Source organism: Crinia signifera, chromosome 5 (assembly GCF_055691185.1).
Source record: "Crinia signifera chromosome 5, ASM5569118v1, whole genome shotgun sequence".
NCBI lineage: Eukaryota > Metazoa > Chordata > Amphibia > Anura > Myobatrachidae > Crinia > Crinia signifera.
The window spans coordinates 32,823,349-32,895,437 of NC_139221.1; the positions used below are offsets into that span (position 1 = coordinate 32,823,349).

General features: G+C 45.8%; 1 protein-coding gene across 1 annotated transcript; it reads left to right on the forward strand.

The window, feature by feature from the left end:
• Positions 1-25,328: 25,328 nt before the first annotated feature.
• Positions 25,329-48,365, forward strand: ANKRD46 (ankyrin repeat domain 46). Its single transcript, XM_083186972.1, has 5 exons — positions 25,329-25,644; positions 28,262-28,343; positions 31,415-31,742; positions 33,416-33,649; positions 45,560-48,365. Exons 1-5 carry the CDS (start codon positions 25,627-25,629, stop codon positions 45,774-45,776), a joined length of 879 nt encoding a protein of 292 aa, XP_083043098.1. The 5' UTR covers positions 25,329-25,626; the 3' UTR covers positions 45,777-48,365.
• Positions 48,366-72,089: the final 23,724 nt, after the last annotated feature.

Here is a 72,089-nt window from a genome sequence, read left to right on the forward strand (position 1 = left end):
TTGTACTCCATGTCAATTAAATACAAAATGAGTTGTGAAAACGTGTAAATCTAGCTAAATCCCCATTTTGCCCAGTCCCTGTACCAAACTTCCAACTCCACCCCCCACCCCGCATGAAATGTATGCTGCTGCTACGGTAGCAGCCCTGGTACCGCTGAAGCCCCTGCTGGCATCAGATTTCCCACCCGACACTGCGCATCTCAAGGACTGTATATATTAAAAAAATAAGACTGCGTCTTATTATCGGGGAAACAAGGTAGTATCTAAATATATTTTTACCTAATTAAATGCATAAACGGCATATTTGCAGATATAAATGTATATATTTATATACAGGAGTGTCCTCCATCATTCCCAGGTGCGTTAAACTGCTCTTCTAGTCGCGCCTAGTTTTGAGCGAGTTTACAAATGCCTAAGGTCTTATTCCTGGGACGGCGCCATTCTCACTGTACACAGGTGCAATCTGTCTGTTCTGCCGGCTCTTGGATATGATTTCATCTCCAAGTGCAGATGACCTGCCTCTCCCTATGGGCCAGATGCACTAAGCTTCAAAAGTGATAAAATGGAGAGTGATAAACAGCCAACCAGTGAGCTCCAACCTGTCATGTCAAAGAGTGTTTGAAAATTGTAAGGCAGGAGCTGATTGGTTGGTTTGTTAACACTCCATTTTATCACTTTTGAAGCTTAGTGCATCTGGCCCTCTGTCTTTAATAAGACCTGGGTTGGAAGACTTGAATCCATCTCTACTTGCTACCTGGGTTGGATTCGTGGTGGGTCACTGGACCTGAGTTATTTTTTTCCACTGAGCCACGTCCCAGGGAAACCCAGCAATAACCTCACAATGCTCAGAGATGTGAAAGCACTGAGCAGCTGGATTCCCAACAACCTACAACAGGCAGAGAGCTCACAACAGGTACTGCCTGCCCGTTTGTTGCATGGCGATTATGACTACTTGAAGTCTTGAAAAGCAGATTCACCAGTGTAGCTGCAATACAACAGCTTCTGTGAAAACGTCTTAATAGAGTACTTGGAAATGATGCTTTGACAAAAGGCTATTGAGAGCAGAGAACCTAATAACTTATTATTAACAGGCGGAAGAACATTTCCAGCTTCCGTACATTTTATCCACCTGCATGTTTGCTAATCCCTTCATTATATAACTTGTGTTTACACTGTTATTTTTATGTTGTCTTTAATTGTATACAAATTGTGGTGAGGATTTAGGGCCACATTTATCAATCAATATTTGCAGCTAAATCCCCGAAAACGCCCGATGTCGGGGGTTAGCCACAAATATTAAGTATCACCGTAATGTACCATAGGGGGATCGCAGGAGGAATCTCCGATCCCTCCTGCGATCCCTCCTGTACCGCTGCCGGATATCACCCCCCCCCCCCATCTGTCTCCTGCCATTTAGAATGTAAGCTCTCACAAGCAGGGATAGAATATCTCATATGTACAGTATCTCCCCAGGAATCAGACTACAGTGTACTGTAACTTTCCAATGGTTCTCCCCCTCCTAGGAAATTTCCTGCAAAGGGATAGTACATGAGGAGGTAAGGAGATGTGATTAGCATCCCAGTAGCCAAAATACAGATGGTAGAACACAAGTGCCAGAATACCAACATCGCTGGAGATGGCGACATCGGAGTGCTAACTGCCGGCAGTATATCGGGGAGGGTTAGGCCTGAGGAGGATAGGTTTAGGCACTAGGAGGTGGGTTAGGTGCAGGGCAGGAGATTAGGTTTAGGTTGCAGGGAGGAAGGGTTCGGATTAGGCAATAAGAAGGAGGAGTTATGGTTAGGCTACAGGGGGAGGGTTAGTGTATGGGGAAGGAAGGTTAGGCACTAACGAGGAGGGTTAGGGATAGGCTGCAGGGGGACAGTTAGGGTGTGGGGTAGGAAGTAGGGATGGCCATCGACCATCGATGATTCAAAATCACTGATGGTTTATGGCCGATGTCAAATAGTTTTGCCATCAATGGAGGAGAACCAGATGGAGGAGAACCAGATTCCCCAAGGAGCCGGGACACTGAGCATAGCTCCGCCCTCGGCACCGCGAAGCCCCGTCCCCACATTTTGATTGGCCCACAGACCAATCAATAAAAGAAAATGGATGTATAAACATCGATGGTCATCCATTGAAAATGTATACACTATCAATGGCTAGTTGCACTTATGCCATCGATGACAACAATCGATGGCAAAGGCAACGATGACCATCCCTAGTAGGAAGGTTAGGCACTAACACGGTATCCCATCTGATGCTCATCCATATGTATTCTGAGCTAAGTGTCACAATTGCAGGTAATACTATTGAGCATGGTACATATTAGGAACTGGAAGATTTTATTCCATTTCACAAATCCACTGGCTATATTTAGCAGAAGCAGCCTAAGGAACACTCAGCCTGTCCTTGGGTAATGACGGGCTGTCCTGTAAGATAGCATATGGCAAACTGCGTCTCTTTCTTAAGGTGCATACTCACGGTGAGATTTTGTCTATGGTCGATTTTGACTATGTACTATTTCCCTTGAAGTCCCCGCAGGCCAGAACCAGCAATATGGACTATACACATGGTGCAAGTTTGGCTGTGTACAAGCTTGACTATATAGTAGTATATCAAGGGAAAGGGAAATGTCTGTACTCAATGTATTCAAGAAAGATCCCCAATTGATATTGTTCTTATTGATCTACACCAGTGGTTCCCAAACTTTTTCGAATCACGGCACCCTAGAGCATCAAAATATTTTCAAGGCACCTCTAGTTTATATGTCACAGTTATCTGGTGAGGGACAGGATTTGCTCCTGTTTGTCCACATATATTATGATTGGCAGCCACCAGCACTGGTTTTGCCTGATACATTGACCATAAATAATATGAATTTATCCTGGTCCACCAACCCAAGGCACCCCTGCAAGTGTCCTGAGGCACCCCAGGGAGCCTAGGCACACAGTTTGGGAACCACTGATCTACACAATTATAGGTTTGAAGGTGCTACCAAGGACTATAGATATAAACCAAGGAAAAAGTAAAATATCGTCTTTTTGTTGGAGAACTACATAGAAAGAAAGATTATGGTTTAAAATATACCTTTTCATTTTATCAATAAAATTACCAACGTCAAAAACCTTAATTAAAATAAATTACGTTTCCTAATTGCTAATTCCTTCACAGGTATCCGCGTCCCCTCGCGGGCTTCACAGGGATCCGCGTCCCCTCGTGGGGCTCGCTGCGCTCGCCACACTTCGGGCTCGGTGGCTCGCTGTGCTCGCCACACTTTCTATACTCAACTCCACGCCGACGTGGATAGTGGGGGTATGAAAAGGTCGTAGGATGCGTACCGCTGCGCTCACCACGCTTCGGGTTGACGTGGATAGTGGAATTAACAAGGTCGACAGCTGTTACGTCGACTAGTGTAATTGTGAACAGGTTTAGGAGTGTTTTGCACAGTGCACCCCTATGTACCCCTACACCCTACCAAATTCAGACGCATTAGCGTCTGAATCCAGATAACCCCCTTCTTAGCGGCTTGCAAGGACTCGGGATTCAGACGCTAAAGCGTCTCAATTGTAGCGTGTACATTACGCTACGCTGGTAACGTAGCGCTGCGCTGAGAACAGCTAGAACAACAGAGTCTGGCAAGCTGCCAAGTTTCTAACAGACTGTGCGCGCGGTGGCGCCGTGAAACTACACAAGTACCCTTTTCCCTGTCACTTCCTTAGCTGTAAGCAGAAATATGTTGATGCAAAGTAATATGTGTGTAGTGTTGGGTCTAATTATTCATAGTAAATGTCACTTACATATGCAGGGAGTATCACTTAGCAGTCGCAAGGATTACTTACCTGAGACACCTCGTCCAATCCCCACAGGAATACTGGCAGGATTGGCAACTCCGCCCTCGCCTCACACCTGTACTGCCCAAGTCCAGAGTCCACCCCTCTCAGCGACCACTTTGCAGCCTTATGGATCCCAGATCGCCAACCAGCTCCAGCTCCACCCTCCAGAAACAGCGGCTTCTCCCTCACTGCTGAGTGAGTCTCTGATCACTGCGGCTGAACTACAGCTCCACCACAGAGTCCAAAACCAATGTACAGTGTCCCCAATATCCCAAATGTACAGTGACGCAGGGGAATAATTTAATGCTGTGCTCTAGTGAAAATGTCTCTCTCTATCTCTCTCTCTCTCTCCGTCTCTCTCCTCAGAAAAACTGTTTAACCGCTTCCCAACTGCATTCACAGTTGATAGGTCACACTGGCTCCTTCCTGCTGCCAGCACATGGCAGCTATCCTGGACAGTCTACTACAGCGGTTCCCAAACTCAGTCCTCAGGACCCCACACTGGTCATGTTTTCCAGGTCACCTGTGGATTTCTAAAATGTGACATTTATTGATACCCAATGCACCTGCCGGGTGACCTGGATGACGTAAAATGTATGAGGTTTTTTTTAGCACTGAGGGGCAGATGTATGAAGCAGTGATAAGGGAGGAGAAGTGAGCCAGTGGTGAAGTGTCCCATGGCAACCAATCAGCACTGAAGTAGCATCCATAATTTGCATAACATTAAATGATACAGAGCATCTGATTGGTTGCTTTCCCGCTGGCTCACTTCTACACAATTGCAAAATCGGCAATACTAGTCTTTGTTTGCAACCCGACACATTCAACACTCATGTATTATTATTTTTTTCTTATTAGGAACGGTGCACATATTGGGCCTGATTTACACACAAAAGAGGGAAGATGCTATACACCATACTACACACTGCCCATAATACACTAGCTCAGGGAAGCATGTCTGTGGTTGCTGCAGGTCTGTGCAAAGATGATGATGACATTTGGCATGATCTGTTAGACTTTTCTGATTGGATGATTAGAGATTCACCTATGCAGATAATAATTTATTGGGCCAAAATTACACGATTTAGCATCCACTTTTTAGTGTGACAGTTTTGCTTTTTCCACTCATTCCAGCAATTTGGCAGCGCTGGAATTCTATAGGGTACTTGTTTCCTAGCACGGCGCCCATCGCATCGCATACCACAAGGCATACGATGCGATGATGTTATGCAATGGCAGCCGATGTTATACAATTTTAAATTGTATACCATAGCATTGTATGCCATTGTATGCCATATACAATGGTATACGATTTAAAATTGTATAAGCACCCTAATGGGTGTTTTCAATGTTAAATGGGCCCCCTAAGATAAATAACTGTATAAGCACCGTAATAGGTGCTTACAATGTTAAAAGCAACCCCACGCCACCCCCACTATCAACGCCAACCCGAAGCGTGGCGAGCACAGCGAGCCCGCGAGGGGCAGCGGTACGCGTCCTCCGACCTTTTCATACCCCCACTATCCACGTCGGCGTGGAGTTGACCTTAGATAGTGTGGCGAGCGCAGCGAGCCCCCGTGCCCGAAGCGTGGCGAGCGCAGCGCGGCGAGCGCAGCAAGCCCGGCGCGGGGACGCGGAATACATGTAAAGTAATACCCTCGCGGGGCTCGCTGCGCACGCCACGCTTCGGGCTCGGTGGCTCACTGCGCTCTCCACACTATATGCATTTAACATTGTAAGCACCCATTAGGGTGCTTATACAATTAAAAATCGTATAGGGGGGGCCACTTACCATTGAAAAAACCATTAGGGTGCTTATACAATTTAAAATCGCATCGCATGCGGGCATATGGTATGCGATGCGATACAATGCCATACGACTGAATATCGTGGGCGCCGTGCTAGGAAACAAGTACCTTCTATAGCGTTTTATGTTATTATAGTATTTTGAATGAAACCAAGAGTGAAAACAAATCTGCTCCATACATTTATATTGCAATTATATATGTCTATACTAATACGAAGGTGTGGGCTGCATCTATACATGTAGCAGCGATAATCCCTCTATCATTGATAGCAGGGCGCGTCACTGCTGCATCCTGTTCAGAGAAGGGGTTACCGTAGAGAAAGCTCAGGTTTCCCAGTGGTGCCACTGGTATGGGGAGAGCTATTCATACAAGCTCAGGTTTCCCAGTGGTACCACAAGTATATAAATTGTGTAAAGGTGCTGCTGGAGGAGAAGAGCACAGAAGACTCCTGTCTCCCTGCCTTTGGCCTGTCAATCAGAGGTGCCAGGGGCCCGGTTAGCTGCAAATTTTAGATATCCCACATGTATAATGGGATATAATGGGTACCGCAGCAGGAATCTCCAGTCCCTGCTGCACTCCCTCATGCACCGCCACCGGAATCATCCCCCATTGGTTTCTATAGGGGATGCGATGCTTCCCGATGTATCAATATTGGGCAGCATCGCAGTGGGTCTCTTGTAGGGATGGCCATCGGTGCAGACGCCATCGATGGTTGCCAACGATGGCAATTCTGCACCCAGCCATCGATAGTGGCAAACTATTTGATGGATACCCATCGATAGTTTTAGCTATCGATGGTCATCCATTATATTTCACTGAATGGCCCGTGAGCCAATCAGAACATGGGGGCGGGACTTCTGGGTGTCGGGGGGCGGAGCTATGCCCCGTGTCCCGGCACCCTGAAAAAATAAATAAAAAAGGAAACATCGCTTCTCCTTTGCCATCGATGTAGGGAAACCATCTGGTACTCCCACATTGATGGCAAAAGTATTCGACATCAGCCACATACCATCGATTATTTTAAATCATCGATGGTCAATGGCCATCCCTAGTCTCTTGGCTACCAGGCGCCTATGGGCTTTGGACCGCACTTCCGGCCGGGGAAGTGACTGCAGACTGCAGCGTTGACTCCCCAATATTACCCTCTGTCAACCCCCCGCTGCTCTATCAAACCCCCAACCCCTGCAGCTGCAAATCTGTCCCTCATCTGCCGCCACCACAATGACCTTTTAAATTTTACTTTGATGGAGTCACCTCCATGTACAATGACTGCACAGGCAGCGTGTGTACAGGCCACATGTAAGCATTGGAGTGTCACAATTGATCTGACCTGTCCGGCCACTTTTCTCTATGGCCACGGCATGTACTCACTTTCCTATGCTAATGCGACAATCAGCCAAAATAAGCTGCAACTCGGGTGCCAGGCGGGGTCCCGACAGTCGGGATCCCGACAGTCATTAACCCGACGTCGGGATCCCGACTGTTAAAACACCGACGGCCGGGTTCCCGACGGCCGTCAGCTATTCTCCCTCGTGGGGGTCGACGACCCCCATAGAGGGAGAATAGAATAGGTGGTGCGCATAGCGAGCCACCGTGCCCGCAGCGAGCCCGCAAGGGGCTTTGTTGCACTGGCCACGCTGTCTGAGTCCGGCCAGTCGGAATCCCGACGTCGGGCTAATGACTGTCGGGATCCCGGCTGTCGGACCAGTATACCACACCCCTGCAACTCTGCCTGTCTGAAAGTATAAGCCCATCTGCTCACTGTTCTAACATCCACAGACTCCGCCATAATCACGTACCTCACAGAATCACACAGAGCTGTACCCACACACCCACAACACTCCCATCAATAATAGCCAATGATACTCGCTGCCAGTGCTGCAAGTACGGGTATACTTCGTAGTGCAGCGTACCTATACAAAATATGTTGCAGTAGGGATGGCCATGGACCATCGATGATTTCTAATGTAGAATAGTTTTGCCCTCAATGGGCAAGAACAAGATGGTCTTCCTCCATTGATGGCAAGCATAATTGAATAGTGTATATTGTTTTTTTCTCCCCAAGGGGCAGGTACATGGAGTATAGCCCCGCCCCTGACTCCCATAAAGTCCCACCCCCACAGGCCAATCAGTAAAAGAAAATGGATGACCATCAATAGGGAAAACTATCGATGGTCATCCGACACCTGGAAGTCCCGCCCCCGTGTTCTGAATGGCCCACGGGCCATTCAGTCAAACATAATGGATGACCATCGATAGTTAAAACTATCGATGGTTATCCATCAAATAGTTTGCCACTATCGAAGGCTGGGTGCAGAATTGCCATCGATGGCAACCATCGATGACGTCTGCATTGATGTACATCGCTAACCCAGGGATCGATCATCGGGGCTCCCTGCTGCTATGACCTCTGGTGCAGTAAAGTGAGTTGCCGCGTTACAGCATCACTTTACTGCACCGGGGTCACAGGAGCAGCATGGAACCCCAATGACCGGCAGCCCTCACTGGAGTACCGAACACCGGTCCCCCGGTAGCTAAGTATGATTTTTCTTTTTTACATTGTGATCAGCTTGTGTGTCAATCGGACAAACATTACTGATTACACTGGCCCGGGGTAGGGGATTTGCAGTGAGTCCTGTGATTTCATCAGCTGATACTGGTGTAATTATCACAGGGCTCACTGCGGTATTTCATTTTTTTAAATAAATTTGTTAAGATCGCATGAGAAATGCAATCTGGGTACTTATTTATTGATTTAATTACAGTTTCTTATATAGCGCAGCAGATTCTGTTACAGTTTCTTATATAGCGCAGCAGATTCCGTTACAGTGTCTTATATAGCGCAGTATATTCAGTTAGTGTCTTATATAGCGCAGCAGATTCCATTACAGTGTCTTATATAGCGCAGCAGATTCCGTTACAGTGTCTTATATAGCGCAGTATATTCAGTTAGTGTCTTATATAGCGCATCAGATTCCGTTACAGTGTCTTATATAGCGCAGCAGATTCCGTTACAGTGTCTTATATAGCGCAGCAGATTCCGTTACAGTGTCTTATATAGCGCAGCAGATTCCGTTACAGCGTCTTATATAGCGCAGCAGATTCCGTTACAGCGTCTTATATAGCGCAGCAGATTCCATTACAGTGTCTTATATAGCGCAGCAGATTCCGTTACAGTGTCTTATATAGCGCAGCAGATTCCGTTACAGTTTCTTATATAGCGCAGCAGATTCCGTTACAGTGTCTTATATAGCGCAGCAGATTCCGTTACAGTGTCTTATATAGCGCAGTATATTCAGTTAGTGTCTTATATAGCGCAGCAGATTCCGTTACAGTGTCTTATATAGCGCAGCAGATTCCGTTACAGTGTCTTATATAGCGCAGAATATTCAGTTAGTGTCTTATATAGCGCAGCAGATTCCGTTACAGTGTCTTATATAGCGCAGCAGATTCCGTTACAGTGTCTTATATAGCGCAGCAGATTCCGTTACAGTGTCTTATATAGCGCAGCAGATTCCGTTACAGCGTCTTATATAGCGCAGCAGATTCCGTTACATCGTCTTATATAGCGCAGCAGATTCCATTACAGTGTCTTATATAGCGCAGCAGATTCAGTTACAGTGTCTTATATAGCGCAGCAGATTCCGTTACAGTTTCTTATATAGCGCAGCAGATTCCGTTACAGTGTCTTATACAGCGCAGCAGATTCCGTTACAGTGTCTTATATAGCGCAGCAGATTCCGCTACAGTGTCTTGTATAGCGCAGCAGATTCCGTTACAGTGACTTATATAGCGCAGCAGATTCCGTTACAGTGTCTTATATAGCGCAGCAGATTCCGTTACAGTGTCTTATATAGCGCAGCAGATTCCGTTACAGCGTCTTATATAGCGCAGCAGATTCCGTTACAGTGTCTTATATAGCGCAGCAGATTCCGTTACAGCATCTTATATAGCGCACCAGATTCCGTTACAGTGTCTTATATAGTGCAGCAGATTCCGTTACAGTGTCTTATATAGCGCAGCAGATTCCGTTACACCGTCTTATATAGCGCAGCAGATTCCGTTACAGTGTCTTATATAGCGCAGCAGATTCCGTTACAGCGTCTTATATAGCGCAGCAGATTCCGTCACAGTGTCTTATATAACGCAGCAGATTCCATTACACCGTCTTATATAGCGCAGCAGATTCCGTTACAGTGTCTTATATAGCGCAGCAGATTCCGTTACAGTGTCTTATATAGCGCAGCACATTCCGTTACAGTTTCTTATATAGCGCAGCAGATTCCGTTACAGTTTCTTATATAGCGTAGCAGATTCCGTTGCGCTTTACAATAGTAGACAGTTATAGGACAAACTGGGTAACAACAGACAGACTTGGAGGTAGGAGGGCCCTGCTGCAAGCTTACAATCTATAGGGACATAGGAGAGAAACACAAGGACAGGCATCAGTAATAGCATAGCAGTCCCACCAAGTTACAGGTCCAGAAGGGAAGCTATATAATACATAAGAGCCTCAGAGGGTTATGCGTGTAGAACTTAAATATGATAGGCTTGCCTGAAGTGGTGAGTTTTCAGGGAACGCATGAAAGTTTGGAGGCTAGTGGAGAGTCTTAAGGCCCCCATACATTAGGCCGACTTGTCCTTAGGACAAGTCGGACCCAATTCTCCTGTGAGCCGCCCGGCAGCTCCCCGGGAGGCTCACATACAATTTGTCACTTGATGTGCCAAATTTACATGTGATAAATCGCTTGCGATTTACCACATGTAACGGGGAGCTGCGGGCGGTGAGGAGCAGGGGGCAGGCGGTGAGGGGCAGGGGGGGCGCCGGTGATCCTGGGGCGCAGGGAGCCGTGTAAGAAGCCACTGCCATCAGCGGGAGCAGTGGGGGCAGCGCAGAGTACCAGCGGCGGGACTCGGGAGCAGCAGAACACTTAAAAAAAAAAAGCCCATACAAACGCATAGGAAGCCATTGATTGGCTGAGACCTCTCTCAGCCAATTAGCGAACAGGGCCCTGGGCGGGGGATACCAGTACCAGAGCCTGCCTAGGGCACAGCAGGTCCAAAAGGGCCCCATAAAGATATCCTGGCCATCCAAATTGTTCACAGAGGAACATTGAGCTACTACTGTGTGACATCATGACATCACATGGACCTGCCCACACTGCTGAAGTTCCTTTGATGTTCTTTGATAGGATAAAAACGGTACTTGTTTCCTAGCACGGCCACACCGATTTTGATCGGGTTGGTCGTGTCGGAAAAAATCGCGTCGGTCGCATCGCATGCGACCAAATCGCATGTGATGCGACCGACGCAATGGACCCGATTTTCACATTGATTATTTACAATTTACACTCCTCCGGCAATTTAGAAGTCTAGATTTAGACGTCTAAATCCAGACTCCCTGCAGTCCTGCGCACCGCAGACAACCCGGCAATTTACACTCCTCCGGCAATTTAGAAGTCTAGATTTAGACGTCTAAATCCAGACTCCCTGCAGTCTCCTCCTGCAATTTAGAAGTCTAGATTTAGACGTCTAAATCCAGACTCCCTGCAAACCGCTAAGATGGGGGCATCTAAATTTAGTAGGGTCTAGGGGTACACTAATAAACCTGTTCACAATGACACTAGTCGACGTAACAGCTGTCGACCTTGTTAATTCCACTATCCACGCCAACCCGAAGCGTGGCGAGCGCAGCGAGCCCGCGAGGGGCGGCGGTACGCATCCTACGACCTTTTCATACCCCCACTATCCACGTCGGCGTGGAGTTGATTTTATAAAGTGTGGCGAGCGCAGCGAGCCACCGAGCCCGAAGCGTGGCGAGCGCAGCGAGCACCGCGAGGGGACGCGGATACCTATGAAGCCCGCGAGGGGACGCGGATACCTGTGAAGGCCGACGTGGATAGTGGGGGTATGAAAAGGTGGTAGGACGCGTACCGCCGCCCCTCGCGGGCTCGCTGCGCTCGCCACACTTCGGGTTGGCGTGGATAGTGGAATTATCAAGGTCGACAGCTGTTTCGTCGACTAGTGTCATTGTGAACAGGTTTAATAGTGTACCCCTAGACCCTACTAAATTTAGATGCCCCCATCTTAGCGGTTTGCAGGGAGTCTGGATTTAGACGTCTAAATCTAGACTTCTAAATTGCCGGAGGAGTGTAAATTGCCGGGTTGTCAGCGGTGCGCAGGACTGCAGGGAGTTTGAATTTAGACGTCTAAATCTAGACTTCAAAATTGCCGTATTTTAACATTGAAGCCTATGGCAAAATCGGGTCCATCGCGTTGGTCGCGTCGCGTGCCATGTTAATGCACACGACTGACGCGATGGACCCGATTTTGCCTTTGCCGGCAAAATGGACCTGATTTCAAAGGAAATCGGGTCCATCGCGTCCATCGTGTACCTTAACTTAAAGATACACGATGGACAAGATTGTGGCCGTGCTAGGAAACAAGTACCATAAAAGCTATTTGACACACATAATGGTTTCATCCACTGTGGGCAGTCAGTATACTGTAAATGTGACACTGGTAAGAGGCCTACTTCCAAAAGACCCAGCAGGCCTGGCCAACCTGGGGCTCTCCAGATGTTGGGAAACTACACATCCCAGCATGCTTTGCCAGAGTTCTAGCATTCTATAGTGACAAAAATGTGACAATGCATGCTGGGACTTGTAGTTTCACAACAGCTGGAGAGCCACAGTTTGGCCAGGCCTGACCTAGAGCCTGATGTAGATTTGTTCGCAATGCCGATGTTCACGCAGCTGGACATGTATTGGTAGATTGTGCACGCGCCAAAGTACTCTATCGCGGACACTTGCAATCAGCAGCAAAAAGATAGTGCTATGGATTGTTTGACGAGGGCCACAAACCTCTTGCCTAGGGCCCCATGAGGTCTAAAACTGCCTCTGACCAGTGCTGTGCAGGGTTGTATAGAGAGAAATAGGCCTGGGTGATGGGGAGGCGTGTCCATGTCCTCACAGGAAAAAAACTATAATAACTACTTAGCATGCCTGGGAATGAGGATTCACATTGCTCGGAGAGGTAACATAGTGGCCGATTCAGTCTTATCACACACACACAGGTCCAAATTCATCCCTGTCCCGATGGTGGGTGTCTGCGCATCCGCATAGAGAGTTTTTCTCTCGCCGGGACATTCACAAATTGATTGACAGACAGGAGGCAGTCACTGAGGTCTGCCCAGTGTTTCCTGGGCATGCCCACAAAAACGGTGGGACCGCCCATAGAAATGCTGGACGGATCCCAGCAAATGCAGGCCCATACCTGCCTACCTGCATGACGTCAGCGCCCGCCCCCAATCCGGTCATCTCCAAGCAGCATAAAAGTAAGTCCGGGCTTACTTTTATCTGCATGGAGAGGAAAAATCATCCAATGATTTGACCACTCTACGGGCCCATGCGAGTGGATGTGTAAGTGTAGACATCGACACGCATGGTAGCATGGGGATTCGGGTTGAGGGGATAGGCGTGCGTTCAGTGTGGCAGCAAATATACCCAGAGGGTATGGTATGGCGGTCCAACAATCAGGATCCCGATGGTCAGTATCTCAACATTGGAAACCCGATTGCCGGTGCTCCGACAGGGGTTAGAACGCAAAGAAGCCCCTTGCGGGCTTGCTGCGCTTGACGCGTTGTGGGTTTGTTTGCTTGTTTCGCCACAAGCTCTATTCTTCGTCTATGGGGGCCATGGACCCCCACAAGGAATAATAGCCCCTGTTAGTCGGGATCCTGACTGTCGGGCATTTAACAGTTGGGATTCCGACGTCAGAGTACTGACCGTCAGAATCCTGACTGTCGGGCAGTCATCCGGCACCCATACCCAGCATAGCGAGTAGGTGTAATATTACCGCCTTAATCATTATACTTTCAAATAATATATATAACATAACTGTTTAAACTGGCGTGATTTACCTTAAAAGTAAAATGTTCCAACCGCTCTAACTTCTGACATCTGTTCACTGATTATACTAATCTTGATTCACGTGTAGTTGAATCAAGTCTTTGTTAATACAGGTCGAGTCTCCCTCATCCATATATTCCAAAAACCGAAATATTCCGAAAACCATTCTCTTTTTTCATGCTTACCTCATCCCCGGTGTCCATGGCGGCTTTCGGAATCCTCTACAGCGGCATCTCCGGTCCCAGGGGTGCATTGCGCGAGTGCATGGACGCGCCGGTGGCATCACTGGCACGACCATGCACTCACTATATGCACCCCTGGGACCGGAGATGCCCCTGAAGAGGATTCCGAAGGCTGCCATGGGCACACCGTGGATGTCGGGGGACCATCCGGGCACCGCCAGGGGACCATGTAAGTATGAACAAAAAAAAATATTCCAAAATCCGTAAAAATTCCTTATCCAAAATGCTCGTGGTCCCGAGGATTTCGTATAAGGGATAGGCAACCTGTACTAGTGAACAAACAAGCAGTGAGTTTAAACAACCGATGGCACCAAAAAAGTCTGAGGTAGGACACATACGTTGCAGTGCTAATATTAACCCCCCAGGTTTATGCAGCATACCGGAGTTATCAGAACTGCAACATTTTGGACTGACGAGTCCTTTCTGAAGTTGTTTTTGGCTCCACCTGGTGTTTAAAAAACTCACTGCTTTGCCGCTAATCCATGTTCAGTTTAAGAAATGACTGTTATGGACCAACATTTGCAATTCTAATGAACGGGTTTATGCAGCATACAGGGTTCTACAGTGCCAATAATTATGAACTTTTGTCACCTGACCCAACTGTTTACCAATCAGGGCTCTGCTTAAATAGACTAGCGTGTGCCCCCTGGCTTCGCTCACTGGACGTCTGTTATTGCTCAGCGGAACAAATTTTACAAAGACAGTGGTACCATCTAAATATTGCGATGTATATTTTACATGTACACTATGGGGGGATTTCATTGTGGCGTATGCCACCTGCTGGCCACCTGCTGGGCATCTATCGAATCTATTCAATAGTTTCTCGAATAGGTGCAGCACACACATTTTTTCTCACAGCCTCCGGAGTTGCAGGCAAAAAATGTGTTTAAAGTCCGTAGGTTGGGTGCCCAAACCCAGACTTTTAGACGCCAGTCGACCTAAGGACCCTATTAACCTTTCTTGGGCCGACCTAACGACCGCAACCCGAACTATATGGCTGATTTAGCAGCACCCCAGAAATTACATAACACACTTGTCTCACTCCGCACACTAAAGGGCCCTACATACGCAGAGATGTGTGCCAGAGATACATAACGGGAGATTCAGCACAAGAGATTTCACTAATTGGCTCATTTCAGACAATGAGCCACATACAGAGAGATTTGTGTCAGAGATTCAAATTGTGAGATTCAGCACGGGAGATCTCAAATCTGTCACGACTGGACATTGTGCAGCTGGCTACTCTGGATGTGCCTGCCCAGACTGCGCTATATATATATATATATATATATATATATATATATATATATATATATATATACATATACACACAGTATATCAGTATATATATATATATATATATATATACATACACATACATAGTGTGTATATATATATATATTTATATATACACATATATATACATATACATATATATACATATACATATATATATATATATATATATATATATATATATATATACACACAGTATATATATATATATGCATACACAGTTTAATAGTTTTAGTCCCCCATATAAAAAGTTTAATCGTTGGTGGTATAGTGTGGCATCCCCCTCTCCCCTCAACCGTTGGTGGCACAGTGTAAAAAAAAAAAAAAAGAATATACTTACCAACTCCGTTGTCTTCCAGCGTCGCGTCCTCTCACTGCAGCTTCCATCTGACTGCAGAGGGCGGGCGCGGCACCCGGCAGGTCCAGGAAGCGTCTCTGCTGGGCTCCGGCGGCGAGGCTTCCAGGCGGCGGGGCTTCCAGGCGGCGGCAGCGGGGCTTCCAGGCGGCGGCGGCGGCGGGGCTTCCAGGCGGCGGCGGCGGCGGGGCTTCCAGGCGGCGGCGGGGCTTCCAGGCGGCGGCGGCGGGGCTTCCAGGTCGGTGGCAGCGGGGCTTGACAGTCACAGTCACCGGCATGACAGTCGCTCAGATGGCCCTGCTCATCCCCGCGCCACACATGCGGGAGATGAGCAGGAGCTTCTGAGCGACTGTTATGAATTGACTGACCGGGCCATTCTGAATCTTGTGCAGATTCAGAACGGCGGGGGCGCGCATGTAAATCGCTGTGTGGGCTATATACACAGCGATTTACATGCATTTTCAGGCATTTTCTGAGCGATTTAGTAAAATCGCTCAGAAAGTGCCTGAAAATTGTGCTGTGTGTGGGGGCCATCAGTCTTCTTCCCTAACAGGCAGGCTACGCTGTGTATCACCGGTTTCCGTAAGAGGCACACTGCTAAGAACCTCTTAGAGAAACTGCAGGACATCATTACACAATGGCTTAAACCACTTACACTCTCCTGGGGATTTTAGATATCTGACAATGCCGTCAATATTGTACAACCATTACATCTGGGTAAATTCCAGCACGTCCCATTGTTTTGCTCACACAATAAATTTGGTGGTACAAATTATTATTTTTAAAAAATTATAGGGGCGAGCAGGAGATGCTTTCGGTGACCTGAAAAATTTTGGGCCACTTCCGACATTCAGCCACTACGTGTGAGAATCATCATTTTCAAAAATCGTCTTTTTTTAATAGCATAATTTTTAAGAACCATCTTTTTTCAAAAGTCATCTTCCTCTTGCCGCTTCTCAGAATGTGAAATTTCATCAAAAATGGAGGTTGTATGGAGAACTTGGCCAGCTTTTTCCACGGGGACCACCTGTCGCTGAAATTATGGGTTTATTAAATGTTTTTCTTTGCATTATGTGCTCTTTGGGCCTAGTATTTAAAACTGCCATCCTGTCTGCCACTGCAGTGCCACTCCTAAATAGGCCAAGTGTTTGTGCCGCCCACTTGTGTCGCTTAGCCTAGTCATCCAGCTACCTCGGTGCAACCTTTTGGTGGAGGGCGGGGATGGTTGCATGCACGTGGAGCTCCGTGCTCCCATCCAGGGAGCTCCACCACCCCCAGCCTCCGGAGTATCGTGACGGCGGCAGGGAAGGAAGGAAGTAGGCAGAGGAGGCTAGCGGAGGAAGACGCAGGAAGGAGGTAGGCAAAGTGAGCGCCGAAGCGCTGAGCAGCAGAAGGATGCTGAGAGGACAGTGCCGAGTGCCTAGTGCAGGACGCAGCATCACCTAGCCGGAGGCGGCCAGCGCTGCAGCCCCCGGCAGCAGATTGATCACCTCAGCACCATCCAGCCCCCCGGCAGCACCATCCAGCACCCCCGGCAGCACCATCCAGCACCACCATCGATCACCTCCAGTGGAGGACCAGCTCACTTGGCGACCCCCCTCCCCTCCCCCTGGCCAGGACAGGAGGCACACTGACCATGGGGCCCCGGCATGACACCCAGAGGCCGGCAGGATCAAACCCCCCCCCCCCCATGCATGGGATTTCCGGCCTGGAGACCCCCCAGCAGGCCGCACCGGCTCCGAGTGTACTCAGTGGCAGCGGCACCCCCCTGACCTCATTGACTCTCCCCCAGCCTCACTCCATGTGTGATAAACTGTGCTGTCTCTGCTTATATTGTTACCTACCTGGCTGCTGCAACGACCAGTGGCTCTGCTGATGGCTGCCTAGGTGCTGTGCAGCACGGTGGGTATGTGTCCCTGTGTGATAAACTGTACTGTCCTTGCTTATATTGTTACCTACCTGGATGCTGCAATGACCAGTGGCACCGCTGATGGCTGCCTAGGCGCTCTGCAGCTCGGCGGCATGTGTTCCCCGCATGTAATGTCTTAATGTAATGTATGCAATGCCCCCCCCCCCCCCACTACATAGCCAATAAAGTTGATTCTATTCTATTCTAAAAACAATATTGTGAAGTGAGAGGTGTTCAGAATAGATGGGAAATTACATGAGTGGAAATTAATGTTATTGACTGTAATTATACTGTAGGAACAAAATACAAATTCTGTGAATTTAGCTGTTTTTTATTTTTTATTAGTTAAAAAAAAAAAAAAAATCCAGATCCAAAACACGAAATGGAGATCCAGATCCAAAACACGAAAGGGAGATCCAGATCCAAAATCAAAGCACGAAAAGTGTCCGGTGAACATCTCTACACTGCACTGTACATTCCAATGCACTGGTTGGTTCTGGGGTGATTCAGTATACATGTATGACGGACAACTGCATTCCTCCCAACAGTCCCATTTTTCGCAAGCTTGAAGGGAATAGACGCTGTGCTATTCAGCGGCACAGAGGACGAAAACCTGGGGCGTGGCCCGATGTCGGGCTAATTTGCATAGGCCACACTCTCATTCAAATATGCCACACCCTCATTTGTATGATTCTTTTTAAGCATGATTTTTGCTGGCTATTCCTAATCTTAGCACCAGGCCCACTGTTGGCATTACTCATATTACCTTAGGAAACTATTTTCTTTGAATAATGGTGTTTAACAATAGGACTATTCTTAGTTCATCCTGTCCTTATCAGAGTCAATAAAGATAGGAACACAGAATGTGCCTTGTACACAACGTCTCCTATTACAGCCCAGGATCACCCAGCTAAAGGCTGCAACCTCATGCTGTTCTGATCAACCAGAAGTCTAGTTTATGCCAGGCAGCCATGCCAGTCATTCCAGAGTATATTTATTCCTATATATATATGTTCAAGGTCAAAGATCACTTAGTCCTTATATCTTCCTTGCTGACAGTGGGGTTGATTTGCTTGAGTCTATATACACATTATACTATTGCAACCTCTAAATTAAGGTCTTTTGGTGCTTAACTGGCCAACCAGTGTATGCAAATCTTTTTATTATTAGCGATAAAAAGCACTATTATGTTTTGCCCTTCAGCCGCTGAGACCCTTGTTTTGCATATAAACATTAGGCTGTGACATTCCTGTACTTAAAAAGCTTTTAGTTTTCAAATCCTGATTGACAATATGAATTATACAGCTGTCAGTATTTCCCTGAATCCTTTCCCTGCACATGCCCAGTGTTACACTGCAGCTGCTGCCTCTGATCTCCTCTGTCTGTGCGTACCACTCTGGAGCTGCCTCTGATCATTCCTGATTATTACCGATGTAACAGGGGCTCTCCTGCTGCAGAGGTCGCATAGTAATTGTTACTAGCAACGGTATGGGTTCGCGGGTCATAACGGCATGGGTCATAGGGTCGACAGAACTTAGGTCGATATGGTCATAGGACGACAGGGTCATTTGGTCTACAGCATGGGTGTCGACAAGCATTAGGTAGACACCATTAGGTCGACATGGGTCTAGGTCGACATGGCTTTAGGTAGACAGGTCATTAGGTGGACACAAGAATTAGGTCGACAGTCAAAATGTTGACATGGGGGTTTTCACTGTTTTTTGAGCCGACATGTGCCGACAGGCGGTATTTCATGCCCTCCCATCCACTAGGGCGTGTTGGGAGAATAAAATAGTGTGCCAAGCACAGCGAGGCATCGTGCCCGAAGCAGTGCGAGTGATGCGAGGGGATGGGGATGCGCTTGAAACTGTGTCCATGTCGACTGTGTCGACATTCGGGTAAAAAAAATAGTGAAAAACCCCATGTCAACCTTTTGACCTAGACACTGTCAACCTAATGCTTGTGTCCACCTAATGACCTGTCGACCTAAAGCCATGTTGACCTACACCCATGTCGACCTAATGGCGTCTACCTAGTTTTACAAACATGAATTAGGCTGAATGTCACATAGATTGTTGTTTCAACAATGTCCACTAGGTGGCGGTGAAGGCATATGAATTGGTTCTTTTTCATATAATTTGTAGCTATTTAGCAAACAACTTAGAATATCCATTTTTTTTTTGTCTTCATCTGGAAGATGATCATCAATATCTGCATTTCAGTCAGAGATATTATCATTTAAAGCACAACTTTTTTTTTTTTTTTTATTCCAATGACAGAAACACTGGCATCAATAGAAGGCTGTGGAGCACAATGGAGGGTCAGCGGCATAGGCATACTTGCCAAAATAAAGAGCAGAGTAAAGGCGCATACATACACACTAGGCATTTCTGGTAATACCAGCAGATGGATGGCCGGACAAGCGATGATGTGGGAGTGCTCACCGCTCCTCGCTGACCGGTACACACTGGGCGACTTTTTAAATGAAAGCTGCTCAAATGGCAAAACTGAGCTCAGAATCGCCCATAGCTGGTGAGCTGCCTGGCAGCATAGACATGGCAGCTGTGGGAGGGGCTAGAGTGATTGTGGTACTGATAGGACAAACTGGGTAGGAGTGGTAGTAGAGACACACAGTACTATTGTAAAGCGCAACGGAATCTGCTGCGCTATAGAAGAAACTGTAAATAAATAAATAAATAATTGGGGGAGGGTGCTGGGTGGTGTTACTAGTAGGATGGACCGGGTAGGTTTCCACGGGAACGTCCCGTGTTCTGGGATGTTCCCGCATCCTGCTTGTGGCCGGCAGTGTACCAAGGAGGGGGGGGGGGGGCAGTAAGGAGTCCCCCCTGTCACCCTTTAATAGACGCTGTGCGCATGCACATAGCATCTATCCCCGCAGGCAGAGGGACTGGGGGCGTGGCCAGCAGCTAACAGAGCCGCTGGCAATGCCCCCACAGCGGAAATGCAAATCGCATCACTCCACGCCCCCAGTCCCTCTGCCTGCGGGGATAGATGCTATGTGCATGCGCACAGCGTCTATTAAAGGGTGACAGGGGGGACTCCTGTAGACCACATCCCCTTGATTCAGGCCACGCCCCAAAATTGTGGGCGCGCCCTGAAACTGTGTGACCGATTAGAGGACTATCGGCATATAATTATGCCAGTCTTCATGAGAGATTTAGGGGGTCATTCTGGTTGACTCGCTAAGCAGCGTAACATAGTCGCTTAGCGATGCAACTAATGCTGCGAATATCTGCCCCCCCCCCCCCCCCCCCCGCCGCGGTCTGCACATCCCTGCCGCTTTCCCAATGGATGTTTTGCATAAACATCAATTCGCCAGGTAGCATATGGGGCTAAAGTCATTCGATGGTCGCCATCTGGGCAGACTTAGACTTGCGCCGTCCCGTCCCAGGCAGGCAACTGCCTGCCAGTGTTCGCATGAGGATGCCCAGCATTTTCCTGGGCGCGCCCATCGTTTCCATGGTTATGCCCAGGAAACACTGGGCTTCCCCATGCTAATGCCCGCTGCCCGCCTTGATCCGCTCCCACCCTGTACGAAAGACTCGGCGACTATGCAAGTGGTCCCCAGTGCGAACACAATTTAAAAAAAATAAATCAATTTTAAGGGAAGAATGAAAAGTTATGAAATGAACAAACAATTCAAGGAAAAGAGTGCTCCAAAAAGGAACTTTCTGCCTTTTCGACTGGTGCCCTACCAGTCAAAGTTTGTTTTTGAGAATTCCAGAATCCTAGTTCCAGGAGCATCTCTAACGCTATTACAGGGTTGCCGACTTTCAGCAGCAGTTTGGAGGGTGGGGCTTGAGCGTGACATCATTAAGCCCTGCCTCCAGGATGTTAAATAACCTAATTCACGGATCTCTGTGGAGGGGTGGAGCTAAAATGTGGCGATTGTGGCATTTTAGCTCCGCCCCCGCCTCTGAGACCTGTTTCAAAGGTAACATACAGGTGCAGCATAATTAATGCTCTATGCTGATTGGTGAAACCACCTTTTTAAACAAGGTCTCCAGCATGATTTTCCCATCTTCTGAGGAAACTGTCATTGTGTGTAGACGAAGAAATGCGTCAAGACCGGGAACATCAAAATCCTATACCACCCACCTTCCTCCCCAGCATTTAATTGGTCCGGTTTGCCTGGCTACATTACTCCTAGATCACCGCGTCAAAGGGGCCATGCACAGTAAGAGACCTGCAGCTATCTTCACTGTCTGCCCAATCAGGGCACCGCCAGAGATTGACGTCTGATCCCTGTGCCGGTAAGAGGACAAGAGGTGGCTGTCAGTGCAGCAGAGGTTGCTCGAGGCGCCGGCTCTCACTACAACAGAGCCACGCCGGTTGTAGCGGCTAAAAAACACAGTGTGCGCTCTATTCTGTCTAGTTTTTGTTTATACTGCTATTGATTATTTGGGAGCAGCATACTACTTTGTTGATGCTGTGGTCTTTTGATTGATAGTTAATTCATAACTCAAAATCAATAATTAATTTTTTTGCGCCTAATATACTTTTGGTATATATCGCTGTTTTTCTTTTTCACTCTGCTAGGTTACATACCTAATGGCCGTCCTGCTCCAAAAACTGCTGGAGGGGCTTCGGTGAGGTAGGTCACCTCTATCATGTTTTTTGGTCCTGCCCCTTTCTGCATGACTATTGGAGGAAGGTTTTTCAGCTGATCAATAAGGTTGCAGGTCTTTCCCTCAGCTCAGCCCCAACGATAGCATTATTACATCTCTACCCCCCTGAGGTCCAATCCCACTGTAGATATTTGCTAGGACAAATGTGTACCGTTGATAAAAAGTCTTTCATAAAATCCAATTTCACTTTACAATGGAAACTGAATTTATTTCATATTCTTCTACACCTTCTTCCCTGATTGTGAAATGGATGGCCTGGCATAAATACATCACCGACGGCGAAGGAGCGGCTTGGATATCTCAACCCTCCAATTCTTCCCCTTTGCAGTTTAGCCTGAACTAATCCCCTACTATTTGATGCTGCAGTGGTGTATTTCCTATGTCTTGATATTTTATTACATTGGTTTTTCATCCTTTTGATATTTTGTTGTGTTCTTTATTGTTATATTTTACATATTTATGCTATTATTGTGTGCATCCCATGCCTTAGTTCTCCCCCCCCCCCCCCCCCTTTTTTTTTTGCCTCTTTTCTGTATCCCCCTTTCTTTGTTTGATGAAAAAAATTCAATAAAATATATTAATATATCTAAAAAATATATAAAAATAATAATAATAATAATAATACAAGTGAAACAGTGACACTGAAATATCACAATTTATAAAAAAATAAAATAACAGACAAAATAAAAGCAAAAAAACATAAACGTGCAAACTGATCAAATGAGCCTATAATAAACATATAAATATATAAATGACCACCCGGGGCTATAAATTAAAATCTGTAAGTCGCAACTTTTCCCTCAATGATATTTCATATATAGGTGGAATTACACCACCTGTGTACAATGCTCTCAAATCTTATTTAGCTGCAGTGCAATCTGAAAAGGTGATTCAGTTGGGCATTGAGTGGCAACTTGCCCATAGAAAGTTTTTAAACATTCAAGTCCCGTATTTTAGCCTCTTTCACAAGCCTTCAGGTAAGGTAGGCAAAATTGGGTGACGGACAGGGTCCCGACAGTCGGGATCCCGACAGGCATTCATCCGACGTCGGGATCCTAACTGTCAAAACACTGACAGTCGGCCACCCGCTATTTTCCCTCGTGGAGGTCCCCGACCCCATAGAGGGAGAATAGAATAGCAGGGGCAAACGCAGGATTTTCAGAAGGGGGTTTCCAGAGGGGCGGAGCAAAGCATGGAGATGGACACTTAGGTGACCCAGTATACGCAGGATCAGTTAAAGTATTATAGATAGACCAAATGTATATAAATAATAATAATAATAATAATAAAAAAAAAAAATATATATATATATATATATATATATATATATATACTGGATCTGTAATTTCCACTAATTACCCCTTTACTGCACAGATGGTGGGAGATGGGGTGGGAGAAGGGGGCATTGGGCTGAATGAAGGGGCCCTGATACATTACTTTCAGGGTTGTAGAGGATGTTTAATATGCAGAGGAGGGGTGTATAGTGGAGTGGGCTTATTATTCATAATTTTCTGGTGGGAGGACAGCTTGCTTGACTGCAGATATCTCCAGTTCCCGGAAATACGGGGACTAGGGGATCAGATTTCAGGAGGCAGAGCAATCTGCCAACGAGTATATAAAACTACATACCAGGTGTGTGGAGCTGGAGCAGTAACCAGCTGCTGGAAGGCTGATATCTCTGGTTCTAGGAACAGTAGAGACAAGCTACTAGTGTCCATCAAAGGGGGAGAGTCCCAGCTTTTGGAATATACCATCAGAAAAACTCTAAACCTGAAATATCTGACTGTGAATAGCAATTAATAGGCTTGGATGGGGACCACTGCTTTGAAGTCAGATATCTCCGGTTCCCAAGGGCCGATTTTTTAAATTCTTATACCCATGGAAAGAGGGGACCCTCAGCTTTCAGCCTTAGACTCCTGGGGGGGTTTCTGGGTACTCAGAACCCCCCCCCCCCTGCGTGCGCTACTGAATAGGTGGCTCGCGTAGCTAAGCTCCCGCAAGGGGCTTAGTTGCGCTGACCATGCTGTCTGAGGCCGGCCAGTCGGGATCCCGACGTCGGGCTAATGAGTGTCGGGATCCCGACTGTCGGACTGCTGTACCACACCCGGTATCGACAGGGGGGTATTGAAGGCAGTCAGATCTGATTTTTGGTTAAAGTCGGATCTGTTTTGTCAGAAACGGCAGTGGATTGTCGAGTTCACAGCCGTTTTCCGTTAATCCTCGACCGTACCGATCCACAGACTTTCCGACACTCAACAGCCAGAACATTGAATTCCAACTGTCGGATCGTACAAAAACGGCCCAGTGTTCCGACTGTTGGGACATTCTAGTCGGAATCCCGGATTGAAAACCCGCACACAGTTTTGAATTATAAGCAAAACTGTGACTGAATCTGGATCAAGCACAAAAATTGTGACTGTCCAGTGAAAATCAGGACAGTTAGGAGGTATGAATTAAGCGACAGAGCGACGAATCGCGCCTTTCTTCACTAATGTAGCCCATACATTGCATGCATTTATTAAATTTCGACCACATCTGTTCGATATATCGAATGATTGTATGCACATTTTAGGGACCATGTGACGCAATCCGCAGGTGGGGGGGCAGAGGGAACGCTTTCGGCGGCATTGGGTGTTGGGGAGAGGGAGCCGGAGGGACTGCTGGTGGCGTCTGTCTGGGTAGTTTAATGATGTCAAGAAGCGCTACCGGGAGTCAGTGGTGGCGGCAGAATTTGAAAAGACTTTAAAACACTCGGCGGCCCTCTGATTGGCTGAGAACGCTCAGCCAGAGGCCCCCCCCCCCAAGTGTTTAAAAAAAAAATCACATTCTGCTGCTGCGCTGACCCCCCGCTGCCCGCTAGCACTCCTTGATATCGCTACACTACTCCACTACTACTGCCCGCACAGCGCGTGATATCGGGTGCTGAAATGTGGCACTTTTTGCACCATAAGTTGCGATCGTATGCACTTCCATGTCGCATCGCATCCAATCTCATAAGTGTATGGGCAGGATAAGCTGAGTGCACACTTGCTCGATATCATGCTGATTTGTATGACCCTGGTGCATTGGAATGACAAATCAGCTGTATCCTGCTCCCATGGGTCACCTGTGAGATTGGCCGCGTGCCTACATAATCGATGGTGGGAAACTTCCTGGCTCTTCCCCATCGATGGCAAAAGTATTGAACTTTGGTCATATAACATCGATGATTTTTGTGTTGTGTTTTTAAACCATCGATGGTGGTTGGCCACCACCAGTTCGGTGGTACAGTACAAGTACAGTGCACTGCTACCGATGTTCTCCTCCCTATAGCCTAGCAGTGGCGCTGCTGCAGCTGCGCCCGGGGACTGCTGGGTGGAGCAGGAGAGGTCACATGACCGGCGTGTCATTACGTGACGTCATAGGACGCAGTTACCGGAGGGCCGCTACTAGTGTTATTATCCGGCCCGGCGCTGCTGCAGGTACCTCACTGACATTGTGCAGCACTCCCAGCGCCTCTCACTGAGCCGGACGGTGTGTCCTGTCCCCGGGCACAGTGACGGTAGGCCCGCCCTCTGCTGAGGCTGTGCTAGTGGCTTGGCTGGGCCTGGATGTCTGCAGAGAAGACGGCAGCCTGAAATGTTGCAGAAGGAGCAGGTATACAGTATACTGTGATCATTCGGGGGTGCAGCCTGGACTGTATTCCCAGCGACGTGTAATGCGTATTCCCAGCGACATGTAGCGCGCATTCCCAGCGACATGTAGCGCGCATTCCCAGCGACATGTAGCGCGCATTCCCAGCGACATGTAGCGCGCAGTCCCAGCGACATGTAGCGCGCAGTCCCAGCGACATGTAGCGCGCAGTCCCAGCGACATGTAGCGCGCATTCCCAGCGACATGTAGCGCGCAGTCCCAGCGACATGTAGCGCGCAGTCCCAGCGACATGTAGCGCGCATTCCCAGCGACATGTAGCGCGCATTCCCAGCGACATGTAGCGCGCATTCCCAGCGACATGTAGCGCGCATTCCCAGCGACATGTAGCGCGCAGTCCCAGCGACATGTAGCGCGCAGTCCCAGCGACATGTAGCGCGCAGTCCCAGCGACATGTAGCGCGCATTCCCAGCGACATGTAGCGCGCATTCCCAGCGACATGTAGCGCGCATTCCCAGCGACATGTAGCGCAAATTCCCAACGATGTAGCGCGCACTCCTAGCGACATGTAGCGCGCATTCCCAGCAACATGTAGCGCGGTTCCCCAGCGACCTGTAGGGCGCATCGCCAGTGACCTGCAGCGCGTATCCCCAGCGACCTGCAGCGCGTATCCCCAGGGACATGTAACGCGTATCCGACCTGTAACGCGTATCCCCAGTGACCTGTAACCAGCGACCTGTAGGGCGCATCGCCAGTAACCTGTAGCGCGCATTGCCAACCACCTGTAACCAGCGACCTGCAGCGCGTATCCCCAGCGACGTGCAGCGCGTATCCCCAGCGACGTGCAGCGCGTATCCCCAGCGACGTGCAGCGCGTATCCCCAGCGACGTGCAGCGCGTATCCCCAGCGACGTGCAGCGCGTATCCCCAGCGACGTGCAGCGCGTATCCCCAGCGACGTGCAGCGCGTATCCCCAGCGACCTGCAACGCGTATCCCCAGGGACATGTAACGCGTATCCGACCTGTAGCGCGTATCCCCAGCGACCTGTAGTGCATATCCCCAGCGAAAAAGGGGGGGTGGTGTACAGCAAATGAGTTCTTTGTACTTTATATAATAATGGAAATTAAACTTATTACCCTACCATCTACTAGGACAGTGGTTCCCAAACTTTTTTGAATCGCGGCGCCCTAGAGCATCAAAATATTTTCAAGGCACCCCTAGGCCAAATGCTTCTTATTGAGACATTTAGAGAAAAAAAATATTAAAGTAAGTGCATTGTGTTTATATGTCACAGTTATGTGGTGAGGGACAGGATTTGCTTCTGTTTGTCCACATATATTATGATTGACAGCAACCAGCACTGGTTTTGCCTGTTACATTGACCATTAATAATATGAATTATTACTTACCCCTGTAAGTGTCCTGAGGCACCCCAGGGAGCCTAGGCACACAGTTTGGGAACCACTGTACTAGGACATCAAGGGTGGCCTGAAAAAAAACATAAAAACTTTTGACTGTTGACCTTCAAACCCTGTCAAGTTTAGCCATGTCGACCTACTTCATGTGTCAACATAATGTATGTTGACCTTTATACTGTCGCCCTATGACCCATACCTTTAACTCTTTGAGCGCCAAGTGAATTTAGGTGTGAATATTGCCAATGAACTCATAATGAACTGTAATGCTAACCTTATATAGGGAATATCAAAAAAAATTTAACATTAAATTTATATTTGAATTTCTATAACAAATGTGAGCCGGGATTTTTAGACAGTGTTTTGAACATCTCTCACGGAGATGTTGCCACTGAAAAGGTTAATGCGCAGTCAGACCCAGGTCCCCCCCCCCCCCCCCCCCTTCATGTCAGGTGGTGAACAGCGGGGGAGAATAAGTATCTTGCATTTATTTATTTATTTACAGTTTCTTATATAGCGCAGCAGATTCCGTTACAGTTTCTTATATAGCGCAGCAGATTCCGTTACAGTTTCTTATATAGCGCAGCAGATTCCGTTACAGCGTCTTATATAGCGCAGCAGATTCCGTTGCGCTTTACAATAGTAGACCGTGATAAAACAAACTGGGTAACAACAGACAGACTTGGAGGTAGGAGGGCCCTGCTGCAAGCTTACAATCTATAGGGATATAGGAGGGAAACACAAGGACAGGCACCAGTAATAGCATAGCAGTCCCACCAAGTTACAGGTCCAGAAGGGAAGCTATGTAATGCATTGATGAGAGGGTAAAGCTACTCTTCTCACTACACTGTTTGTTGCCACGGTAATACAGAATCCTTAATCATTACTAGCAGTGTGAAGGCTAGGGAGACAGGGCAGTCCTAGCTGGAGATGAGGAGGTCCATCCATGCCAAGGGGAAAGGGATGAGGGGGGGAATAGACCAGCAGATAGTGGGGTGCAGTGGGACAGAGTAGTGGGGGGGGGGGGAATGCGATCTTTAGCATTTTGCAAACACCGTCAAACTACTTTGTACCTCCAAGTATAAATGTGCCTTATGTATGTATGTATGTATGTATGTACTGTGATCTAGAATATATACATTTTATTTGTGTTTTACAAAGCTTTTTGTGCAGGGACTAGTAACTTCACACTCAATCTGTGCTTTCAGATCTGGAAGGGAAGCAACCTTATAGATCCCTCCCTGTCCTATCAAAACTGTCTGGATCAGTTTCCCTCCGCTTCAAGGGAGGGTAAGTTTATTCCTTTCTATATACCATCAATGGAATTCAAATAAAAATTGCAGTAATCACGGGGAAATGTATCAAATCTCAGAGAGATGAAGGGAGAATTCAGTGCGGCAAAAATAGGCGCAAATTCAACAATTTAGCGACTGTTTTCTCTAGTGCAGATTCATCTTTTTAAAGGCAGAATCTGCTTTGGTGAAAACTGCTGCTAAATTGTCAAATGTGCGTCCGTTTTCGCTGATCTGACCGTCAGAAAAGTTTGGAAGGTCAGATCAAATATATATTCGACCTATTATTATCAAAAAGTGATGCGTTTCGGATATACCAGCACTGCTTGAATACCCCCCCAAAGTGTCAGCCAATCGGCTTCTAACGCCTTCTTTTATTTTTTAATTTTTTTTTAACACGGCTTGTACCATGATTGGTTGGTACTTTCTCTTGAATAGATAAATCTTACCTCAGTTTCTTTATTATTGAAATCCTATAGTTAACAAGAATGTTATTATTAGTTTTTCTGTTATCCCCTAGTGGAAAATGAGTCTGTGCTAAAGCCACTGAGCGGATATCAGCCCAGAATGTAGTTTTGGGCTGATTTGTAACAACTAAAGACCTGCCTAAAGTCATACATGCATTTATATCATCACGCCTAGACTACTGCAATGCACTCTGCCTAGTTCTCCCATCAAAAGAATTGCACAAAATGCAGCCGCCAGACTATTAACTAACCAGCCCCGCTCCAGCCACATAACTCCCATTCTCTTTTCCCTTCACTGGCTACCTGTAAAATGACGAATTGTTTTCAAGATTGGCTTACTCATTTTCAAGGCCCTACATGACCAAGGCCCAAGGTACCTGCAGCAGCTTCTGATTCCTTACTGTCCTACTCGATTACTACGATCCGTTGAAGGACGTCTAACAGTACCTAGAATCTCCCCGAATTCATCTGAGGGTCGAGCTTTCAACTTTGTTGCTCCAACTCTATGGAACTCTCTTCCTCGCACAGTGTGAGAAGCCCCCACTGTAGAATCCTTTAAAAATAACCTAAAGACGTACCTGTTGGCCTTTTGGTTCTCAAAATGGGCAAAACCATGTGCACGAGTTACATTTGAGTGGGGTGTGTTGAAACTGAAATCTAAATTGCAGTGTAAAAATAATGCAGACAGTATTTACCCTGCACAGAAACAAAATAACTCACACCAATCTAAAGGTGGCCATACATCTACAGACCGATTGTCAAATTGGGCTGGTTGGAACAAAAACCTGGTAATACCTGAATGACAGTTTTTGGCAGTTTTCCAGCATTTCAAAGCAAATGGTCAACTGTCATTTGCTCTCATCCATTACCAGGATTTTGTTCCAACCAGCCCAATCTGACAATCGATCTGTAGATATATGGGGCCCATAACTCTCTCTATACATGTTACGTCTGCCCCACCTGCAGTGCACATAGTTTTGCCTATTTTGAGAACAAATTTGTGCTGCGATCAGATCTGAGTAAGGGCCATTGACTCAAGCATTTTACTGATACCTACTGTTAAGCTTGTTTTGTATTTTGAGCTGTAAAGACAATGGTAATTCAATTTGAGTCCTATTGGGAGAAAAGTGCTATATAAATATCATTAGTATTATTATCATATCAAACAGATGTCGCTCAATCTGTCCTGCTGCATGGAAAACCAGGCATTAAAATTAGCAACCGTAAAGAATGATGGAGCAATATATAATAACACTCTATAATAGGAGGCCCGCTCAGAGCAAAAGCTTTGAAAGCTAGTCTGCTACCTTCTATGTTTGTGCATTTGTGAGAGAGATGTAGTGTCACTCCCTGCCAGCAGATGGCAGTGTCTCAGAGACTCGCAGACACTACAGTCATTAGGTCGACATTGGAAAGGGTCGACATGGGTCTTGGTCGAAAGGTCATTAGTTCAACAGGTCATTAGTTCGCATTGTATAGGTTGACATCAAAAGGTCGACATGGGGTTTTTCACTGTTTTTTTACCTGAATATCAACACAGTCGACATGGACACAGGTTAACTTGCACCGCATCGCTCGCTGCGCTTGAGATGCGTCGGGCACACTCTTTTATTTCCCCACCACGCCCTAGTGGATGGTAGGGCATGAAATACCGCCTGTCGGCGCATGTCGGCTCAAAAAAAAAACAGTGAAAAACTCCATGTTGACCTTTTGACTGTCGACATAGACAATGTCGAACTAATGACCTGTCGAACTAATGGCTTGTCGACCTTTTCCCGTGTCGACCGTAATGCTGTAGACCAAATGACTGCATCCCATAGATAGATATTTCCTATTAGAATGTTAGCATTTGCATAAGGAAGGCACTCCCTAACCTTTGTTTCCTGTGTACACATTTAACAGTCATATCAATTTCATCGATTTTATTTTTATTTTTTAGATTAAAGCTGGCCATACATCAGAAAGATCGATCTTCAGATCGATTGCGCTCATGATTGTGTACAATTTCCCTTGAAATCCCCGGCAGTCCTTTGTGGTTTTTGGACACACAATCTACACACAATCCATCATACAATCAGTCATACAATCCATCTGCTGCATGATTGCGTACACAAGATGTGCACACAATCTGCATACAATCCATCTTACAATCAATTGAGATTGTATGATTGGGTACAATATCTTTCTTATGTATGGCCACCTTAAGGCTATCTTGCAATTTGGCCCTGTGCCAAATACATTGTAGAGGCGGGATAATCAAGTTGGACTTGCCTGCACAGTCTATTTTTCTATTCGATACTGACTAAATGTGGGTGTGCATCGAATCGGCATTGCATGCGGCAGAACACTGTGTGATTCATTCTAAATTTCTATTTGATTTTGGTGATCATTTCTGTGCAGAACCTTGTGTAACCGCTTTCCCTACAGCCAGTGGCCGTATAACATGATCACCAGAAATGAATACTGTTTCTGAGTTACCTGTTGTGTAAATATATAACTTTGCATATTCGATGCGTAAACCCGTTAATTAGGAGTAGACAATCATTGTATTAATCCTCTGGATATGTTCTGTTCTTTATCTCTCCATTCCTGTGAATTGCAGACCTTCAGGATACGGCCATGTCCTACGTGTTTGTGAATGATTCCTCCCAGACCAACGTTCCCCTGCTGCAGGCATGCATTGATGGAGACTTCAATTTCTCCAAGCGCCTGCTGGAAAGCGGCTTTGACCCCAACATACGGGACAGCCGCGGTCGCACCGGCCTTCACCTGGCTGCAGCCAGAGGGAATGTAGACATCTGCCAGCTGTTACACAAGTTCGGAGCTGATCTCCTAGCTACAGATTACCAGGGTAACACAGCCCTGCACTTGTGTGGACATGTTGACACCATTCAGTTCCTTGTCTCCAATGGACTGAAAATTGATATTTGGTGAGTGTCTTGTGCCCTCTGAGGAAAAAATGTGGGTTTGAGCACCCAAATCTTAGTTGAGAGGACTTACCATGGATTCGGTGCATGCTTAAAGATTTCCTTTGTTTAACATAAGCCTCTGAACCAATCTCTGGGCTTGTGTTAGTCAGGGATCTGCCATTTTGTGGGCTAAACCAATAGTTATGATCATTCAGCCTCTCAATTTACTGGGAATGTGGCACACCACTGAGGCACTAGGCACTGGTGCCTCAGTGATGCATTAGTTACTAATGAATTGTTATACTCTGAGGAGTAAACTTACTAAAATATCAGTTTTTTTCACAAGCGAGAGATGTTGGCCGTAGCAACCAAGATTTTACTTATGATTTATATAGGACCTTCCAGAGCAGGCCCTCCAGCTGTTGTTGAACTATCCATCCCAGCATGCCCTTCTACAGTTTTGCTATTTGGTCATGCTAAAACTAGCAGTGCATGCTGGGATGTGTAGTTCAACAGGTTCCCCATCCCTGTTCCATACCCCCCAACATGACCCATTCCATTAGGTACAAAATGCTCTGTTCCTGGACTTCCCTGCCAGTGGCAGTTACAGAGGTGGGGCTCCAGCACAGTCCAAAATTCAAAGAGGGGGGTCACATCAACTGTCAGTGAGTCCAGGACAGTGATGTTTGAGGTGGCAGTAGGTGTGGCTCCCCTTTTTGGATATTGGACTGTGCTGCAGGCTCACATCTGTAATTGCCACTGGCAGGGAAGTCCAGAAATAGAGCATTTTGTTCCTAATGGAATGGGTCATGTTGGAGGGTATGCTGTTCTAGAGTAGAATGTGGGATGACACAGAAAGCTGGCAACCACTTAAGCCTTTCCTATTTGGGATGAGCTAATCTAGTCAAAATGATTTTATTCCCCAGAATCGTATATCCACTCCACCCCCTCCCGATCCTGCTGACAAAGACACATACTTTGGAAATCAATAGAAGTACACACCTTTATCTGGAATGGCAAAAGAGCTAGAATTAGCTTTGATCAAACTTCAGCAACAGAGATTTAATGGCGGGATTAATTTGACAAATATGAGGGAATACAGTTATGCTTCCCACTTACATTTTTTGAGAGATTCAAAATGGAGGTGTGCCCTTTGCAGTGTGGCACAGGCATGGTGTGGAATCTCTACGACCCCTCATGAATTGTGAAATAGGGAAACCATTACAGTTTGCTCTGGCAGTGAAACGTTCCTAATATTGGGATCCTTACCTTTGGCATACCTACAGGCCCAACACTATTTGACTGGTCTCTCCAAGGTGCTTTTTCCGAAAGATTATAATAATCCGTTAGACAATTTGTTACTAAAGGAAAGTTCTTCGGTCACTATGGGCAACATCTCTCTCTAAAAACTCACACTTTAGTACATTTACCTTTATTTGTATTGTGAATGTGAGTTCAGCACACAAAATGGCTGCCGTCACTGCATGTGAGGAAAAAGTAAACTTAAAAAAATGGCTTCAGCCATTCTAGTTGTAGATAAGGGAGTGACGGTACTTCCATCTCCTTTTAGCATCCTACTCTTTGGTAAATCTCTCCCATAATATGTCGTTCAACTCAAACCTTCACAACCAATCATATTTCAGGTATCTAGTACATTATCTGAGCTCATACCTTTTCCTATATATTACTTGCAGCAATCACCAAGGTGCCACCCCTTTGGTCCTGGCAAAGCGCAGGGGAGTGAATAAGGAAGTCATCCGCATGTTAGAGTCCTTGGAGGAACAAGAGGTGAAGGGCTTTAACAGGGGAACTCACTCTAAAATTGAGGCTATGCAGACAGCTGAGAGCGAAAGGTATGTCCAATGCTCGGAGCTGCTGATGGAAAAAGGACACAGTACTATATCCGAAGGATCCACCGAGGAAGATTGGTATGTTGGGAGCACTTTATATTCTCTTTTAGTTTAGCAATGTTGTGTCCCTATCTTGTTCTTCTCTGCTGACGTGTCACTAGAACAGTCTCAAGGGCTCGCTCACGCCTATGGGCATTGTAAAGTTTTAACATGGTCTTTAAGATTTTACTATGCTTCATCACAGGTATGGGGAACCTTTGGCCTTCCAGTTGTTGAACTGCACATCCCAGCATGCCCTGCTGTAGTTTTGCTATTTGGCCATGCTAAAACTGTAGCAGGGAATGCTGGGATGTGTAGTTCAACAATAGCTAGAGAGACAAAGGTTCCCCGTCCCTGCTTTATCTGTGTTCCTGCTGATAACAGCTAGCCAGTAAATCTTAAATTTTGAAAAACTAAATGACATCACTGAAGCCGATGTTCTTTTTAATACGATTTTCTCGGACATCACTGAAGCCGATGTTCTTTTTAATACGATTTTCTCGGACATCACTGAAGCCGATGTTCTTTTTAATACGATTTTCTCTGACATCACTAAAGCCGATGTTCTTTTTAATACGAATTTCTCATATTTTCCACACTTATATTGTCCTGGAGTATTTCCTCCCTTTCCTTCAGAACATGGGTCGGATGTACTGTATTAAGCCTGTAAAAAGGGATAAATACAAGGGTGACAAAGAGTGATAGTCGTCCATCCAATCAGCTCCCACATGTCGTGTTACAGGCAGTGGAGTAGATGTATGAAGCAGTGATAAGAGAGAAGTGAGCCAGAGGAGAAGTGGCCCATGGCAACCAATCAGTTGCTCTGTATCATTTTATATTATGCAAATTATAGATGTTACTTCAGTGCTGATTGGTTGCCATGGGCCACTTCTCCTCTGGCTCACTTCCCCTCCCTTATCACTGCTTCATACATCTGCCCCTGTGTTCGAAAATATTCACTGTAGCCCTCAGCGTTCAGACAGTTGTTTTATTGTCTGAACTGTTGCTAGGATCTGGTTGTGATTGGCGCACACCTCCCTCCTTGCTTAGTTACCGTGGAAACCAGATTTATATATGCAAATCATTGGCTGCGATGGGTTAGGCTTACTGCCTGCGTTCCCAGATTATCTGCTCTTGGCAATTACAGCTGATTATACAGTATTGTATTATACTGTAATATACCATTATAATGTGAGCAGTACTGAAATGTGCAATCACGTTCCAGCCCGTTGTTATGTCCAGCTGCAGGCTACATGGGACAGGGGGAGCTTTGTCTAGACAGCCTATCACCCTAACTCTAACTGGCGCTGTAGTGATAGTGTAGTATTCATACTAAGTGCATTTCCTTAGAATAAGCTGCTATGCAGACAGTGCTGGAATAGGGAAATCATAGATTGCTGGAAGTTCCTACGCTGCTGAGACATTTTACATCTGGATGACCTGATTAATGCACGGGCTCATCCAGTGACCTTATTTACAGTCTTCTACAGTCAACTAAATAAATGCAAATGACAAGAATTTATTTTCAGAGTAATGTTGTGTTGCTTTCCTAGAGTCAATTCTAGCACCTCGCACCATCAAAGCCCTTGCAGTTCCTCTTTCCTGCCTGAGGTGTCGCTGTCTGTATTGGTGCTTTGCGTATAGTATGGAGATACAGACCACAATGTGATAGACACCCCTGGCAGGAAAGAGGAACTGCACCGGTTTTGAAAGGCGCAGGGTGTTAGAATGAACACTTCTTGCCCATCATAGCTTTGTTTTGTGTAGATTCCCCAGTACCCTCACCTGTAACCCTCCCCACAGCCTAACCCGCATCGGCATTCCAGCTCCGGTATCCTCATTGATGTCGGGATTCCGGCGCTGGTCTCCTGGCAGTAGTCGGGATGTCGGTGTCAGTTTTGTGTACACTGCCATGCTAAACACATCTTGTCTCATATACATGGGGTAGCGGGTACTTGTGCTATACATGGGGATGCTGAGTATAGTATGCTGGAGTATGCTTGTAATGGGGGGGGGGGTGTTTCCCAGTTTATCACATGAACAGTTACTGAAGTTCTGATTAACCCTATGGTCACGCAGCAGACAGTAAAGTATTGTACCCAATCGTACATTCTCGACTGGTTGTATGACAGAGTGTGTGCACTGACAGATTGTATGTAGATTGTGCGCACATCATCGTGCAATGCGCGGTCCTGCACGTTGGAGGATTGGTCCTCTGATCTGACGTGCTGCATCAGTTGATCAGTTGGGATTGGGAGCCGATTGCATTGGGAGCCGATTGCATGTGCTTAAAGCACATGCAAATCGGTCATTTAATGGGTCATACAACCGGCGTCATTTGAGTGGCAGTTTTCTGGCAGTTTAGGTGCATACAGTCGGATGTGAAATGACCGGTCGTACGCATCAGCTGGATTATACGACGGATTCTGAGTACATTGTGTGTCCAAAAACCACCAAGGACTGCTGTAGAGCTGAAGGGAAAGTTAGACACAAGCATGATTGTAAGACCAGTCTTTCTGATGTATGGCCACCCTAAGACACCAGGGCCATTGCAGCTGTGTGCGGGATGAGTCATGTCTGCATTTTTACACCACTCTGTTAACGGTGCTGGACGGGGTCCCATTGTCAAAACACCGATCGCTGGGTTCCCGACGGCCACCTGCTATTTTCCCTCGTGGGGGGTCCACGACACCCATAGAGGGAGAATAGAATAGGTGGCTCATGCAGCGAGTTGCGCTCACCATGCTGTCTGGGTCCTTTCAGTCGGGATCCTGACTGTCGGACTCCTGTACCACACCCCTGTTAACTCCCCCAAGGGGTCCCTGACTGGCAATCACTTTGAAATAAAATGTGATGCATGCACAGTCAGACGATAATGATAAATGCATAAATATCTGCTTTGCTTCCATCTCTGAATCTGGCCCTTAATTAAGGCATAACAAGAGGCTCCTTCAAGCAGTATTTTAAGGTTCTAAGCAGCTAAGGCATGGGTTTCCAAACTTTTTTGAATCACGGCGCCCTAGAGCATCAAAATATTTTCATGGCACCCCTAGGCCAAATGCTTCTTATTGAGAAATTCAGAAAAAAAAAAATTAAATTAGGTGCATTGTGTGTATATGTCACAGTTATCTGGTGAGGGACAGGATTTGCTTCTGTTTGTCCACATATATTATGATCGGCAGCCACCAGCACTGGTTTTGCCTGGTACATTGGGGCAGATGTATTAAGCCTGGAGAAGAGATAAACTGGAGATAACTTGGAAGAGTTAACGCACCAGCCAATCAGCTGTGTTTGAAATATGACAGTTGGGATCTGATTGGCTGGTGCGTTATCTCCTTCCAATTTATCTCTAAACCAGACTTAATACATCTGCCCCATTGACCATAAATAATATGAATTGATCCTGGTCCACCAACCCAAGGCACCCCTGCAAGTGTCCTGAGGCACCCCAGGGTGCCTAGGCACACAGTTTGGGAACCACTGAGCTAAGGCGTAAAACTAGTGGTAGGCGGTATTATGTAGTACGGATTTGACATCTGCCGGCGTGTGTAGTCCTATGACAGACCACAGTCCTTCTACACCTATGCCTGGACACCTTTCAGAAGGTTCTCCTTGTTTTTCCAGTTCATAAATGACACCCATTTATTTGCAGCCACCTGCTTCCTGGCTTTGTGTTTGTGGCTACTACACCTGTGTGTTCTGTGTGGTGAATGAGTCAGTGTTTTCCAGCCCTGTGTGCGTGTCTGTATTGTTATATGAAACTGAATTGTCATCTTGTCCACCTACCCAAGGGTGTAACTCGCAGCAGTGACAAGCTGTGATCCCAACCGTGGTATAAACTTGCTGATGTCCTCCTGTTCCTTACTGCTCAGTTTTATGTGTATTCCTCCCTGTTCTCCGTTTTACATTGTCATTTATACTTTATACATGGCTTAAAGCAGTACAGTAATTAAAAAATAAATAAATGCTTCTAGATTATTCTCACCAGTTATAGGCTACTGGTGATTTGTGCAGTATCACTGGATCTCTGGGAACCCTGAGCTCTGGCTGTCAGATTTAAGTGGACCGTAGGCAAGTTGATTGACAGGAAGCCGGCGTTTGGGGGGTGGTAACCAGCCGCAATCTGGGAGTGTCAGAGACAATGCAGGCATGCTAAGGCGCTTTTCTGGGAGGATCTGTGATGTTGACTACGGCCCTGATCAGCCTGTTTCTGTCGCACAGGCAGAGTAGGTTCTGGGTTAAGCACAGCCTCCACACTGGGGAAATCATTTGATGGTGAGTGAGTGGCGAATGGATTCGCACCTAATCGCTCATCAGTGATTTGGAAAGCCAATCACAGCCTTGCACAGGGTGGGATTTCATTCTGGCAGGGCGGTGGCGCATCACTTTGCAATTTCGCAGAGCAGCGATCAAGTCTGAATAACCCCCTTAGATCTGAGTCACACAATGCAAAGTAGTGATGTTTGTACAGGTCTTGCATTGTTGGGCACACAACAAATATAGATATAATTTGCGTGACAGTGTGCAGCTATTTGGGGGCAGCAGTGTAGTGTTCATTCTAGCACCCGCTATCTTTGAAAACCCATGCAGTTCCTGTTCCCTGCCTGGGGTGTCGCTGTCTGCTGTAGTGTTTCTAGCACAGGTCTGGTTTGCATATCAGTGCTGATATACAGACCACACTGTGCTAGAAGCACTACAGAAGACAGCGACACCCCAGGCAGGGAAGAGGAACTGCATGGGTTTTCAAAGATAGCGGGTGCTAGAATGAACACTAGCAGTGCCCCAGTTTCCCAAATGCAGGCTTGTCATCACCATGTAGGGGAAGTGCCGAGTTTACTGTTTCCTGGCCAACTAATGATGCATTAGCTCCGATAATGCCTCCTAGGACACAGCAAGGATCACTGATGCAAGCCGGAAGTGTCCACTTGTATCCGACACCTCCTACTGCATTACCACATTGGTAATCTCCCAGCTGCATTTATCAGCATGGAGCCTGGTTCATGGCTGCAGACAAAGCACAATGCAGCGATGATGCACACACTGCAAAGCCTCACTGTACGCACACTGTGATACATTTGCCATAGCAGGAGGTAGGGGCAAGAAAAGCAAAGGCATGTCGGGACCTTTTCTGGGCATGCTAGAATAAATGTAATTGTTTGCTTTGTTACTTTGTCAGTTTTAAGATGTTAAAACTTAACTCGTAATAAGGCATTATTGGATTTGGTATTGACAAATAACATAGATCTAGTTTCAAACACAAAAGTAATTGAACATCTAGGGAACAGTGACCACAATATGGTTTCACTGGAAAGCAACTTTAGTAAATGACATCATAAAGGATCGGCAAATATACTAAACTTCAGAAAAGCTAACTTCCAATTATTCAGGAAAGCCCTAAAAAGAATTGTGTGGGAAACGTTTTTTGAGGGGATAAATGCTGAGGAAATGTGGGATACTCTAAAAAAATGTACTCAAATCATTAACCATTAAATACATTCCTAAAGTAAATAAGGGTAAATTCAATAAAAAAAAGCCACCATGGTTGGACAAAAAAGTTAGGTCATCAATCAACAAAACGAGCATTTAATTTATATAAAAATAACTTAAATGAGGAGGCGTTCACCAAATACAAAAAATCAAAAAAATTTGCAAAGGGGCAATCAAAGTAGCTAAAAGGGATTATGAAGAGCGCATAGCCACTGAAAGCAAAACTAACCCCAAGAAGTTTTTCAAATACATAAATAGTAAACGTATAATTAAGGACAACATAGGCCCACTAACCGATATCACTGGAAAAAGTTTTACGGAGGACAAAGTAAAAGCAGAACTGTTAAATGAGTTCTTCTCATCAGTGTTTACTAAGGGAGAGCAGACTGTGGAACGCACACATACCACAAATGGGATGAACAAGCCGGAACTCAATATTGATTTCTCTACTGAGGAAATAATATTGAGGCTCAGCAAAATAAAAAAAATAAAAATCACCTGGGCCAGATGGGATTCATCCTAGGATACTAATGGAATTAAGGGAGGAATTAGATTCCCCTCTACATTATATCTTTGATAATTCACTATCATCAGGAAAAAGTACCAAAAGACTGGAGAATAGCAGAGGTAGTGCCATTCTTCAAAAAAGGAACAAAGAAGGATCCCGCTAATTACAGACCTGTTAGTTTAACATCAATAGTGTGTAAACTATTTGAAGGATTTTTAAGAGATGGTATCCAGGAATATTTAGACCTTCATAGTTTACTCAGTAATAACCAGCATGGGTTCGTGAAAAATCGTTCATGCCAAACTAATCTACTTGGTTTCTATGAAGAGGTTAGCAAAAACCTTGATAATGGAAACGCTGTAGATGTGATTTTCCTAGATTTTGCTAAAGCCTTCGACACAGTACCACACAAGAGGTTGATAAATAAAATGGAGGACCTGGGATTAGGGGCAAATATCTGTAGATGGGTAGGGAACTGGCTATGTAATAGAGAACAAAGAGTGGTCGTGAACAGTGCTGTTTCAAATATGACACCAGTACTAATTGGAGTGCCACAGGGTTCGGTTCTAGGGCCCATTTTATTTAACATTTTTATTAACGATATTGGATAGGGTTACTCAGCAATGTATCCATCTTTGCGGACGATACAAACTGAGCAGAGTTATTAAATCCTCAGAAGATGTCTCCCCACTTCAAAATGATCTTGACAATCTAGATGAGTGGGCAAAAAAGTGGAAGATGAGGTTCAATGTAGATAAATGCAAGGTCATGCACCTTGGGAGACATAACCAGCGTGCTAGTTATAACCTATGCGGGGATGAATTGGGTAATTCAGTACTCGAAAAGGATCTAGGAGTCCAAATAGACAACAAACTGGGGTGTAGTGCTCAATGTAATATAGCAACAAAAAAGGCCAACAAAATTCTAGCATGTATTAAAAGGGGCATGGAAAATAGGGACTCAAAAGTAATTATGCCTCTGTACAAAACATTGGTTAGACCGCACCTCGAATATGGAGTACAATTCTGGGCCCCACATTATAAAAAGGACATCATAGAATTAGAAAAAATCCAAAGAAGAGCAACAAAGCTAATTAGGGGAATGGAGAATTTAAGCTATGAGGAAAGATTAAGCAATCTGGGACTATTTACACTAGAGAAGAGACGTTTAAGGGGGGACATGCTCAACATGTACAAGTATATCAAGGGCCAATATAAGGAACTAGCAAACACCCTTTTTACTGCTAGGAAGGAATCTAGGACAGGAGGGCACGAGTTTAGATTAGAAGAAAAAAATTCTTTATGGTCAGAACAGTCAAACTGTGGAACTCTCTTTCTGGAGAAGTGGTGTCGGCAGACACAATAAATACGTTTAAATAAGGTTGGATAAACATTTATTGGTTAAAAACATCCATGGGTCAGGGGCGTAACTATAGCACCGCAGCCCCCGCCACCGCGGGGGGGCGCTGTGCATGTGGGGGGCGCCGGGGGCTGCGGTGCTATAGTTACCTACCCCCCAATCCCCCGCAGACTTACGTATCTTGCTGGTCCCGGCGGCTCCGTTCTTCTGATGAGGACAACAACAAAATGGCCACCCCCATATAGCAAACAGTTCTCTGAAACTGTCTGCTGTACGGGGGCGGCCATTTTGTGGTGGTCCTCAGCAGATGAACGGACGGAGCCGCGGTGACCAGCGCGATAGGTAAGACTGCGGGGAGGGGGTTAGCATAGGCGGAAGGGCGGCTGGGGGGGTGCTCGACGGGGCGGCGGCGGGGGGGGGTATGGGTGCCCCCCCCCTAACGGCGGGGGGGGGCGCCCAAAACGTAGCTACGCCACTGCCATGGGTACAAATAAGTAACATAATCTGTCTTTAAAATATCAGAACATACTATACAGCAAGGGATAAGCTATTATAAACATAGGTTGAACTAGATGGACGTAAGTCTTTATTCAGCCTTATCTACTATGTTGTAACTAGGGAGATAGATACCGAAGTACCTGTAAAGGGCGCCAGTAGGGGTGTGCTTTGCCAAGCTGCAACCTCAAAAAAGGGGTGTCACAACCTTACAGAGAAAAAAAAAACCAGAAATGGGTGGTTGCGCAATACAGTACTAATCAATTATGCATGGATTAAAACATGGATATTTATTTAGATTAAAAATATTCAAAAGATAATATCAGTGCACAATTTAAGCCAAATGACTTTAAGAAAAAAGAAAATGAATAAAATAAGGTAGTAATGTACAGGAAATTAGTGCTGCTGCATTTTGTATGAGGGGTTATATTCCAAAAAGGTTACCTCAGTTCAGCTGTGTCCTGTCCTCTTTTGGGCTCAAAAGGAAGATGCTCCCAAGGCAATGGGTGAACAGTGGGAATGAAGGGATGTGCCTCCGTAATTATCTCCGATGTTGTTTTGTGACGGAGTCACCCAAAATATGGTTATGGATGTGGGATCCTGGTTCGGCAGTATTACAGAGGTGGCGTTCCTCCACAAAGATGGTGATGCCCGTCCTAGGATCCTGCACTCCAGAGGGTGTGCGTAGTCCAAGTGGGAATTTCGATTTTGGAAGCGGTACCTGCAGGCACAAACTGAGGAGGATGATGAATGTGGGAAAGCAGCTGGATGGGTGTACCAAATGACCAACGCGTTTCGCTGCCACTGCAGCTTTTTCAAGGTGGTTTACTAGGTACAGCGTAGTACACCTACCTTATTTTATTCATTTTCTTTTTTCTTAGGGCAGTATTCAATGTAGAAAATTCTCTGTGCATGGCGAGAGATTTTTTCTCTCGCCATGCACTCGCCGTGTTCCGGAGCCTCCTGCTCCCCCTATTCAACGTATTTAAGACTCGCCGCCACTCGCGGCGAGTCTTAACCCCTGCAGCGGACGAGCGTCCGCGGCAGGGAGCTGACAGGGAGCCGTGGGACGGTGGCATCCAGGGAGATTAAAGTCTCCCTGGATGCCCCAGAACATATGTGGAGGGTAGGGGGCCCCCCCGGGACCCAGGCAGCACAGGCTGCCCCCCCTATAGCCAGCGGGGGACCCAGTATTCACTGCACCCGAACGTGCATCGGGTGCAGTGAATATATGAATATCTAATGAGCGGCTCGAGCGCTCCGGCCCCCTGCTGGCTGCACTGTGTAAAAAAAAAAAAAAAAAATTAAAACAAATATTTTTTTTTTATTAAATATATATTCATGTGCTATAAGCACATGAATAAAAATAACATGCCCCTTCACAGAAAAAAAAAACTGATTTTTTGACACCAAAATTAAAAAAAAAAACCCTTTTAGATTAAAAGTTCACATTCCAGCTCTCCATCAAAAGATGGAGAATTTCTACACGGAGAGAGACGGCGAAAATCACTTAGAAAGACGGCGAATATTTCACATTGAATAGGGTGGTTCACTTTTGGAGAGCAAAATGCTCCGTCCAGGGCGAAAAAAGCAAAAATTTGGCTTAAATTGTGCACTGATAATATATTTTGAATATTTTTAATCTAAATAAATATCCATGTTTTAATCCATGCATAATTGATTAGTACTGTATAGCGCAACCACCCATTTCTGCTTTTGTATGTTGTAACTTATGTAACTTGTAAAAGACCACAATGCCCAGGGTTTAAAGTCCGCAGCAACGACTGAGGCAACAAGTTGTTTTCGGACCAGTGCTAAGTGTTGCTGATCATTTGGCTTCAGCCTGAAGCTCCGCTTTGGTTAAATTGAGGTTTGACAATTCCAATCCAGACTTGATGTATGCGGCTTATCATTAATATGTCAGCACAGAAGCCCCATCACTGCTGGGAACATTGTGTACTATATACTTTAAGTCATGTGCCAATCACACTTTCAAGTGACGGGCTGCTTAGCAGCTTATTACTAAAACCTGTGGTGTCATAGGGAAGATTAGAGGCATATTTAATTCATTGGAATTATGGCAGCAAGTTTATTGTGAACAGCCAAGAAAATTAACCACACAGACGTGTCTTCCGCTCTCCTCTTATACAGGGCTACAATGTACTCTTTCCCTCCAAAAACCCATTTTCCCTCTGCTAGATAACCTTAAATCCAAGTGCTGGTGAGCACGTCGGAAAAACACTTGTCAACCTTTTGACTCGACTCAATGCTTGTGTTGACCTTCAGTTGTCGACCTTGTCTGTTGACCTAACGACCGTATACAGTTGGTGCCCGGTTCAACCCTGGTAGCTACCACAGTCAGATTCCCTTGTAACACCCAGGTTATTTTTGTGTCCCCTTTCCTTGACGATAACCAGAATAAGGGGGTATTCAGAATAAGGGGGGTATTCAATGTGGGGTCACGGCTGGTCCGATAGCCGTGACCCTGTCCCGTTCTAGGTCTGCTCGACCGAGAAATCGCAGGCGGGATTCAATGTCCCGCCTGCAGCGGGACGAGAAGGGGGCGTGGCCACAAGCTGCAGCCAGGAAGAGGCGAGCTGCGGCCGGGAGCTCATCACTTACTGGCCGTTCTCGGCAGGACGAGCCCCTCTGCTTGTGAAGTCGGGCTCGTTCTGCAATATCCTCTGTTCAATGCTGGCGGGGAAGACCGCATTGAAGCAGGGACAATCACAAGTCGGCGCCTTTCATTCTGAACCCGGGATGACCCTGCATTTCTATGAGACTGTCATTATGCGGTCTAATGACCACAAAGATGGTCATTAGGGAGGGTAAAGGGAGGGAAGGCCTTTGCAGACATTGCAGGCTTTCAGGGGTTAAATAGCACTGCTGGGGACTGTTGCGCCACAGAGCTTGCACAGTGTCTTCCTGCAGCTGTGTGATGCCTCTGCTCGTCACTGGAAATCCACAACAACAGGTTGCCCTTTCACACTAGCACTAGTCCCGGGTTTCCATGGCCAACCGGGAATTTTGGCTGGTGTGAAAGGGTTATTATACAGTATAATGCAAAAATAGATCTATTAACTGGAGGCCATATCTGCTGACTTGCTACTCCCCATAGTAATTATCTGATTGCAGGAAGTGATATGGCCTCTGGGTAAAAGCAGAACCTTTGGCCTTTCAGGTGGTATTAATGCCAAGCCAAGGAGCAAAGGCATCTGCTGTAATATCAAGGAAGAGATTACTGCCCATCAGCCAGGAAAGTTCATGCCTTACACAATGAGAAAGGCCAGTCAGAATAATAACAATTACATTCCGGTATCTGCAGGTCTCAGACAACATAGCGAATGTTCAAGCCCATGACTCCAGTATCAGAAAGAGGTTGTACAAGGATCATTTTGACAAATAAATTGCTCCAAGGTCTACCCTTAAGTCCAGAAAGTAACTTATCACGGTAGCATAGACTTGTAGAAATTCTAGTGATTGCAATGTGGTATTTGTGGAGCAATGTCCTCTCAGCATGAGGCTAATGTTATTTGTTCGAATGTTGTGTAAATCTACTTTTGGTAACATCAAAGATAACGTGTCACCTCGTGTACCAAATACAGAGTCAAGGACCGCATCTGGGGTTGTTATACAGCCACAGGACCTGGCAGCCTCACAATCATTGCGTCAAAAAAGAATTGGGCCGCCGACGTCACTAAAGGGGGCGGGCCCGGCCGCCGTCACTAAAGGGGGCAGGCCCGGCCGTTGTCGTGCAAGGGGGCTTGCCTGGCCCCGCTGAAGTCGGTAAGCTGACGGGGAAGTGCCGGCATCGCAATCTACGACGGCACTGGACACACCGGCGGGGCGCTGCTAGAGGGGCAGGGCTCATTTTGCCCTTTAAAAATCAGGCAGGGTGCAGTGCCCCGCTAAAATAGCCTAGCAGGAACACTACGTTAGATTAACTGTAGAGCTCAAACATCTTGGAGGCAGGAGTACACATCTGACCTGATTGTGTAGGCTTCATAACAGAGTAGCCTTAGCCCAAACCTCAGCAAGTCCAGTGATGTAGGTGATGCTCCTCTGGTCTGTGTGTATTAACGCGTTTCTTTGTCTTGCAGTGCTATGGAAAGTCATTCCCTTCTGAATCCAAACCTGCAGCAGGGGGAAGGGGTCCTCTCCAGCTTCCGCACCACTTGGCAGGAATTTGTGGAGGATCTAGGGTTTTGGAGAGTCCTCCTCCTCCTCATTGTTATTGCCCTGCTCTCTCTAGGCATAGCATACTATGTCAGTGGGGTGTTGCCATTTGTGGAGAATCAGCCTGAACTAGTCCACTAAGGGGATGGACAAGCTATCTTGTCCAATCAGCTGTTGCTCCTTTTCTAATGCAGCACGATTCATGGGTGCTGCACCTCTAGACTGAATTACTCTACATCGCTCATTCCTTGTGACCAACTGCGTATTCTCAGAAGGCATTCGGAAAGGTTCTTGCACCACCTTTGGAAAAGATGGACTTGGCAATTTCTCTAGCATGCAGTTGAAGTAAGGCCTTATAGCTATGGTTGGCCACTGTCCTTATCCACAAGTGAAGTAGCAGCAACACCTTGCAGCTCAACTAGATTCAATTCCTTGACCTGCCAATGAATACATGGGTCTTGGTTCTTTCATCAAGTGACTTTACAATGGTTCCATATGAACGGTGACTTGAGTTTGTTTTCCTTACCATTTCAACCTTTCACCATTTTATATTTTTTGATGTTTGGTCCAATTAATGACCCGAAGTGTTTAAAATATTATTTCTTTTTTGGGGTTTGCTTCTATGTTTAAACTTTTTAATAATCTGGTGTAATGAAGAGGACGTTCTGAAGAATTCACAAACTTTACAGTGATGGGAGAACTAGCCACTGGTGTGCCCAGCTAGCCATCCTAGAAGATGTAGTTTAAATATACAGTAAATGACTAAGTTAAGTTGACCATTTAAATTTTAAAGTTGCAACGCTGTGCAATAATGTCAGTAGATGTTCCCAACCTCTCCATACGCGTGGTCCTAAAATACACGTGACCCATAACATTTACCCAATCGGGATTGTTCAGGTTATCACCAGTCCTGTTAGCATTCACCTCCAGTGTACTTCTATTGGTCTATGTGTGCGCTTCTCTAAGTCTTTAAAGGTCCCTATGAAAGCCAATAATAATCCCATACATACTAACCTATGCCCAAAGTGTCATGGCAATGGACGCATTAACCATAAATGTAATTAAACTGTGATCTGCATACAACACGGAGGCCAGGGTAGTGAGCCTATAACATTACACCTTTAAAGTGATATTAATAGGTTACTTAACAGTATCCCCTGATCACAATACAAACCCATGAGAAGATGCTAAAAGGATAATGTTGGATAAGTGTTGTATATAAAAGTAGGAAGAGATGATAAAACAATGGGGCAGATGTATTAAGCCATAACAAGAGATAAATGCAAAGGTGATAAAGAGAGATAAACGTCCAGCCAATCAGCTCCTTACTGACTTTTTTCAAACACAGGCTGTAACATGGCAGTTGGCAGGTGATTGGCTGGGCGTTTATCTCTCTTTATCAGCCTTGCATTTATCTCTTGTTAAAGCTTAATACATCTGCCCCAGAATCTTTTGAAAGTTTTTTGTAATGTGATTATCTGTTGTATGTGTTTGTTTTTTGGGTTTCTTTAAGACAAAAGCCACCGTAGGTATGAAATATTCAAGCCCATTAAAGTAATCTGATTTTATGAAGGTTTATTTTTGCGCATTGTGTTCCCAGTCGGCAATCTGCACTCGCTAGATCCTCCTAGCTTATTCTAGCAGCTCGCTGGCCTGGATTTCTGAAATGTCCAAACGTCTGATAAGCGGAAGATCATGTTTGTATCTTTTTAGATGTAATAACATTAACCATAGTCATATTTTGACCATACATGTTGATATGAAGCAATGGCTGAGTTACTTGGTCCATAAAATCACCATGACAGCTGTTACACATATTTGCCTACTCGCCTGAAATATCTGGGGAGACACCTGAATTTAGGGGGAGTACTTACCCCCAAGAGTGAAGGCCCATTCCCGGATCCTAGGGGTCTTTCTTGCTAAGTGGGCTCAGTTGTTGTATTAAGCAAGGATGCCATTTACAACTTTGCACATCTGTGCAGTGTCTGAGGCGAAATGTGTTACCTGCTACACCTGTCCCTTAGTTAACAATGTATTCTTATATAACCTTGGTGATGGATGGGAGCTAGTTCAGGGTCACAAGTAAGAGGTTATGTCAGCAACACTAGTGGGGCTCATATTAGAAATACAGTAGTTGAAGTTATAGATATGAATACAGTAGTTGAAGTTATAGATATGGACTAGGGATTGCAATCGACCATCGATGATTCAAAATAATCCATGGTTTATCGCCAATATGGAACACTATTGCCATCAGTGGGGGAGGCCCAGATGGTTTCCCTCCATTGATGGCACAGCAAGACCGAAGGTCCCCCCTCCCCCTCAAGATGCCGGGACACAGCATAGCTCCAGCCCTGACAACTCTGAAGCCCCACCCCATGCTCTTATTGGCCCCGTCACTCAATAGACATGTGATTGGCCTAAATCCAGAACCTGCACTAAAATCTGTTTGTTAAACCATTTCCATATTTTTATTTTGTCATTTGAATAAAGGGATAATAACTGACCAATTTTTTGTTTTTGTACATATTAAACCTACAACAGTGTTTATTTAAATGTGCTGCTTTAGATGTTAGTAGTGGCAATTTCATGCCCTTCTGGACATTATAGTTCTGAATCTATTGTTTGGAAGTACAGTAAGTTACAGTACGTGTCTGTAAACATTTAGAATTTCTTACACTTCTGTCTGTTACTTTACTATAAAAATACTATAAAATGTGTAAAAATACATGTCAGTGTGCCTAAAGAAGTCATTATTTCTCAACTGCTCTTTGCATATAGACAAAATGAATACTCTACATACCCTCCAATCAGTACACAGGTATTTGTTTATTGTATCACTTCATTTTAGGTTTGGAGTAATTTATGATTCATGATTTTTATAACATTAAGGAATTATGGACCTAATTCAGTTACCTATAGACTCTGCATGCGCATCGGCATCCAGCTAGGAAAAAAAGTTTTTTTTTTTTTTTTTTATCACAGCCTGACCGCAGTTTGATTGGCAGGAAGCCGGTGTCTGTAGGTGGTAGCCGGACCGTTTCTGGGCGTGTCAGGGAAAATGCAAGCGTGCCCAGGTGTTTGGAGGGAAGTCCGCTCCGGACCAGAAGAGCCTGTTTCTATCACAGCCGCTGTCCTGGGCCACACACGGAAAAAAATTAGTTGGTGAGCAGTTTGTGAATGGATTTGCAGCTAATCGCAGGGCTGTAGAATTTTAGCAAACCATACGCAAGCCGTGCACATCAATTCACAGACTTGCACAGGGTTGGTTTATAATTCCTGTAAATCAAATTATCTTGCCCACTGCTGCCTTTACTGGCAAATTTTAGGTTGAAGAATAAAGTGCTCTGGTAGGCAGCATATGATTGGCTCTCACAAACCGTCCTCCATAGCATTGATGAGCGTCTGCTCCTCTTCCAACCCTCTTAAGACTAACCTCTGTCAAAAGACCTCATTCAGATCGCATGGCTAATTAGAGAATTCGCAAAATCAATTGATTATCAAACGTGTGCCATTCATATTGCACATGCGCAAGGTGGAACACAGTAGCAACTGAAAATGTGTATAATTCGTAAACGCAGTGGCAGTTTGACTGATAGGAAGCCGGTGTTTGGGGGTGCAAACCTTCCTTTTCCTTTGGGGGTTTGGTTTAAAAAAAACACATAGGCATGCCCATTTGTTTTTGGGTAGGCTCTGTGATGTCAGAACGGGTGATTTTGGGTAGGCCTGTGATGTCAGCGATGACCCCTTTCAAGCCTGCCTCAGTCACAGATTAGAAGAAGCTTCAGACGGCAAAGTCTCTTAGATGATTTTGGAATTGCGAACGGATAGTGGTTAAGCGATATATTCGCAATTCATTTGCAAATTTATCTCTTCATCTGGGCGACGTCTTTCTGGTCGCAGTAAAAGAAAGCTGCTACCCCGACTGAAAGAAAGCTGCTACCCCGACTGTTAGAAAGCTGCTACCCCGACTGAAAGAAAAAAACTCCCCTTGCAAAATTGCAAATGAATTGCGAATTCTCTGACTAGCGATGCATAAATTAGGCCCAAAAGCGGAATCTGGTATCCAAAACAGTTGAATGCACAACCCCTGTTATGAGCATCTTATCTTGCTGTTCAGTACAACTCTGCAGCAGAGATTGCTCCTGAGACTTTTTTTTTTTTTCATTTGATCAGAGCGAGCAGTGACTGGGACAGTGATGCGTAGCTAGTATATAGGCGCGTACGCACTGCCTATTTGACATTGTTGATCCGTGGAGGAAAGAAAATAAACTTACGTACTATTAACGTGACGCTGTTGCATTTGTACAAATAAAATGTAAGCAGTATACGGATGGCATGTTTTCATAGTTCGTGCTATAGAAATGTAGCTATTTTCCGCTTGACCTTACGGCAGTAGTTTTATTTCTTTTTGTATACAGACTGATGTATCCCGTGTTACACCTTTTTGACATTTAAATAAAAATATTTCCCCAAATGTTTTTACACTATGTTTATTATAGTGTGACCGGTAGCAGGTTTGATAACCAGAAGAAATTAATTTCTACCTATTGAAGTTGCAAAATTTTGGTTCTGGATTAAAAAAAATTCTCAGTCCCAGGATTGAATTGAACAAAGATGGCTTTTTTTTTTTTTTTTTTGTAGGACATTTTTTTCTTCTCCATCGACAACCCCCGGCATCCCTCTCCCTCCTACTCACTTTACCTCCTGGAAATTGGGTCCCCCCCTCCTAGCCCCCCAGAAACGTGGGAAAACCTCCCACTTCCCGCCACGTCCACCCACTCACCCTTGTCCTGTTGTTTAAATACCGCAACATGATGTTTAAACACCACAATTTGCAGCTTTTCGGGAGGGGCGGGGCTAAAATGACATTATCCTGGTATTTGCCAAACTGGGGTGGGGCTTGATGACGCCTATATCAGGCCCCACCCCCCACAGTCCTGCTGACAGTTTATCTGGGCTTTTACTGGCGAAGAGACTGTAAAAGTAGGCAACCCTGAGAAATTCTCAAACCCGGTTCTTGGGACCCGAAGCAATTTGTGATTTCCAGGTCACCTGTAGGACTTGAAATTGTGACACCTGGCAATAAACCTCTGCACATGCCAGGTGCTTGGGGAAATGGGACTGGTGCTGGGAAACATCACAATGGTTACAGTATCATTTGGGCACATGTTTGTTGCCAACTTGCATGATTGCAAGCTCCATAGGTGACCTTGATCATGTGATCTGTTTGGGGTCCTGGGGATGGAGTTTGAGAATGTTGATATTGTGTGCACAAGGTTTTGGCTATGCCTCTGTTCTAATTCCAACCCTGAACCTACCCAATTCGCAACAAACAAAACAACTCAAGAACAAAGAAAAGCTATCCTGAACTTAATCACACTCATTGAAACCTTGGGGGGAATGTAATAGGATGAGAGATTCAGAGAGAGTGAGAGATCTGGTAAGAAATCCCCAGTTTTTTTTTTTTTTTTTAAAGCGGCAATCACTTAAGTATAAAGGATTGCCGCTTTAAAAAAAAAAAAGATTTTGGTTCTTGTTTCCTAGCACAGCGCCCGTCGGGTCCCATCGCATACCATAACTTATGGTATGCAATGGGACCCGATCAGACCCGTCCGACCCGATTTTTGGGGTTTAAAGACGTTCCTGTACAAATTAAAAATCGGTCGCATCGCATGCCATTACAATGGCATGCAATGCGACGCGACCAACCCGATTTTTACAGTGGACCCAATGTTAAATGGTCCCTCAAACCCGATTTTACATTGGACCCAATGTTAAATGCCCCCCAGACCCCATTTTTAATTGTATACCCAATCTGATGGTTAATTATTATGTCAAATGCCCCCCCCCCCCCCCATTGTTAACGCAACGCCACGATCAACGTAAACCCGAAGTGTGGCGAGTGGCGGCGATACGCGTCTTCTGACCTTTTCATACCCCCACTATCCACGTCGCCATGGAGTTGATATTATATAGTGTGGCAAACGCACCGAGCCCGAAGCGTGGCGAGGGGACGTGTAATACGTTTGAAGTAATGTGTGTCCCCTTGCGGGGCTCGGTGGCTCCCTGCGCTCACCACACTATATAAAATCGACTCCACGCCGACGTGGATAGTGGGGGTATGAAAAAGTCGGAGGACGCGTACCGCTGCCCTTCGTAGCTCGCTGCGCTCACCACGCTTCAGGTTGGCATTGATCGTGGCGTTAACAATGGGGGTCATTTGACATAGTAATTACCCATCAGGGTGGGTATACAATTAAAAATCGGGTATGGGGAGTCATTTAACATTGTAATCCGCCATCAGGGTGGCTGTACAATTAAAAATCGGGTCGAATCAGTCGCATCGCAAGCGATTTGACCGATTTTTCTGACCCGATGTTATACAATTGACATCGGTGGCGCCGTACTAGGAAACAAGTACCAACATTTCTTGCCAAATCTCTCACTTTACTGAATCTCTCATCCTATTACATTTGCCCCCTTGACTCTAATCTACTTAATGAAAATTAGACTAATGATGCGAAAATAGTGCGTATAATTGTATCTGTATGCAAGCAGGATATTGGCCTATTTCTCTACATCTGCAGAGAATGTTTTATAATAATATTATTGATCCTGCGTTAATTAAATTAACGGACAGGATACATATAGCAGCCTTGAAGTCTTGCAAATTAGATTAGAAACCAAGAGATACTTTGTTAACAAAAGAACATTGATCGCCTACTGACTTCCACACATGGTTTTGTTTTTGTTATTTTTTTTTTATTGCAGAGTATATAAAGCAGCTTGCCTTATAGAGATAAAGCATGAACCAGTTACTTCCCATAATTTTATATAGGCAGTGCTTTAAAAATGACAGGATCTGATTGGTTGGTGCATTTGAACAGAATTTTCAAAGCACAGGTGTGATTGGTTAGTACTTTTTGTCTCTCCAAAGCGTCATACATATCACCCATAATGTTAATAGCTGTATTTTAACATCTGGTTCTACTGTATGTGTTTTGGTCCTCAAAATCCTAGTAAGTCTTTGAATAAATTAGCTGCAATATGTGATTCCTTTTATTCAATTTAAGACTTTTCAGTCAATTCAGGAGTTTTGGTACAGATACAGTTTACAAAATGACTTTCCAGCAACTATTTCCAACATGCATACAGCCTATCCCACGTATTTCCACTAGGTGGAGCACAATAATTATTGTTTGGGCAGAAACAAACTGTGTAGTTATAATACATGCATCATACATTGGTTTTTGGATGTATAGTAACGCACCTATATAAACCCATAAACACCCTTAAGTCACCTGAAAGAATAAAAGAAAACGTATCCACATTTTCCGAAGGCATTTTTATTTATTCAAGTCAAATACAGGTCTTCATCTTGCAGGAAAAGGGATTATGGGTGGCGGTTATAGGCAGATACTAAATAAATGTCCTGATTCAAACCTGCGATGACATGCAGCCTAGGTAAAACGGGTAAACGCAGCCTAACGGAGGAGAAATTGTTGATTTCTGCAGCATTCGCTCTGAAAATTCGGTCCATACTTTTCAGACGCCCGCTATTCATGGAAATGGGGGCGGGTGCGGATGTCATGTGACATCAGACTCCTGCTCGCTAAACGCCCACCGATTTTATGGGGACACCCATGAAACACTGGGCATTCCTCTGCCCTTCCCGGAGCGAATGGCCCAGCGAGTGTAAAACTCACCAAAGCCGTTCACTTCCGGGGTTTGCGCATAGGGGATGAATTCGGCCCATAATAATTGGGTCTGATTCGACCACAAAATCTCTTTAAAACTAATACCCCGTTCTCACTGCAGGCAAATTCCTGGGTCTAGCATGTTGACCCGGGAATTTGTCTTTTAGCACGGGTATTTCTGCAGTGTGAACGGGTCGCATACCCGGATCTCATACACAGCTAAAATCCTTCTTTTTACCCGTGTTTGAGATCCGGGTATGCAGACATGGGTTGACCCGTTCTCACTGCATAAAAACCTGTATTAAAAGGCAAATTACCGGGTAGAACTTCTTCACCCGAGAATTTACCTTGCAGTGAGAACCGGGGTCTGTCCCTGGCATTTTAATGCCGGGGAAAAGCCGTGTATTTCTCACTGGCAGTGAGAACACGATACCATATCACTTTCAGACAGAAAAAATCCCCAAAACACAGGTTTTTTCCCGGATACAAAAACCCGGGTAGTACACGGCTCAAAGCTCTTACCCCCTTTCACACAGCACATTTAACCCAGAAATTTCCCAGGTGGAACCCTTTCACAGAGAAGCCTTGTTATTCCTGCAATATACTGTGTGTCATAAGAAAACGACAGTTTTTTCTGAGCACGCAGAGATGAGGTGCGCCTTGCCCTTGTTGCATGTATGCATGAATGCGACTTCCAATGCACCATGCTCTCTTATCTGCAGCTCCCTATTTACCTCAGGTGCCAGTGCCACACCTGCTCAGCCAATCACAGAGACCCCACCCGCTCAGCCAATCAGCCAGCGCCCCTCCAGGTCATCCAATCAGAACTGTTTTACGTGATCTGAGGCAAAAAACCCGGGTCACACCCTTTCAGACAACTGGTGATCCAGCGTTTTTGTAAATGAAGACACGGAAAACCCTGGTAAATTCCAGGGTTGACCCATTCAGACAGAGGAGAAAAAACCCAGATCTACCTGCCTGGAGCCAGAAAATTCCCGGGTCTTTTCTCTGTCTGAAAGAAGTATAAAAAATCTTGGTACTTATGTAGTATCTGGGCTGCCGATTTTTTGATTGTATGCCTTAAGTTAAGGCATACAATCAGATGCGATGCGATGCGATATCGCATCGCATCGCATACGACCATGCGATGCGATGCGATGCGATGACCCGATTTTTCCATAGGATTCAATGTTAAAATGGACTGAGTCCATTTTAACATGGAATTCAATGGGAAAAAGGGGTCCTTTTCATACCCCTACTATCCAAGTGGGCATGGAGTTGGATATAAACCTGTAGCGAGCCACCGAGCCCGAAGCGTGGCGAGCGAGGGGACGGTATTCTGTGTCCCCTCGCGGGGCTCGCTACGCTCGCCACGCTTCGGGCTCGGTGGCTCGCTACGCTCGCCACAGGTTTATATCCAACTCCATGCCCACTTGGATAGTAGGGGTATGAAAAGGACCCCTTTTCCCAATGAATTCTATGTTAAAATGGACTCAGTCCATTTTAACATTGAATCCTATGGAAAAATCGGGTCCATCGCATCGCATCGCATCGCATGCGATATGGTCGGGTGCGATGCGATGCGATGGACCCGATTTCAAAATCGGCAGCCCAGTTACTACATAAGTACCAAAATCTTCACTACAACCCCTCAGAGTCACTAAAGGTTGCCTTGATAATGGTGAAACAATGCAGCAATCCTCCAGGGTGATGACACAGATGACAAGCCTCACGTCTGGTCAAACTATAGTATTTGGAATGAAGCAACATCTGATAACCTCACAGGGGTCTGAATACTTATGCAATGCCCTGTAATCATATTCTGCCTCGTATTGCTTTCCGCGGAAAAGAAACTCATTTGCAGCTTTGATATAATAATTCTCCCAGGTCTCAGCAAGTTCTTACACGCATCACCTGATTTATCAACGCTGCTTCACAGAACAAACTTGGCCTGAAAACATCCAGTTTAATTAACATGCCAGATACAATAATATATCATAACATTTAATTAACAAAATAAAATAAATCAGCATAGAGCGGTGGTAAAGTTATAACACAATACAAGGTGTACAGTCGTTAGCGTTCTAGCTGCTAGATTAGGGCAGGGGTAGTCATGTGAGACTATGGGGTTCATGTACTAGAGCAGGCATGTCCAACCTGTGGCCCTCCAGCTGTTGTGAAACTACACATCCCAGCATGACTTGCCATAGTTTTAGCATACCCTAATAGCAAAACTGTGGCAAGGCATGATGGGACTTGTAGTTTCACAACAGCTGGAGGGCCGCAGGTTGGACATACCTGTACTAGAGCTTCTACAAGTGAATAGATGTGATATTTCCCATAGCCAGGGCCGCTGTAAAGCCCCCATACACACTAGGTAATATAGTAGAAGAGACCGTCTGAGCGATATCTTTTACTATATTGTCTAGTGCAGGGGTGGGTAACATAGGGCCCGCGAACCGATACAGACTGGCCCGCTGCCGCCATCCGCCCGGTGTGCGGCAAGTTTCACTTTTTTTTTTGTGTGGCGCCGCGCAGCAGCCAGGCAGGCACAGCATGTCATTTGGCAGCAACTCTCTGCACGTCTGTATCCATAGCAACAGGCAGTAAATCGCAAGGCTACCTGTTGCTACTCAGAGCCTCATGGCGTGTACACACAGTACAATCCAGCATGAGATTTTGACTATATAGTCAAAATAGCATGCAGATCGCACAAGTTTTTTACCTTGCGATCCCATACCCTCCAACATGACCCATTCCATCAGGTACAAAATGCTCTGTTCCTGGACTTCCCTGCCAGTGGCAGTTACAGAGGTTGGACTCCAGCACAGTCCAAAATTCAAAGGGGGAGGTCACACCAACTGCCAGTGAGTCCAGGACAGTGATGCTTGGAGTGGCAGTAGGTGTGGCTCCCCTTTTTGAATATTGGACTGTGCTGCAGCCTCACCTCTGCAACTGCCACTGGCAGGGAAGTCCAGGAGCAGAGCATTCTGTACCTAATGGAATGGGTCATGTTGGAGGGTATGCGATCCCGATGAGACAGGGACAGTACAAAATTGAAACCCAGATGGACAGGGCAGCAATGACTATATAGTGCAAATCTAATGCAGATAGCATGAATTGTATGTAAATAGCACATGAGTTAGCAAAGATTGCATAGCAAGTCGAATAGCAAAGGAATCTCACCATGGCCCTTATTCAAATCTGATCGCAGTACAAATTTGTTATCAAAATGGGCAAAACCATGTGCACTGCAGGTGGGGCAGATGTAACGTACAGAGAGAGTTAGATTTGTGTGAGTTATTTTGTTTCTGTGCAGGGTAAATACTGGCTGCGTTATGTTTACACTGCAATTGAGATCTCAGTTTCAACGCACCCCATCCAAATTTAACTCTCACTGCACATGTTACATCTGCCCCACCTGCAGTGCACATGGTTTTGCTCATTTTGAGAACAAATTTGTACTGTGATCAGATGTGAATAAGGACCCATGTGTACACACCATCAGAGTCAGACAGGAAGTGAATCCTGCCTGCTCTGAGGCCAAGCAGGGAGAGGAATTGAGGAGCAGAGAAGTGACTAATGTGGGGTACACACCAGAACGACCATGACCGATAGACGACCATGGAACGATTTCCCTTGGACTGCCCGGGAGCAGTAAATAGTAAATTGTAAAACTGTAGCAGGGCATACTGGGATGTGTAGTTCAACAACAGCTGGAGTGTCAATGTTAGCCATCACTGTACTAGGCAGGCAACCAGGGACATAAATAGATTCCTGTTATTTCTGTCGCTGAAGCAATCACGCGACATTTTTTCATAATATAGTTATCCTAAAAATATCCCTGTCTGTGGATGGGTCCTAACAAGGCACGGCATAAAGGGGGAGATCCGAGTCCGAATTCGCTCCCCTAGCCAATGGTGGGGGGTTTGCGCATGCACGAATATGAAGTATAGGCAGGGGTGAATTTAGGGGTCAGGCCGCCCCTAGGCACAATATTTTTGTGTGTCCCCCCCTATTTTAATGTTATCATATATGTATATACATTGATATTTATATATTTCATAAAAATGTAACTGTAGCCCACCTTAATATTTTTTAAGCACTCTGGACTGCTCACTGCACGGAGGACCCGGAGGGAGGAACTTATTAGTACAGTGATTAGGACAGTGTATCTGTCAGTCTCTCCCCGGCTCACACACTGTGACTGACTGAGTGCAGGGAGGATCTGCGTGCCGCTCAGCTCAGCTGCTGGATACACAGCAGCCAATAGTGTGTGTGTGTGTGTGTGTGTGTGTGTAGAGTAGCCAATGGGCAGGAGCCGGCAGCAGTGAACCTGAGCCATTTCTGGACGCGCAGGGGGACCGTCGGACCCAGACACTAAGCGGTGATGTAATGTGCATGGCAGAGTGGGTGGGCAGTGGCGGGTGACGAGTGGTGCTGCCTCCGACATATGATAATTCATGTCTGCGGCGCTCGTCACTCGCCGCTGCCCACCCGCTGTGCCATGCTGCTATTTAACAGAATGTCAGCCTGCCTGCCGCCCTTAATTGGTGCCGCCCTGAGGCCGGTGCCTCACGGGCCTAGGCACAAATCCGGCCCTGAGTATAGGAGCACTTTTCAAAGTGAAGGCTAGAGAAATGGCCATCACATGTTTTTTTTTCCTCCGTGCATCTGCATGCGAATGGGTGTGTAAGTGTAAACATCCGCTCGTATGGTCGGGCGTTTACCTGCTCACTAAGCAGTGAATATATGCAGCCTAGCAAGCAGGTCTGAATCAGGACCACAGTGTCACCCGGTGTTACAAGCACCTAATAGTACTCAAAAAAAAACCGAAGCCCAATTGATCTGATACCAAATTAACATAAACACAAACTTCCTAATGCAAACGCTATCTGCTTTATCTTGCAGGGTTCCAGGGCACATTGTAAATCCCCCGGCTGCAGATATGGGGCAGTGCGTCCACTCGCCGATATTGCGGAAATAATTTGAACTCAAAAACATTGCACGGGAGATAAGAAGTTCCATAGAGACAGGTTCCTTTATAACAAAGTGGGTCACCTCCCGAGGCCATTATGAAGAGGAGAAAAGAAATTTGATTATGCAGTACATTACGCTGTTACCCCCAAGGAGAAATTCACCATTACACAACAGGTCTCGGATATCTCCCTTTGTATGTCACACAGATAATGCCCCGTGCCCTGCATTTGCTCTGGAAGCATCTCTGGAAGCCGGCTCCTTTGGTAACATCGGATGCAGTTTAAAAAAACGTTTTCTCAGAACAGTTATTTAAAAAAAAATATGACGGAACGGTCACATAGAACACGATGTGTTCCAGGGCTTGTCAGCAAATTGTTAACAGTTATCAACTGTATCATAGCAAGAGCTTATTCCCGGCACGATAATATTTCGTTATCTTCAGTTCATTGACCATCACTACTTAATACTAGACGTAGAAGTTCTGATTCTGATTTGATTCATTAGGTCGACGACGGGGAGATCGGCAATCAAAAGGTCGACATAGTGACATGGACACTGTCTAAGTGTTTCCTGCGTCCCCTGCGATCGGCACACTATTATATTCTTCCACCACCCTGTAGTGGATGGTGCGGAGCATTAGATGGCTGGAGAGCCGCAGCGCCACATCAAGATGGCGAAGAGGATGGCGATATGGGCATGCACATTGGCGGTTCATATATAAGCGTGTGTGGTACAGGGGTCCGACAGTCGGGATCCCGACAGTCATTAGCCCGACATCGGGATCCCGACTGGCCGGATCCAGATAGCATGGTGAGCCCAACTAAGCCCCTTGCGGGCTCGCCACGCTGCGGGCTACACTCGCCACCTATTCTATTCTCCCTCTATGTGGGTCGTGGACCCCCACTAGGGAAAATAGCCGACGGCCGTCGGGGACCCGGTTGTCTGTGTTTTGACAATCGTGATCCCGACTGTCGGGACCCCTCCGACTCCCATATAAGCAGTACTATTTAAATAATACCTGCACCGATGTGACACATGCCCCGTGATGCCGCTGCTGCCATTCCACCATCACGGGAGTAATACATCATGGGAAGTGCCTGACAATGATACGGTGTCCATGTCGACATTCAGGACATAAAAAGATAAAAAAAAATATGTCGACATTTTGACTTTCGACTTAATGCGTGTGTCAACCTTTTCACCCTGCCGACCTAAGGCATGTTGACTTTTTGTCTCTGTCAACCTAAGGCCTGTCGACCTTCAGTGGTCAACCCAATGTATTTTGCCCTTAAAAGTGTTGCCCTAACGACCGTACAGGCGAGGGAGCGGATTGTTACTAAGGGCTGCAGCATGGCCACCGCACCCCCACTATAACCCTTTATTTTAGACCAATGTCTACATCAGTGGTGGCCAACCCGTGGCTCTTGAGCCTCATGCGGCTCTCCCCCTTGTAAAGTGCGGCTCCTGCTCCCACTGCTGCCCGCCGCCCGTCCCAGTCCCCCCTGCTGCCGGTTCCCTGAATCCCTTCTCCTTCTGAGGGGAGGAGAGCAAGCATCGCGCATCTCTCCTACCCCTTACTGTGCATCCTTGTGACTTGGCCGTCTGCCAATCAGAGCTTGCGGGCCAGCAGCCAATCAGGAGCCGGCTAGCGAGCTTTGATTGGTGGACAGCCCAGTCACAGGGAAGTGAGGAGGAAGTAGACGCGCGGTGTGCTGTGCTGTGCTCTCCTCCCATCAGTGACATGACAGGAGGACTACAGGGGGACACCAGACTGTCCTCTCCCCGCCCAGCAGCAGCAGCAACGGTGAGTGCTGCTGCTGGGAAATTTGCACTGTGGGGGCATAGCAGTTTGTGGCACTGTGGGGGCATAGCAGCTTTCTGGCACCATAGGGGCATACCCGGCACCGTGTGGTGCATACCTGGCACCGTGGGGGGCATATGTGTATCTGGCACTATTGGGGACATATGTATATATGGCACTGCACTATTGGAGGCATATTTGTATCACACCCACCCAAGGGGTCAAAATAAACTACGCCCCTTTTTTGGCGCATGCGCCTTCGGCGCACGCATGATGTCGGCTCTTTAGCTTGACTACCGATATTTTTCGGCTCTTTACCTCTGACCGGTTGGCCACCCCTGGTCTACATTAATGTCCAGTGTCGGTACTAGACCCTTCTACTGCTCCCCCAGCACTAGTGTAAATATTCCACAGTGGGATATTGTGGACTGCATTTAGAACCCCCCCTCCCCCCTCTAGAAATCCTGCGTTTGCCACTGGGATGCCGCGGGCAACTCTACAGTAGTGCTACTGAATGCAGGCTGCTGTTCCAGGCAAGTCACATGTCGGTATTGTGACAGTGCAGTCCTCAGGGCCCTGTGTGATGGAACCACACGCACATCACTATATACGTTCCTGCTTGGTTCTAATGTTATTAATAGGGTACAAACACATCATTGGCTTCCCTAAAAGAACCCCCCCCCCCCTGTCCCCCGTCCCCCACATTTGCTTACGAGGGAGAGTTGGGCTGGTGGAAGTGTTGTGGCAGTCAGCGGGTGTTGCAGCTGATAAGGCCGCAGGGGCGGCAGTCAACGGGGGATTATGTACCACCAGTATTGCAGCGGCAGGTCAGGAGGCGGGGAGCGCAGACTGCAAGGTGGAGGGTTCCGGTGAGAGAGGTGCGGCTTGCGTAGCATGACCTATGAACAAGTCACACTGCGGTGGGGTCGGGAACAGTCGGGCAATGCCAGAGCGGGTGCTCAGATGCTGCCCGGCATTAGACTGCCGCATACGCAGTCTGATCCCAAAATACCGGACATTTTGGGGACAAATTCCCGGATCCCGACGATCCTGATCCCGGGATTGCGCACCCTACACATCAGAGATATCTGTGATCATGCAGGTAAAGAAAAAATTCAGATGCACACTCTAAGCAGTAAGAATACAAAATGCGTCTTAGGCCAAACATATGATCAGTATATTATTTATACTCCATGCTAATAGTAGTGTTATTATTGTTGTTTTGGTTATCGGTATTCTTAGCACTTGGAGGGTGATTCGCTAAGTATAAACGCACATGCGCAGCCCCCTAAACAGGGCCGAATTCGTAAAAAACAGAATGAAGCTGAATCTCCACTTTAGAGTGTGTACCTGAATTTTTTTTTCTTCATGGCACTACAAGCTTGGTAGCACCTATTATGTTTAAAATTAGGGTGTGCACCCTGTCCTCTTTGTATATAATGTACACTTGAAGGCAGATAACCCCTCAGTTTATTATAATTGTTTTGTTTATTAGTATTCTTAGCAGTGGCGGTTTTTACCTACGGAACTGCAGCCCCCACTGGCAGTGCTGACGAGAGGTCTGCTGGCCCTGCTAAAAGCTGGGGGTGTGGTCTAATCACTGGAGGCGTGGCCATGTCCCCTTAGTGAACTTTGTTTTGTTCAGCCACCAAGCAGGGGCAAGTCAAGGGGGGAGTGGGGGCAGTGTTAACACCCCCCACCCCCCCCCCCCACCCCGATCAGCACATTTGCAGCACAGCACACTACAACATGTACTCTGCCAACAGCATGAACATCTCATACGCTGTCACACACGGAGTGGCAGCATAAGAGCTGTTGTCCGGGAGTGGGGTAGGGAGGGGGGTGTTTTGGACCAGGGCCCCCTCCGTCAAGTCCAGGCCCAGGCAATTAGTACCCACTCCCCCCCCCCCCCCCCCCCTCTCGATGGCTATGTGCTCAGTGTTAATGAAGCCAGATGTGTGAGACCTAGACCTGTACTGCACATGCGCCGGTAATTTGCATTGTACAGGTGCCGGGACTGTCATTTGGAATCTATAGGCTGCAGCCGAAGCAGCCCATAGAAGCAAGGGGTACGAATTCTGCCCCTTCCGAGCAGACTTGAATTAGGCTCATACTGTAGTTATTGTTTTCAGATTTGCCTCATTAACATTGGACCAAAAGCAAATATGAGAAAACTATGGATTAGCTGTGCTCTTATTGAGAAATGTATTCTATTCTTAGAATCTTAGAATTCTAATCTAATCTTGTGCGATTGGTTTAAATTTCCCAAATGGAGCAGGTTTTTTCTCTATCTTATTTTTTTTTGTGGTTGGGAAACACAATCTCCACTTGGCAGCTGCTCCATTGTAGATAATCTTAAACCCAAAGGATATGTAACAAGGGCCGCATAGGCCCGAGTGTAATTAAGAGCCTGTGAATTTGCGAACATAAATAAAGCTTTTAGAAAAGATGATAAGGCCGAAAGTAAATAGTGAGTGTCAGTTAGGTCTGCCTATCAGGTAGCAGGGGGGCGGCAGCTTAGAGAGGGGTACTTATAGGCAAGCAGACAGGAAGGACTTCCTCTTTGAGTCTGGACTCCCACCCTCCCTTCCCTTCTACGTGCTACCTGGCTTTCGAGCCTTCACCAAATTTGAATTTAGATTTAATTATAATCCACGGGTGAGCGCTCTCGACCAGCACTCAGGTGTGGTGTCATGTGGTCTCTGTGGGGTATGGCTCGCCCCTCTGCCAAGAAGGTAGGCGAGTCCCGACCCAACGCGGTGGGGTGTTGGGCACTTCCTGGAAGTGTCCGCGTCAGGCCCTAGGAGGGGCGTGGCATGCCGCCGCGGCGCAGGCTGTACACACAGTTGAGTGATGTTAGCGAGTGGGGCGACCTGGTCGCTGCCATGAGTGACATCCGCGTAAGGGTGCTGGTCTCAAGTGCTTTTCTTGCCATCCCTAAACAAATAGGGTCATACCATTTTACAATAAATATTTCCGATGACCTTTAAACTTACGCACTTGGTGTCCGTGTATTATTTATAGATTAAGGTTTCAGTGTGAGTTATTTCTAGGCTTAAGTGTTAAGTAAAGGTATAGGCCAAGCAGCATAATTCACTAAGCGCCTTAATCAATTTTTTGTATAATCTATTATTTCCCAATAGCATCCGAAGCTCAACTTGGGCAGAGGTCGGCCATGTTGTATTTCCACGTTGCAGCCAGGTAGATAAAAAAAAGTTCAGTGTATTGCTGGCCCTATAACAATGACAGACTGGACAGCTGGCAAGCACACCCTATGACCCTTTTTGATTGTAGAGAACTAGATTTTAATCTTAACTGTTCAGAGAAACTATACCTGGAAGTCTCTGCACTCAAGTAACTTGTATCTGGGAGCAAGTGCTTTTATACTTTTTCTGTGCAGGGTAAATACTGGTTGCTTTTGTGTGTAGCCCACAAATGTTAGACTGCTTTATTTTTACTCAAATTACTACTTTTGTTTTGAGTTTGGACAGACCACAGCCAAATTCAACACCCTCTGCACATGTGGGGGGGAATTTACTAAAATGGTAGTTCTATTTCATCTGGTAATCGGTGACTGCATCTGCCCCACCTGCACGGTTTTGCCCAGGTACACAGGAGTAGATATATCAAGTGCTGATAAGAGGTATATGCACCATCCCCGTATGTTATGTCAGGGGATAACGCTTTCCCTAATGTATTACCCAGATGAGGGATACAGGATATGTGTCACATCGGTGCAGGTATTATTTAAATAGTACCTATAATGGGGTGTAGATCATTTGGTCTACAACAAGTTGGTCGCCAAGCATTAGGTCTACATGCTGAAAGGACGACATGGGTTTAGGTCGACATGAGTTCGGTTGACAGGCCATAACACAAGCATTAGGTCGACATTGGGCAAGGTCGACAGTGAAAAGGTCAACATGGTGTCTTCACCTTTTTTTTTTCAGCCAATTGTCGACACAGTCAACATGGACACTAAAACGTACCACCGTGTCCCCTCGCATGGCTCACTACGCTCACATGCTTCGGGCACGGTTTCTCGCTATGCTCAGCACACTATTTTATTCTCCCACCACGCCCTAGTGGATGGTAGGGCATGAAATACCGCCTGTCGGCACATGTCGTGTCGACCTAGACCCACGTTGACCAGCAGATGAGCGGCTTTCCCGGAGATGATGCAGGAGCACGCAGCAGCGCTCATTGCCGGGGCATACACACTTTGCGGTTTTGAGCTGAAAGCCGCTCAAACATGCTGTTTTGAGCGACTTTCAGCTCAAAGTCGGCCAGTGTGTATGCCCCAGCGATGAGCGCCGGTGAACGCTGCTGCTCGCTCAATGTCGCCCAATGTGTATGGGCCATTAAATAGTGTCCATGGGCCTTATTTTGGTTCACTCTTTCTGACAAAATCCTTCTTAGATGGACAAAACCATGTGCACTGCAGGGGGGCAGATGTAAAATGTGCAGAGAGAATTAGATTTGGGTGAGTTATTTTGTTTCTGTGAAGGGAAAATACTGGCTGCTTTATTTTTACACTGCAATATAGATCTCACTTTGAAGTAAAACCCCACCCAAATCTAATTATATCTGCACAAGTTACATCTGCCCCACCTGCAGTGCACATGGTTTTGCCCATCTAAGAAGGATTTTGTCAGAAAGAGTGAACTAAAATAAGGCCCCATGTCACTACAGTATGTTGACATTCGGGACAAAAGAACATCAAATTCCCTTTGTTGCCTTAGTCATAGTAGAAAACAAAACAGTACAGTGTAAAATTCCTGTGTTGTGTTTATTGCTATAACACTCAGTGACTGCACGTTGGCATATTAAGTCTGTTAAGCTTTGCAAGTATTTTAGAATTTCGTTGAGCTTACAGTAACTGCTGCACATTTTCTTTCTCTGTAAATGGTTTCCATAAATGTATTAAAATGAAATCCCAGCTGCTGCTCAAAACCAAGTGCAATGGAGCCAAAAGAGGGAAAATTATTCAGATACAATTCTACTTTTGCAAATAGAAACCTTAAACACAATTTTTTCAAGATTAAAATAAGTGGTGCTGGGAGAGCTAAAACTTCAATGTGATCTATTAAGGTTCTCATTAACTATTGAATATTCACAGAAGTAACTGCAAGTATCCCCGGATGGACCGTAGCAGGTATCACCAATTCTTGTTGCGATCCCTCCTATTCCTCGGGGGGGCAATGGCGGCACTGGAGTTGATGACACCCAGTGTGACCTAGATACCCCACCCATGTATGTGGCTTCAGAGACTTAGACGCCCTTAGCCTGGATGTCTCCCATTATTGTAGACTGCGCAATTGTGATTGAGTCCGGGTGCAGCACCACAGCCTGGAGAGCCCAGGTGCAAAAATATAATTTGCGCCCCCTCCCTCCACCCCAACCCAAGTTCACAATATGCAACATGGCAGTGGGTGACAGGGAGAGAAAGAGGGTGACAGAAAGAGGCAGAGGGGGACAAAGTGTGATAGGGAAAATCAGTGGGTGACAGGGTAAAAGGGGCAGCGGTACTTGTGTAGAATAAGGGATTGGGAGACCCGCACCATAAGTTTAGTGGTAATAGTTTGTATTGTTTTGTGGGTGGAAGAACGGTCAGCCTGCCAGGAGTTTTATCCAAATACAATTCCTGACCTGCTAGGGTGCAGCCCCCTGATTTAATATTGACACATTTGAAACAAAGAGAAAGAAAAGAAATCAGTTTGGACGGGACGCACTCCTCACCCACAATGTCTATTTTAGACTCTTTATAAAAACACAGTCGTGCACCATTTCGTACTACCATTTATACACACAAGCAGCTGTGACCCTCACACACTGCGCGCACCCCCATGGGAATCTTCCCCGATCCCAAACATTAAATAGAAGAGAGTGCCGGGCTGAACGGCAAGCACCCCTCTCACATGGTGTTTGGGATGAATCACTGTATCTTAGGATACTAGGCATTTAGAGACTTGATGTGTAAGTGAAAATACAAACGTACACTCAGAATTAATACACCAAAGCTTGAATAGAAATAAGACGATTTATACACAATTAAATACTCCAATGAATACTACATTTGTGTGACATAAAGAATCAAAGGAGGAATGTAAAAATCGAATCTAGACAAGAAACATAGCAGACTTGGAAATTCACTTTATTATAAAGTAAATACAGATTTGGATACATTTGCAACAAATTAAGCAAACTAAATACAGCAACAAACAGATCACAGAGATACTTTTAAATCTTTATTAAACCCTTTCTTCTTCTATATCTTCACTTTGTTTTTAATAATTTCGCTACTTATTATCCCTTGCAAAGGGAACATATATAAAAAAGGTTGCATACAATTAATAAAATTGAGAACCTCCAAAATAAATGATGACCGGTTAGGTCAATGTGTAAATATACACCAATAAAGTATACACCTAATTATAGGTATGTTTTTATAAAGAGTCTAAAATAGACATTGTGGGTGAGGAGTGCGTCCCGTCCAAACTGATTTCTTTTCTTTCTCTTTGTTTCACTTGTGTAGAATCACGGCTCCCATCGCATGCCATCGCATGCCATATGTAGTGGCATGCGATGGCATGCGATGCGATGCGATTTTACCGTGTTTTTATGCATTTTTTGTTAAAATCGCATGCCATCGCATTGCATGCCATCGCATGAGATCGCATGCGATCTCATGCGATGCAATGTCATTTTTCACTGAAATTATGAACATGAGTTGAAATCATGTAAAATGCACCCCAAATGTCATTTTTCACACTGTACCACCCCCACTATCAACACCAACCCGAAGCATGGCGAGCGGCGGAGGTATGCGTCCTACGACCTTTTCATACCCCCACTATCCACGTCGGCGTGGAGCTGAGAATAGAAAATGCGGCGAGCGCAGCGAGCCACCGAGCCCGAAGCGTGGCGAGCGCAGCGGATACCTTCACAGGTATCCGTGTCCCCTCGCGGGCTTCACAGGTATCCGCGTCCGCTCGCCACGCTTCAAGCTCGGTGGCTCGCTGCGCTCGACACACTTTCTATTCTCAACTCCACGCCGACGTGGATAGTGGGGGTATGAAAAGGTCGTAGGACGCGTGCCGCCGCCCCTCGCGGCCTTGCTGCGCTCGCCACGCTTCGGGTTGGCGTTGATAGTGGGGGTGGTACAGCGTGAAACATGACATTTGGGGTGCATTTTACATGATTTGAACACATGTCCATGATTTCTGTGAAAAATGTACGATGCCCATCGTGGGAGCCGTGATTCTACACAAGTACCGGGGCAGCTTTTATGGGAAACACATTGTATAATAACACAATGTCCTGAATGAATACTGAGGCGTTCTATGTTACAAGCCTGAGCTGAGCTACGTATACTGTATTTCATTACACGTGCCAAGGGAAACCTGCCAAGGAACATAGTATTCTAACTATACAATGTCTGTCTGTTCCCTGAGAATATGGTTTATTTCCTTTAGGTTGATTAAAACCAACAAATAATCATTAATCCAAACTGACTGTGTGTGTGTGTGTGTGTGTCAGGGTTGCCTACCCTCCCGGAATGTCCGGGGAGGCTCCCAAAAATTGGGTCCCCCTCCCACCCCCCCGCAATGGTTGGCAACCCTCCTGTATACCAGCGGCCCCACCCCGCATCTCCCCTGTGGCAGCGTTAATCTGCGCTTTTCAGGGAGGGGGGGGACTAAGTATGCAAATTGCAACATTTAACCCCACCCCCCTCCTCAAAGACCCACAAATTGCAGGATTTGACGTGCTGGGGGCGGGGCTTGATGATGTCTACATCAGGCCCCACCCCCTGAAATGCTGCTGACAGTCTCCTCTCCATGCTTCTCCCAGAGAAGAGACTTTAAAAGTAAGCAACCCTGGTGTGTGTGTGTGTGTGTGTGTTACATAGTTACATAGTAGGTAAGGCTGAAAAAAGACTTGCGTCCATCTAGTTCAACCTGGTATAGATATCCATTGCTGATTTGGTAGGTTCTGGTATTTTACAGACAAATTATATTTCTTATTTGTACCCATGGATGTTTTTCTCCAGTAAATGTTTGTCCAACTTTGCCTTGAACGCATTTAATGAGCCAGCCGTTACCACCTCTCTGGGAAGAGAGTTCCAGAGTTTGACTGTTCTGACCGTAAAGAAATTCTTTCTACTAGCTGAATGAAATCTTTTTTCTTCTAATCTATACTCATGCCCTCGCGTCCTAGATTCCTTTCTAGTAGAAAATAGGGTGTGTGACAGTTCCTTATATTGGCCCTTGATATACTTGTACATGTTGAGCATGTCCCCCCTTAAACGTCTCTTTTCTAATGTAAATAGTCCCAAATTGCTTAATCTCTCCCCGTAGCTTAAATTCTCCATTCCCCTAATAAGCTTTGTTGCTCGCCTTTGGACTTTTTCTAATTCTATGATGTCCTTTTTATAGTGTGGGGCCCAGAACTGTACTCTAGGTGAGGTCTCACCAATGCTTTATACAGTGGCATAATTACCCTTGAGTCCCTAGTTTCCATTCCCCTCTTAATACATGCCAGAATTTTGTTGGCCTTTTTTGTAGCTACATTACAATGGGCACTACATCCTAGATTGCTGTCTATTTGGACTCCTAGATCCTTTTCAAGTATGAAATTACCCAGTTCCTCTCCGCTAAGGTTGTAACTTGCACACTGGTTGTGTCTCCCAAGGTGCATAACCTTACATTTATCTACATTGAACCTCATCTTCCATTTTTTTGCCCACTCATCTAGAATTGCAAGATCATTTTGAAGCATGGTGACATCTTCTGGTGATTTGATGACTTTGCTAAGTTTTGTATCGTCCGCAAAGATGGATACATTGCTGAGTAACCCTATCCCAATATCGTTAATAAAAATGTTAAACAAAATGGGCCCCAAAACCGAACCCTGGGGCACTCCACTTAGTACCGGTATCATATCTGATACGGCACCATTCACAACCACTCTTTGTTCTCTATTACATAGCCAATTCCCTACCCATCTGCAGATATTTTCACCCAATCCTAGGTTCTCCATTTTATTAATCAATCTCTTGTGTGGGACAGTATCAAATGCTTTAGCGAAATCTAGGAAAATCACATCTACAGCATTTCCATTATCGAGGTTTTTGCTAACCTCTTCATAGAACCCTAGTAGATTAGTTTGGCATGAACGATTTTTCACGAACCCATGTTGGTTAGTACTGAGTAGACGGTGATGATCTAAATATTCCTGGATACCATCCCTTAAAAATCCTTCAAATAGTTTACCCACAATTGATGTTAAACTAACGGGTCTGTAATTAGCGGGATCTTCCTTTTTTCCTATTTTGAATATTGGCACTACCTCTGCTATTCTCCAATCTTTTGGTACTATACCTGACGATAGTGACTTGCTAAAGATATAATGTAGGGGGTAGCTAGTTCATCCCTTAATTCCATTAATACCCTCGGATGAATCCCATCTGGCCCTGGTGACTTATTTGTTTTGAGTTTGCTTAGCCTCAGTATTATTTCCTTCGGCGTGAAATCCACAATGAGATCTGGCTTATTTGTCCCGTTTGTGGTAAATGTTCGTTCCACAGTCTGCTCTCCCTTAGTAAATACTGATGAGAAGAACTCATTTAACAGTTTTGCTTTTCCCTTGTCCTCAGTAACACTTTTTCCACTAGTATCAGTTAGTGGGCCTATGTTTTCCTTAATTAAACGTTTACTATTTATGTATTTAAAAAACTTCTTTGGGTTGGTTTTGCTTTCAGTGGCTATGCACTCTTCATATAATATTTTAGCTGCTTTGATTACCCCTTTACAAGTTTTGTTTGATTCTTTGTATTTTGTGAACGCCTCCTCATTCAAGTTATTTTTATAGAATTTAAAGGCTCTGGTTTTATTGTTGATAGCTGACCTTACTTCTTTGTCCAACCATGGTGGCTTTTTTTTGTTGAATTTACCTTTAGTTACTTTAGGAATGTATTCAATAGTTAGTGAATCAAGCACCTTTTTTAGAGTATCCCACATTTCCTCTGCATTTTTTCCCTCCATAACCATTTCCCACCCAATTCCTGTTAGGGCTTTCCTGAATAATTCAAAGTTCGCTTTTCTGAAGTTTAGTATTTTTGCAGATCCTTTTTGATGTAATTTACTGAAGTTGATTTCCAGTGAAACCATATTGTGATCACTATTCCATAATTGTTCAATTACTTTTGTGTTTGAAACTAAGTCTGTGTTATTTGTTAATACTAAGTCCAAGAGCGCCTCATCCCGAGTTGGAGTTTCTACCGTTTGTGTAATAAACTGGTCTTTAAGTAAGCTTAAGAACCCATTGCTTCTTGCTGATTTACCTGTTTCGTTTTCCCAATCAATGTCGGGTAAATTAAAATCCCCCATAATTAATACCTGACCCTGATTTGATGCTTGTTTGATTTGGTTTAAAAGAAGAGACTCTTCCCTTTCATTTATATTTGGTGATCTATAGCATACCCCTATTATAAATTTGTTTTTTGGTTTCTTATTATTGTCGGTTATCTCTGCCCACACTGTCTCCGAGTTGTCGTCTTCCAGGTCTGTGCTCATATTTTTCTCACATGATGTTAAGTTATTATTTACATATAGGCACACACCCCCGCCCCTTCTATTTTCCCTGTCTTTCCTGTAGAGTGTATATCCCTCCATGTTTAATGCCCAGTCATGCGACTCATTACACCATGTTTCTGTAATACCAATGATGTCGTAGTCATCCCTACTGATGTGTGTGTGTGTGTGTGTGTGTGTGTGTGTGAATAGATGGAGGGGTTATAAAGCCTGAAATAGGTTTCCTAGATCACAGTATAGTTGGCGCAGTGACCGGTATGCATCTGCTGTGGGGTGGGGTCTGAAGGAATGAAGAGGTCCCAGATATCCTCTGCCAACAACTCTCTTGGAGAATGTAGTCACCAGCGGGTTTCACTATAGATAGTGGCAGCAGAATGTGAGCAGTAACATATCACCTCCTATAAATACACGAAGATTGCTGCTGATATTTTAATACACGCTGAATGAATTAGATTAAATGGTCCAATACTGGGCTTGGCTGTCTAGCTGATACCGAACTGCGGTTCCCAATGTTAGAATGTATCCCCAACCATATCTGGGCAGTTGTAAGTACAGTACAGCCACACCAGATCCAGCAAATAAGAATTCAGCCAATGCAGAGGTGTATATATAAATAGCCGGGGATTAGTCCTAAAATTACTTGGATAACATCCTTAGTTATATATTGTGCACACTGGATGCCAAGCCTTGTTCAGAGTCATCCCCCCTTTCACACTGTTTAAAATATTCACCGAACTCAGACCCCACACCAAAGTACATTCTCTACCAGCTCCTTTAAACATTGATTACTTTATGGTATAATCGCTTTGGATACACGTAGAGTTGCAATAAGCCAACAATGAATAACAACTATTGCTACTGCTGATTACCAATGGTAGAAATTACAGACCCCCTCTCATCGATTTAAGTGGGTCAACTTGCACAATCGGTGGCTGTCCAAATACTTTTTTGCCCCACAGTATCATACCTCCCAACTGTCACGATTACAGCGGGACAGTCCCGATTTTCGGGTCCTGTCCCGCTGTCCCACCCGCGGCAGGCATTGTCCCGCTGCGGGGGGTGGCAGTTGGGAGACCCCCCAATCTAATAGAATAGACGCTTATGGGTATTGCCATTTACCGAAAAATTTAAAAATTTGGATGTATCACTCTTCACTGTCCTGCACATCAAACAGGACCCACACCTGTGAAAGCCTTTGGTGCGTATGCTTTGTCTGGGTTCTTCCTCTATACTGCTCCTCACTAATTTGTCCTTCAGGGACGGTGCCCTTCTATAAATAAAATTGGGGCGTTCTGGAATGTGATTAATGAGTTTTATTTATAGAAGGGCACCGTCCCTGAAGGACAAATTAGTGAGGAGCAGTATAGAGGAAGAACCCAGA

Coding starts and splice junctions, on each gene's coding strand:
- ANKRD46 (XM_083186972.1), top strand. Junction 31,743..33,415: donor GGACTGAAAATTGATATTTG/GTGAGTGTCTTG, acceptor TATTACTTGCAG/CAATCACCAAGGTGCCACCC. Junction 33,650..45,559: donor GGATCCACCGAGGAAGATTG/GTATGTTGGGAG, acceptor TTTGTCTTGCAG/TGCTATGGAAAGTCATTCCC.